The sequence below is a fragment of the Carettochelys insculpta genome, chromosome 1, assembly GCF_033958435.1.
Source record: "Carettochelys insculpta isolate YL-2023 chromosome 1, ASM3395843v1, whole genome shotgun sequence".
NCBI classification, from domain to species: Eukaryota; Metazoa; Chordata; order Testudines; family Carettochelyidae; genus Carettochelys; species Carettochelys insculpta.
Window position 1 is genome coordinate 240179482 of NC_134137.1, and position 57350 is coordinate 240236831.

At 43.9% G+C, this 57350-nt stretch overlaps 1 protein-coding gene across 1 annotated transcript; it reads left to right on the forward strand.

The window, feature by feature from the left end:
• The first annotated feature begins 16697 nt into the window (after positions 1-16697).
• On the forward strand, positions 16698-53963 carry CD9 (CD9 molecule). The gene is made up of 8 exons (XM_074983667.1): positions 16698-16895; positions 40874-40976; positions 45568-45665; positions 48618-48692; positions 49763-49855; positions 50973-51062; positions 52513-52596; positions 53580-53963. Exons 1-8 carry the CDS (start codon positions 16830-16832, stop codon positions 53643-53645), a joined length of 675 nt encoding a protein of 224 aa, XP_074839768.1. The 5' UTR covers positions 16698-16829; the 3' UTR covers positions 53646-53963.
• Positions 53964-57350: the final 3387 nt, after the last annotated feature.

Here is a 57350-nt window from a genome sequence, read left to right on the forward strand (position 1 = left end):
CAAACTTACTCTTGTTTCACTATTCTAGTCATTATTTCTTTCTTACAGTGTAGATCTTACATCACGTTGCCCTCTATATACATGAACTTCCCTATGTTCTCTAGTTCCAACCTGTCTACACTGATCTTCCTTCCAATTTTCTTATCTCCAAATACCATTGTTTTCATTTTATTGGTTCATAATCAGTCTATACCACTTCCCTTCCTCGTTTAGCAGCTGCATCATTCTTCCCAGCTTCTCTTCACCTTCCTCAATCGTAACTTTATCATTTGTGAACCTCAGGTTGTTGATTCTCGTACCGTGCACAGATATCCCTTCTACCTCTTCCTTGATCTTGTCCATCACTCTCTCTAGGAGCATGATGAAGATACTCGACAATATCAGATCTCCTTGTCTCATATCTCTACTCATTCTAAACCAAATTCTCAACTCTGTGCATGTTCTCACTTCTGCCTCCATATTGTCACTGATATCCTTCAACAACCATGTCAGTCTGCTATCCACTCCATACAACTCCAACACCGTCTAAATCACTTTCTGATCTGTATTGTTAAATACCTTCTGAAAAATCAATTGCAGATGTTCTTGTTCTTTTGTCGAGTTTTCTCCACTATCAGTCTTAGTGCCAACAGCTGCTGTATGGTACTTCTGTCTTTCCTGAATCCTGCTTGCTCAACCGCTTGATGTTCTTCCATCTGTGATCCTAGTCTCTCCTTCAGTATGATCATCAGCACTTTGCCTAAATGACTCATCAGCGCAATTGTTCTGTAGTTCTTGAACTCTAAAATACTTCCTTTCTTGTGTGTTGTCATTAACACGTATCTTGTCCATTCCTTAGGTGCCTTCCCTTCTTTCCATGCTATATTACATAGTTGGCGTATTTCCTGGGTCATCATTTTTGCACTGTATTTGATCATCTCGTGATCCCGTGATCTTATCATTTCCAGGATTTTTATTGTTCTTTAGTCGTTTCACTGCTCTTTCTACTTCCTCCTTTGAAATATCAGTCTCGCTTTCAATGTTCAGCAGAGATACCTCATTCAGTTCTTCAATCAGTCCCTCTGAGACACTTGGGTCCAACTGTGCTTTGTACAGATTGCTGCAATATCTTGTCTATCACTGCCCAACCTTCTCCTTGTTCATGAGCAGCTCATCATTCTCATCTTTGATTGCCATTTGCTTCAGCTGCCACTTTCTATTAATATTCCTAATCATTTTACACATCTCCCTGGTCTTACACCCGCCATATCTCTCTCCATCTTCACACTGCTCCTCTAATCATTTTGCCTTATCCTTTCTGGCCATTTTCCTTAACTCATTGCATTTCACTCTCTACTGCTGTTCTGTCCTCTCAGAAACATCCCTTCTGATCTTCAATGCTCTTTTCTCTTGGATCAACTTCAGCCACTTCTTATTGATCTTCTCTTCTTCCAGAACAGTCTGCTCAGTTGCCTCTTCTATCATCATGGCTATCCCTTTGACTCCCTTATCTAGGTCTTTCTCTGTGCCCCCATTCCTAATCTTCTCTTCAAATATTGCTCTGTATATATTCCCTATTTCTTCCTCACCTATCCTTGCCATGTCTCTTCTTTTCTTAAACTGTGTCTTACACTTTCTCTTGAGTTTCATCTACATGTTTGTGATCACTAGACTGTGATCTGCGTCTTTCTGAGTTTTTTCTTTTGGTAGCCAACTTATCAACTAAATTCCGATCACTCCACTGGCCCTGTGGACCTTGTTTATCAAGGCAACCTCTGAGCCAGCATCTTTTATCAGTTAGGTCTTCTGGCATCAGATTTCATTCCTATTGTTGTTTCACAGTCAGTGCATTGACATTCATCTGAACAACCCTCCTCCTTTACCCAGACTTAGGACTGGCATGGAACCCCTAGAGGCTTCGTGGTGGAGTTTAGTTGGAGGAACAGAAGGTAGCCTTTAATTTGTTCAGAAAAGTGAAGATGAAAGCCCTTTTTGATCCAGTGTTTGATTCTGGCAATGTAATTCTAACAAAATAAAAATAATGAATAATAATCAGCTTCTCTGTGTGGAACAGCTTGAGAGAGTTTGAATGGTGCTATGGCCTGCTCATTGTTCTCCACGTGCAAAATTAAACCAAGAGATAGAGAAGTCAAAACCACCAATTCCTAATGCATCGTGTTACCCAGTGGAATCTGAAATGTGCATAGATATTCTGGTTTGAGATTTTTTTTGAGAACCTTTTTTGGTTTTAATCTCAAAATATGAAGGAGCACCAAATTGTAGAAAGCCTCTGCCGGTGGCCCTTGTTGCAAAATATTCAGTGAGTGATAAACAGAGTGTTTTTCTGGCTCCTGCCACTATTTTTAAAATGCAGCTCTGAGACACCCTCTTCCACCTGCTGCCCCACTGGGATGCTGCCGCCAGCCCTGACCTCACTCAGGTGCATGACTCGGCCGGAGCTAGAGGCGGGAAAGGGGGAGCTGGAGCAGGGGGTTTGAATGGGCCCAGAGTCCTGCACAGTGTGGAGCCGAGGTCCCCCTGAGCCTCCCGTGGGGCCGCCTCCCCCCAAAGTCACTGGGGCCAGAGCTCTGGGGGTCTGGGGCTGGGGTTGGGGCTGGGGCCTTGCACAGCATGGGGGCAAAGCCCCCCTCGAGCCTCCACTGTGTCACGGGGCCAGGGCCAGAGCCCTGTATGGTGTGGGGCCAAGGCCCCCGCAAAACCTTCCGTGGGGCTGGAGCCCTTCCCCCCTCAGAGTCCTCGCCACAGGGCTGAGGCTGGAGCTCTGCATGATGTGGGGCTTGGGCAGGGGGGTCCAGCCCACAGGCCAGAATCTGGCCCACAGAGCCTTTTTATCCAGCCTACACCGCTGGCAGCTCCACCATTTTTACAGTGTGGCTCACATGGGCTCTGGCTCCAGCTGGTGTGGCTCCTGCCAGTGTGGCTCTAGCCAGCGCTGCTCCTGTGGGTGCGGCTCGCATGGGGTATAGCTCCAGCCAGCACACCTCATGCTGACCACAGCTCGGGCCCCGGCTCGCATGGCTCCTGCTGCTCCTGAGGCGGCGGCACCTCTGATAAGTCGCCACAGTCAGTTTGTGCTAATGGTGCCTAGCTTTGGGGGCAGGGGGGAGGCATTTACTCAGAGTGGCGGAGTTGGGGCTGCCTGGCTCTGGGGAATGGGAGGGGATGGGGTTAGAGTAGGGAGACTGGGGGTGCCTGGGTCTGGGGAAGGAGGACTGGATTAGAGTGGGGAAGGGACTGGGGAAGCCTGGGTCTGGGAGGTGGGATTGGGTTAGAGCAGGTGGGGGGCTGTGGGAGCCTGTGTCTGGTGGAGGGGAAGGGCATTGTCCCTCATAAACATTCTGAAAATCTGGCAACTTTACTCGGGCCCCATGCGAGGGTGGTTAAGCTGCCCGGGGCAGTTTGGTCCCTGAACAGGGGACAGCTAAGCTGCCTAAGGGAGGTTTGGGTCCCTGCAGTGGGGGGAGGGGAGAGCTGGGCCTCTGGAGGGCAGATTGGGGCTTGATTTCCATCACCTGTTTTTCTAGACAAAAAACACTGGTGATAAAAGAAAAAGCACAGAACAACTATGTAATACAAACTGCTTAATGACCCTAGAAAGCAGAAGAGGAATTCACAGACATTTAAAAAAATCCCCTGGTATGCTGACACAATTGCAAAACAAGGAAAGTCAGAAAACAATGGTATTTCGAGAACATTATACAAAATTGTCCTTGCCAGAAACAGAAGAATAGGCTATTTTGAAAGATATGAAGGGCACACCGCAGTGCATTCACAGTCACCGTGAAAATCTTGCTGCAGTACTGGATCTGACCATAGAGCTACAGTCCTCTGAAATCTTCACTGGCAGAAATTCAGGCCTTATAGGTCAAATTCACCCCTGATGTCACTCAGCTTTATGTCTTGTGACTCATTTTCTCCTGCTCTCGACAGTGTCTGTGCCCTGCTTCTTGTTTTTCTACTTCACGCTTACTTACACTGTGATATGTCTTGAATTCAACACCCTTTTCAGAAAGCTAATCAAGCTACTTCTCCAGCAGACTGGGAAGAAGGGACAAAGGAGAGAATGTACAAAACCGGTTCATCTCAGGTAGGTACTGATGATCTTCCATCTCCAGAAAAAGGCCAGACAACGACCTTCTCTGAAATAATGTATTGTGTAGTTCAATCTCAAGTCATGAGAAAGGGTTGATTTATCATTTCTATAAAAGACTGTGAAAATAGAAAACGGTCAGGAATAGCCCAATATGTTAAATTCATGGCTACATTCTTTCCATGACCTCATGCTCCTTAAGACCAATAGTGGTGAAATAAATGTCACAGCACATCAGGTACCAGAGCTGATGGCTTTGCCTTTAAGCCATGACTGCCTCCTTCACAACAGGAACATCAAGCACCTGATACATTTTGGTGCTATTTTCCAAACCTGAAGAAATTATTTCACAAACATTGTGCAGCATGCAACACTGAGCAGTAATCCTGGAGATTTAATGTATGCCATTTGTACTTCAGTAGACATGTCCACCACAAGTATGTTCCCTCTCCAATCATCTCTCAGGCTGCTGAGTGTAAGGAGGAGGCAGAATTTCATCTATGTAATCAGCAGATATCTTTATTCTGCAAGGGAACATTAAAAAAAGCATCCTGACATCATTATGCAAATTGAAATTCCATTATAGTGTGTCCTAAGCAAACAGAAATTGTGTTGCATTGTGACCCAGGGTAAGAGCAGTGGAATTTGTTAACGCTTCCACATAATTAATTTTAGCTCATTGCCCAACCCTGACGCCAAAAGATATGAGTACTCCATAGTGGTTCCTAAGCCATGGACCCCAGAGTCCTTTTTTCATGATCTGCATCATGTATGCTTTTAGATTCAGGCAGAGAGGTGCTGAAAGGGGAAGTGAAACAATTCATTGAATGGAAAAAAATGAAAAGACAAACACTGACACTACAGCTCACATGACAACAAAGTGAGAGGTTTTACAATTGTAACAGCCACAAAATTGTGAAATACCAGTCATGATAATAGTCACTTTCTCATGGGAAATACTCAGAAATGACTCGGTAAAGTGGGACTTAGTTTATTATGAAGCACAGTTTCCAAACCAATGACTCTCAACCTTTTCAAGCTACTGTACCTCTTTCAGGAGTCACGTTTGTCTTAAACCATGCTGACAAAAATCAGACATAAAAGTACAAGTCCCACAGCTTCCACTTATGAGGAAACTGCTCACTTTTTCAGCTTCATCATATCATTATAAATCTATTGGAATATAAATATTGTACTTACATTTTAGTGTATAATACATGGAGCAGTATGAACAAGTCATTATCTATGAAATTTTAACAGAGAGTAAGCTGTACTAGTCTATACACTATCTAAACAAAAAGCAGTCAAGTAGCACTTGAAATTTTAGTTAGTATTAATTTGCTAGTGCTTTTGCATAGCCCTTTTTTAAAACTAGGTTGCCGTCTAAATGAGTTGACGCACCATCTGGAAGACCTCTGTGTATATCCATGTTTGAAAACCACCGTTCCAAACAATAGCAACACAATGCTGAGTTTTCCATACCGGACAGATTTTCTATGGAGCAGAATTCAGAAAATTTAGACATTCTCTCACCTTCCCTTCTTCTACACTAATTATTCTTTCTTCCTCTCCTCTTCTACAACTCTCCTCTGTCCATCTCTACTTTGTTTCCTATCCCCTTATCTCTCCTAAGAATACTCCACAATTAACCTCTCTGACAATTAGGAAGTTTTTCCTAATGTCCAACCTAAGCCTCCTATTCTGCAGTTTAAGTCCATTGCTTCTTGTCCTATCATCAGAGGCTAAGGAGAAAAAAATCTCTCTCTCCTCCTTGTGACAACCTTGTGAGTACTTGAAAGCTGCTGCAATGTCTCATCTCAGCCTTCTTTTCTGGACTAAACAATCCCAGTTATTTCAATCTTCCCTCACGGGCCATGTTTTCTAGATCATAAATCATTTTTGTTGCTCTTCTCTGGACTTTCTCCAATTTCTCCACATCTTTCCTGAAATGTGACATCCAGAGCTGCACGTGGTACTCCAGTTGAGGCCTAATCAGTGCAAAGTAGAGTGGAACAATTACGTCTCGTGTCTTGCTTAAAACACTCCTATTACTACATGCCAGAATGGTATTTCCCTTTTTTTTCCCAACAGCACCAGGTGGTTCTCTCGTATTTAGCTTGTTGTCCCCTATGACTCCTAAATCCGTTTCCACAGTACTGTTTCCTAAACAGTCATTTCCCATTTTGTATGTGTGAAACTGATTGTTTCTTCCTAAGTGGAGTACTTTGCATTTGTTAAAACAAAAAGCAGCCAAGTAGCACTTTAAAGACTAGCAAAATAGTTTATTAGGTGAGCTTTCGTGGGACAGACCCACTTCTTCAGACCATAGCCAGACCAGAACAGACTCCATATTTAAAGCATAGAGAACCAAAAACAGTAAGCAACGAGGACAAATCAGAAAAAAGATAATCAAGGTGAGCAAATCAGAGAGTGGGGGTGCGGGAGGAGGTCAAGAATTAGATTAAGCCAAGTATGCAGATGAGCCCCTATAGTGACTCAGAAAGTTCCCGTCCCAGTTTAAACTACATGTTAACGTGCCGAATTTGAATATAAAAGCCAGCTCAGCTGTTTCTCTTTGAAGAACGGTGTGAAAGTTCTTTCTAAGTAACACACATACCTTTAGGTCATTAATAGAATGCCCCATTCCATTCAAATGTTGACTAACTGGTTTGTGGATCTGGAATGTTTTGATGTCTGTTTTGTGCCCATTAACCCCCTGTCTAAGGGAGTTAGAAGTCTGTCCAACATACAAAGTGCTACTTGACTGCTTTTTGTTTTGATAGTGTATAGACTAGCACGGCTTCCTCTCTGTTACTATTTGCATTTGTACTTATTGAATTGTATACTGTTTACCTCAGACCATTTCTCCAGTTTGTCTGGGTAATTTTTAATTTTAATTCTATCCTCTAAAGCACTTGCAATCCCTCCCACTTTACTATCATCCACAAAGTTTATGAGCCTACTTTCTATGCCATTATCTAAATTGTTAACTGAGATCTTGAACAAAACCAGTCCCAAAACGGATCCCTGCAGAACCCCATTTGTTATGCCTTCCAGTATGACTGCGAACCATTGATAGGTACTTTTTGACAACTGTTATCCAGCCAGTTATGCACCCACATTGTAGTAGCCCAGTACGGGTTGTATTTCCCTCACTCATTTATAAGAAGGACAAGTGAGACAGTATCAAATGCTTTAATAAAGTCTAAGTATATTTCATCTACTGTTTCCTCCTTATCCACAAGGCTTGTTATCCTGTCAAAGAAAGCTGTTAAGTTGGTTTGACATAATTTGTTCTTTACCAACCTAGATGACCATTACTTGTCACATTATCTTCCAGATGTTGGCAAATGGATTTCTTAATTATTTGCTCCGTTATCTTTCCTGGCATGGAAGTTAAGATGACTGGTCTGTAGTTTCCTGGGTGGTCCTTATTTTCTTTTTTATAGGTGGGCACTATATTTTCCCTTTTCCAATCTTCTGGAATGTCCCTCATCTTCCATGACTTTTCAAATATGATTGCTAACAATTTTTATATTACCTAATTTTTAGGTCTTGTTCAGGACTTTTGACAGGACGACACAAAGTGGGCAGTTGCCCTGGGGTCTGACAATTTAAAAGGGACCAGGCTCCCAGATGCCACTGCCACTACCATGGCGGCAGCTGCAGCAGATTGAGCCCCATGTGGTGTGGTCCAGGTAGTAGTGAGGGATGGTTGGAAGAGGCTAGCCCTTGGCCAAGTCCCTCCAAACTTGCCTAGGGTGCCAGAAGTCAGTCACCAGCCCTGGACTCATGACTTCATCTTAACTAAAATTATGGGGTCCCATAGATATACCACGGGTATATATAGGCCCTCATTCTCCTTCATCATAATACTCGGGAAGAAGGCCTTCTGGATTGACCAGCCTGAGGAGGAATTCAACAAGTTTATGTGAATCAAATCTAGGTGTGCGGAGCAACAACATTGATCTTATGCAACATTGACCCCCATGGGAATAATTCTGATTTGTTTAATGTAAAAGTGACATTGGACAAAATAATCAGGCTAACAGCATATGAATCCTAGCAAGTCTCCAAGTGTAAATGGTTATGGAGTGGATTTTGGTAAAAATTCTGAATATCAAGATTTCTCCATGGAAGTCATTCTTTCTCCCTAGCAACCCTCCTTGGAGCCACTATGATAGGACCATAATAATAATTCTGGGGAGGAAAATAAAAAAAGAATTCAGCAGGAAACGTTAACACCACTACCACTCTCAAATGCATAACCATCATGTATGACCTTATGAATTGTCTCACCTGAAACATTAATTTGTACCAGTTTTAATGCAGTTTAGAAAGATCAACAAGAAACAAAACTGTGCAAATCAACCATAACACAGACCATGCTGAAACTTGAAGGCCTTCTCCTCAGCCTCAATGTGTGAGAAGGTCGCTGTTGACTGAGGAATCTGTCCATTTGCAGGTATTATTTCAAGCCCTTGAGAAACTAAATTTTGGCCAGGAATGTATTTCCTAAATAATTTTTTTTTTCATAATCCTAAAAAAGCCCATCTCTGAAACAGGGCATATTCTGAAGGTTTCAGTGTATGAAAAGTGCACATCCTGCCCTGAACAACATAGTTAAGAAGACCTAACACCTTCCACCTATTTAGCTATATCACCTCTCAGAGATGTGAGTTAATAGCAGAACTCCTCCTGTTTCTGTAATGAGTATCCATAATGAAGTGATACAGTTGAGTGCAGCTGTAGTGATGCAGCCAGGCCCTCTCAGAGAATGACAGAGAGGGGTGGCAGTTTGAGTTTAGAGTCCCCACCCAGCCTCAGGCTTCCAACATATCTAACTTTTTATCCACAGGGTCATACTAAAACCAAAATAATATATAAAAAGGAACGATTGAGACATTTATTTATTGACAATTAAGTCATTATACCAGTAGCAAAAAACAAAACAAAAAAAAGGGAAAGTCCTGCGTCATCTTATAAACCAACAGATTTTTTTGGCGCATAAGCTTCCCTGGGCCCTATTGTCTGATTTCCATGTAACATAGCTATCTCTAAGTGATACTGAAGTTTCATGTGCAGGTATTCAGACTTTTAGCTTTCTCCAACCTCTACTAATGCTCCAGCTGGATGCATCAGACATTACTGTTGAAAATGAGACAGGACACACAGTACAGATCCGGCTTTTCCATGCTCCAGCAAAGCCAGTCTCGTGTGGAGATTGCTCCGTTTGGAAGAATTTTTGTCAGCAGACAAGTTGGAAAAGCATGATTTTCAGCAATTTTCCATATATTACTTGGAACCTGAAAACAACTAGCTTTCAGAAACGACTGCAGTTGAGCAACATTGTTCTTATCGGAGAGTCCAGTATCAGGTTCTGATGCCGCTGTTGTTACACTGTGTCCTGTGCTAGCCATAACTTCTTGCTCTTGCTGCACAGCATCTTCAAGGTCCTAATTTTCTACCTGCACAGTCTCTAAATTGAGTGTAGATTCTACATCTATCACTATTGTTGGCATTTCTGTGTCTTAATTAATGACCTCCTCATTTTGAGAAACTGGTGTTGAAATGTCATTTGTGGGTACAAAGCTTTCATCATCAGAACTGGAAGTGTCACTGTGTGTACAGTCACCATCTAATGGTTGAGGCATCTTTTCTGTGAGAAATTATGTTATTGGCTTTAAACTCTTAATTGCTGCTTCAGTCTGTTGCTTTTGCCATCTCTTACTTGCACCACTTTCAAATATTTGCTTCATTTTCATTAAAGAGGTTCTTTTAAAACTCAGTAACATACAATAAATTAATTCATTAAAAGCCATTGATTATTAAAAAAATGTATATATTTCTCAATGAATATTATATAATTACAGTTTGAGGGGTGTTATTTACTATGGCCCTTATCATTGTTTTTCAAAGTCTTAAAATTCTGTTTGCTAACATGTTCCTGGTATTAAATTCCTCCAATCACTGGCATGTTATTACGAATATGAACACAGGCTATTGCTAGAATAGATATAAAGTTTATTAAACACCTGGAATTAAAAGTTTATTTTCACAAATAAGCCTTTAAAGGTGAATCTAAAACTGGATCAAGAGGTAGATTACAGCAAAGCCTGTTAGTGTATACAAAGACATATAAGAAAAAAACAGAAATATGAAAATCTCCTATGCAGAAATAAATCCCTAATTTAAAGGTTAAACTCACCATCACACCAAGCAAAATCACTTTACACTAATAGAATTATGACTTTCAATACAACTAAACTTTGCAAAGACTATAAACAGTGTTTCATAACATAGAATTGCTAATCACAGAAGCTACTCCAGTCATTCAGATGAAACCTTGCATGTGACCAAAAAATTGGCAAAGGCCCATGGTCCCACAGTGATTTAAATCACTTTTGTGCAGGTATATATAGCTTATTTTTTTTGTCTCTGTTATAACTGCAAAGTTTATAATAAATGAATATGACTTTGTAGAAAAATGTCAAAATTTGAGGCCCCTTTGTCTCCTGATGCCTGGGCCAAACGGCCCTCCTGGCCCCCACCTCTGATAGAGCTCGGACTGCATCTGTAATGTTGTATGCATAGCCGTAGCCTTAAGCAACGCCACTGGGAAATTCCTTAGCCTCTCCTCCCCAGCCTGCATTTCAGGCTGACTGGTACCTCTAAGAGGAGTTCACATACTTTGCTTTTAACACCCTCCCCCAATTTATCAAAGATACACACGATATCATTTGCTTTGGGCAGTGCACATAAGAGGGATGAACTTTATTAAGAGAAACAGACACGATAAAATAAGTATGGAAGACTAGTGAGTGTCTCTGGCTACGTCTACACGTGCAGCCAACATCGAAATAGGCTATTTCGATGAATAACGTCTACACGTCCTCCAGGGCCGGCAACGTCGATGTTCAACTTCGACGTTGCTCAGCCCAACATCGAAATAGGTGCAGCGAGGGAACGTCTACACGTCAAAGTAGTACACATCGAAATAGGGATGCCAGGCACAGCTGCAGACAGGGTCACAGGGCGGACTCAACAGCCAGCCGCTCCCTTAAAGGGCCCCTCCCAGACACAGTTGCACTAAACAACACAAGATACACAGAGCTGACAACTGGTTGCAGACCCTGTGCCTGCAGCATAGATCCCCAGCTGCCGCAGAAGCAGCCAGAAGCCCTGGGCTAAGGGCTGCTGCCCACGGTGACCATAGAGCCCCGCAGGGGCTCGAGAGAGAGCATCTCTCAACCCCCCAGCTGATGGCCGCCATGGAGGACCCAGCAATTTCGACGTTGCGGGACGCGGATCGTCTACACGGTCCCTACTTCGACGTTGAACGTCGAAGTAGGGCGCTATTCCTATCTCCTCATGAGGTTAGTGACTTCGACGTCTCGCCGCCTAACGTCGAAGTTAACTTCGAAATAGCGCCCGACGCGTGTAGACGCGACGGGCGCTATTTCGAAGTTGGTGCCGCTACTTCGAAGTAGCGTGCACGTGTAGACGCAGCTTCTGTGTGGGAAAGCATGTGGAGGAGAGGTACAAAAGGAAATGTGACTGGGGAAAAGTGAGCCATAAATTAGTCTTTGCAAGATGGATCTATAGTTGAAATATTTATTGGCATTTCAAAACATGAAAGTTTTGTCCAAATTAATATTGAAGCTTTTTATTGTAATAACATTTAGCTCTTATGTGGTGTTTGCCATCAATGTTTCTGAAGCCACCTTAGAAAGTTAAAAAAAAATCATTATTAACCACATTAGCTATATAGGGCAACAGAGGCCCAGAGAAGTTAAGTGGCCTACCCAAAAAACACGAAAAACTCAGCCACAGAATTAAGAACAAAAAGCAGGTCTTCTGATTTACAACCCTATGCTCCACCCTCAAGGTCACAGGTGCTACAGTAGTGAATTTCCACCCCATGCATCTATTTACTATTAGAGTCCATTTCTGTCTATCTGTTTTGGTGATCATTTCTGCCAATATGGACAATATCTAAGTCTGCATTTGAGAAGGCTCTGTCAATATTTTGTATATTTCATTATGCCAACATAATTTGCTACAGTGAGAGTTTTCAGCCTTATCTTTCTCACCCCCCTCCTCCCAACATGCTATAAAACTTCATGGCCCATAAGTACCACAGCAACTTGTTTTCTGTGTATAAAAGCCAGGTCTGATATTAGGAGATAGGTAACTGCCCAGGGCCCCATACCAGGCCTTGGCTTTACCCTGTGTGAAAGGGTTTTGGCTTTCTGTCTTTCAGGGCCCCTCTCAGCAGATTTGCCCATTCTGGGGTATGCTCATTTATTTGGTGTTATGGGGTGGGGGGCCAGAAGAGGTGAATAATTCTATCAGTGTACTGATCATGACACAAGTAACCCTAAGGAGTTTCACTTCTCCCTTCTGCTAATTACCTCCCAGTGGAGCTATTCTGCCCGACCCAGGGTCCACAGAATTAAGTTCTTCCCACCTGGACTCAGGTGAACACACACACACCACTGCCAGAGCTTGTCTGAGAAAACTGGTTAATCAGCACTTACAAGCTGACACCTTATATGTCCCTGTACTCAGTGGGTTGGGTTGCACAGCAGTGCCAACTTGTGGCCCTTAGGTGCCCTCGGACTCAGTGGCTGGGTTAAACAGCACTCTCAGCTGCCACCCTCAAATGTCACCCCACTTCAGCACCTCATCCACAATCCCCGCTTTCACAGCACAATCCTTCTACTAGTAACCCACTCGATGGGCAAACCACATGGGAGTTCTGAGCACCACAGGGATCTTTTAGCTTAGGTGCAAGAAGTGCTGTTGCAGAGTGAATGGGGAAGCCAAAATAACATCCCTGAGGAAGAGTGAGCCAGAGAGGAAGAAAAAGAGAGAAGCAACCAGTTTAAGAATTAAAGCTATTTTTGGGTAGTGAATATATATTTAACAGTTACAATAGAAAATAAATAGATTACAATTGTTAAAGCTAGCAAACCATGTAACTAATTACAGAAGGCAAGGTTAGGAGGATATGCTGAGAGAGAGAAAGAGAGAGAGAGAGAGATCTCACCACTTCATGGAGCTTGAACTAATCAGGGGTCCCAGATGATGATGGTAGCCAGGATCCAGAGGGCAGGAGACAAGTAGAGCCCCCAGCATGATCAGGCAGGAGATGATGAAGTCTCAGTGGAACTGATGTAGAGTTTACATCCAGGCATCAGAAGAGCTTCTTGAGCAAGTGTATGTGTTTTTGCAGAAACAGGACAATGGTTCAAGAAGAGCACTGGATTTGATTATGAGTAAACAGAGGTGAGACAATAGAGACTGATCATACCTGGCTATAGGTGATGCTCCTTGAACAAGCTCACAGCACAACTAGGCAGTTTCAGTATTTTGAGTGTCAATAAGATTCATTACTAGAATTGGGCTGATAATGACTAATTTGGGTGTGAGCAGGGCTGGCTTCATTAGCATCTGCAACAGAGATTTCCCATCAAACAGTTCTTCTATGCATTTGTTATCCCGTAGTTCAGTGCGGTAACCACTTTGAAAGAGCTGCTCTCCATTTATTACGCTAATTGGGATGTCTTTCTGTTCTATCTTAAATGCAGATGAGGCTGGGGTGTTTCCTCAATCAATTCACCCTTGTTGGTGGGATTTAGGTGTGTTCACCCCTGCCAATTTCAGTGCTTTGTCTTTGATTCAAGCAGAGGCGGGGAGAAAGGGGATTTGTTTTCCATGAGTATCAATCCCTGGCTTCCCAAGAGCACAGAGCTGACAGGTGGTCATTCTCTGGCTCCCCAAAAACACAGAGCTGGTAACGAACACCCCAGTGAATATTATCACAGCTCTGCTTGGAGGACCCCCTGAAACCTGCTCATGACCGCTCAGAAGGTCTTGCTCCCTTGGTTGAAAACTGCTGTGCCAGGGTAACCATCCTGTGCTAGGATTTATGCAAATGTACTGCATTGTGACTTTTCTATTTTTGCTGTCCAATCAGTGCTACTACAACATTTTCTTTTGTTTTTGTGTTGAGTGGGGAGCACTAATTGTTTTTGGAGGGGGCTTGATGGACTAGGGAGCAATGGACTGGACTGTGGTTTGTTTCTCTCTTTCTTGTTGCTCTTTCAGAGCTCAGCAGTACAGGCAATGTATACTGCTCTGGCTGATATGGTGTCAAAGTCTGAACAGTCTTTTTCCTGTGTTGATAATTTTACTCATCTGACAGTTTGTCTATACATGACACTATCTTACAAAAGCCAGATGAATAACGGAAAGCCAAGAAAGGAATTATGGACATTTTTAGTTTGACCTCCTGCTCCCCACACACATTCCAGAATTTCAGTGGCTTCCAGTATGGATCCCACAATGCGCAAAAAATATCCCAGAAAGCACAGAGCCTTGGGTCAGAACAATGCACTCTGAGCCTTTTGCCCAGAATGTTGTACTCTTGTTTCAAAAAATCACAATGCTGTGTGGATTCAGTGTTTCAAAAGGCAAGTAGCTAAACAGGGCAGAAACAAAGCAATGTTTTCAGAATAGCTATTTCTTGAGTAATTAAAGCACAAAGACATCATCTGAAATAGCTTACAAGTGCAAACAAGCTGAAGAAAACTCACCCTATTCATGCCCCTGGAGCAAATGGTGGGTGGCACAGAGCCATTTCAATTTTGCTTTTAATTCTGTTCATCACTCTCCTCCTAGATGAGTAGTAAGATGTGTCTAGCACAGGGGTAGACAATTTTTGATGGGGTGGCCACTCCAAGATGCTGGTAAGTGGTCAAGGGTGGCACTTTTTTATTATGGGGGAAGGGGTATGGGATGGAGGTTGGGGGCAGAAGGGCGCTCGGGGCAAGGGACTGGGATGCAGGAGAGGGTGTGGGATCTGAGAAGGAGTTTTGGTGAAGGAGGGGGATGTGACCTGGGGCAGGAGATTGGGGTCCAAGGTCTGGGAGGCTGTACTGGTGCAGGAGGGGATTCTAGCCTGTGGGAGGGGTGTGGGAGCAGAAGCAGAATGTGGGAGGGAGTTGGGTGCAGTGAAGCAAGCTGTGGCTGGGCAGTGCTTACCTCAGTAGCTCCTGCCAGCAGCACTATCAAGCAAGCTTCCCTACCTGCCTGCAGATCCAGCCCACTGGCTGCTCCATGCAGCTCACCCCGCTGTTGGGGGACAGCTTCCCACTGTGTCCACCCCCAGCAAAATCTCTCAGTTCCCATTGGCTGGTTTTGTGTGCTGCCTCCCACCCCAGCAAAACCTTTCAGCTCCTATTAGCTGAAAACTGGCCAATGGGAGATGCGAAATTGTGCAGCACTGTCCCTGCCCCTCCCCCCCAGCAAAATGTCTCAGCCCATTTGCCAGTTTCCAGCCAATAGGAGGCAAGAAATTTTGCTGTAGGTGGAAGTAGCACCTGATGCTCTCCCCGCTCTGTAGATGTGAGGTTGACCAAGGGCTGGATGTAAAGACTTGGTGGGATGGATCCAGCCCCCAGGCTGTATCGTGCCCACCTGTGATCTAGCAGGTCAGTTCCTGAAAAGTTGTTGCCACTTTTGCTATTTTTAATACTATGCTGCTGTGGATCAGAACTATGACACCAGTAACCCCCACCCATCAAGCGTAATGGTCTCAAACCCGGCTTTGAGCAACCTAGTTACTCTTTCCAAGGTGACTTCAACAACTTCTGGGCCTGAGTCCCCCACAAATCCAGCTCCCCAAGTTTTTAACTATCAGACATTTAGACTTCTCCTCTGAGTCATCACCCACAAAAGGAGCAAAACTTGCCCCCAGTTATTACTTCACTTGAACATACCCACTCCACACCATGTACACACCACAGACCCAGTTGGGGTAAAAAGAAACAAAAGGTTTATTTAACAGAAGGATCATGGATTCAAAGATTAAAACAAACCAGCAGTCCAGTAGTACTGTAAAGACTAACAAAATAATTTATTAGGTGATGAGCTTTCATGGGGCAGATGAAATAAGCAGGAAAAGCAAACACATAAAAGTTACACAGCACATGAACAAGGGACAATCTCAGGCTTTACAGGTCTACCCTAACTACATTCCCATGTCTACTTGTCAAGGAAATCACTGGCTCTACGGGGTCTCCCTGGGTGTTTTCTCTGCCCTCCAATAGATTCAGTGTGCCAGGGGCAGCTCCCCACTTAGCTGCTGACCCTGTGTCTGGGTTAACTGGTGTTCCTCTGTACTGTTGGTCCTATTCCCCTGGAGCATGAGAGTCAGTGGCATGTCGGCAGGTTCCGGGCGGGAGTGGGTCCAGAGCCCGAGCTATCTATCCCTGTGTGCGCACTCCACAGCAAAGCCAAGCCAAGCCTGGAGGCTGTGGGAGAGGGAAGGGGCTGAGGGAGACGAGCTCGGGGCAGAAGTGTCTGAAGGGGGCGTGGCCGGGAGGCAGGGCTCGGCGGAGAAGCCGGGGCTGGAGCACAAATACGGCGCTCGAAAGAGGCACAAGCTAGAGCAGTAGCACCCAGGCAGAGAAGGCAAAGGGGAGGGGAGGAGAGAGGCAGGCAGGCAGCGACAGCGGGAGGAGAGCCCCGATTGGCCAGAGGGCAGGGCAGGTAGGGAGGGGTAGGGCGAGAGGAGCGGCGAAGGGGCCGGGCTGGGCAGTCGGGGGAGGTGCTGGGGCAGGGAACGGCTGGACTGAAACCCGGATTTAAGGAGTGGCACTTTGGAAGTATCCTCGCTGCGCCCCGTCCGCCGAGCCCCGCCGCCGCCGCCCCGAGCCGACCCTCCGGCAGGATGCCCGTGAAAGGAGGCACCAAGTGCATCAAGTACCTGCTCTTCGGCTTCAACTTCGTTTTCTGGGTAAGAGCCCCGCCCCCCATCTCCCCCTTCGGCCCCAGCGCGGCCCCACCCCCGGAGGAGCGCGGTGCCAGGTGCGGCGTGGCAGGGAGCGAGCGAGGCGTGAACCCTGCGCGCTCCCCCGGAGCTGCGGGCCCCCGGCGGGCGCAGGGGATCCCCGCCCTCCCCGGCCGGCCCCGCTGGCGGCGCTCGGCGGGCTGCGCCCTGCTCCCCCCGGGCGAGTCTGGTGGCGCCCGGGGCAAACCCGTCTCCTCCCTGCCTGCCGCACCTTGGCTCTGGGGGTGGGAATCGAGGAGGAGCGGCCGGCCGGAGCTGCTGTTCTCGCTCTCCTTTCCCCTCCCTCCCAGGTGGGCGGGGAATAGGCAGGTCGGGACCCCACTCTGGCCGCCTCTGCACCCCCTGAGCAGCTCCCCCCCCCGCTCCGCCCCGGGCGAGCTCACTGGCCCGGAGGGTTTTAACTCCTGCCCGGCGCCGAGTGAATGGGGGGGGGAAACATTAGATGTGCCCCGTGGGGAAAACGTGTTGGATCGGGGTGTCTCGCCTCGTCCCCGCCGCCTGCCTGTCCCGCCCCCAGCCGCGCCACGAAGCCTGGGAGGGGCTGCTGGGCGGTGGCGGTGGGCGGCCCGTGCGTTTCAGAGGGCGCTCCCGGGGGACTAGGCATCCCCAGCTGGCGGCCTGCCCTGCTCAGCCCTCGCGGGTTACGGTGGTTTTCAAAAGAAAACACCCCGGCGACAGGCTGACTCACCCAGCGGACGTCAGCTCCAGCTCCCCCGTCCCGTACCTGCTTGTCCGCTCCACTAAGCCACTTTTCCCCAGCCTGGCTTTGAGAAAAGGCCAGGGACTTACATAGACACTTGCTAGCTGCACAGTTGCTTGAGCTCCTGAGTAGGGAAGGCGATCGACCTCCCAGAAAGTAATTGACCTTCTAGAACTTGAGTTTTAAACGAATGCCAGCAAAGTAGGGAAGCAACCTAATCGCAAAGCTGGATATGTTAACCTGTAGTGCAGAATACTGATGCTCCATTTACCTCGGGAGACTCCTTCTGCATAGTCTAGTAAATTTGACTGCAAGCTGCAAATGATTTGTGATGTGCAACCAAGATTTTTACCTTTCTAATTGTATACTTTTAAAGAGACAAGTATCTGAAGAAAATTGTAATATACGAAGCATTGTTTTAGTTTGGGAATGTACTTTGTGTTCAATACTCTGCATGCGTAACTCTTCAATGAAGGTTCTGTGTGCAGCTCAAAACTGCCTTTCTTCCCCTACTGTGACAGATTGCAAACTTGCCTCTAGCCTATTATGTCTTATCATCTTTGTCTATGAATAATACTGCTTTCCAGACTTCTCCTCCCACTGCTTATACTCAGTTAATTTTTTTAAATTTAGTTGCCCTTCAGTTTTTACCCATAATTCTACACAAATGTAATGGAAGCATATCAGGTAGCCTATTTATTTATTTATTTTTAAATATTGGGGAGGGGAAGCCAGTGGTGTGTGTAAGCTGCCAGGGTAACAACTACAAGCACAATTAAGACATTTCCCTCCCTCTCCCTTTTAAACTTTGCATGCTGATGGGATCTTCACCTGATGCTGGTGGCTTATTTCTGGGGCACACTTAATAGTATATTCACAAAGTGTCATGTGCCCAGGAAGTCCAGAGTTATTTTCTCCCTTCGGAGCAAGAGAACAGAAATGAAAGCCAGGGAGCAACATGAAGGGCAAAGCTAGACTGCAAGGCAAGGACTGAGGGAACAGCAGTTGTCTTTTAAAACTGTGGCTTCTCACACTTTTTCCATTTCCTGTGGCTTCTGGTTAAACAGAGAATGCCAGTAGTTTGACTGTTTGCACTGCTAAATGCAAACCTTCTACCTTTGACTCTAGGACAGACATGAGTGCACCTAAGAGAAGGTAGTAGACCCTGATGTAGGTTCTTTATAAAGCTCTGGAAAATAAAGTCAGATGTGAATCAAGGGCAATTAGGTCTGGGTACAACTTCATTTTCAAAAAAGAAAAATCCATTCTTTAAAAACAAATACATTGTCAACTTTCAGATATCTTCTCTTAACTGCCTTCCTTCTCCACCATCTCATGAAAAAACCCAGGAAATCCTCTTTGGATTCTTAATGACATGCAAAGTAGCAATAATGATGGAACCCATGAAAATAGAGTTCTGTGAGTAAATATAGTACTAGAGAGGAAAAGACAATTGCATACATTCAGTCAAATACGGCTCACTTGTAATCTGTTTATGTAGAGACGGCCTTGAATACAGTATCTGATTTATATCAGGCATAAACTACAAATTGTAGCTCTATAATTATCCAAATCCAAGCATTTGATTTTTTTTTTTTGAGAATGCCTAGATTTATAATCTGCATGTGTCTAGAGAGAGAGTTTTAAAGTGTTTGGATTGAAAGTCTCTGCAAATCTCTATTGTAAAATGTTATTCCATATCAGATATTCACTAACCTTTAATTTGGGTTTGGAGGAATGGAAGCTGGGAACAAAAATCAATCTCGTAACCTAATTATCAAGTCAAACTTCTGGTTTTTTACACTGTCATGCCTACCTGAAGTCTGGATTACTGGAATGCATGATTGTACATGAATTTACTCTTAAAACTGTTCATAAGCTCCAACTAGCTCAGACTGCAGCATCCTGCTTGCTCAGCAGTGAGCTGCCAAGCAGGCTCTGTGATTGCACAAATGGCTAATATGTTCATGCACGCAGTTTCAGATGTGTTTTAATTTATAAATGGCAGCACTTCTTTTTGCCATTGGAGGTGCTCAATTTAGCTCCAGGCTGAACCATGAGCACTGGCAGAGCACTTGAAGCGAAATGTGATTGACTCAAGAGCTCCTCTCCGTTCTCTGGTTCTTCATGGCACCACTTTCCTGACCATTAGGGTTAGCTTCTAGATCTACTTTTCATCTTCTGTCAAGCCTAGGTTAGAGTTAGAGTGGTGTGAATGAATAGGGAACAGAAAGAAAAATATGTAGTCTGTAAGTGCTTTGGCCTTACCTTCACTAGGGAAAAACATGGAGTAACTTCCTAGTGAAGACTCGGTAACATGTAGTTCCATAGATGGTAGCTGGGAGAGAGAAATACTGGGCTACTTGCTGGTGCTTATGTTGACCTGCTAACACATGTCAAAACTGTACTGCCTAGACTTCACTGGGAAATTGCAGGTAGTTAACAGGAATTAACAAAACACCTTTTTTATTTACACTTTTTCCCCTAGTGAAGATTCAGCCTCTGAGGCCAGGGTGTCCAGTACAGGCTCCACTCACCATATGTGGTGAATAGGAGACTGCATTTTGGTGAATAGGGCTCTTGGGGTGCAGCGCTAGGACTGAATTCCAAACCCCTGCTGTGGGGCACCCCCTGTTGGAGTGCCAGGCCCCCACCAGAGCATGGGGCCAGAGCCTGGGCCTCTTTCAGAGCACAGGGAGGAAACTGGAGCCGAAGCCTCTTCTGGACCATGGGGCCAGGGCCAGAGCCCAAGCCCCTGCTGGAGCACAGGGCTGGAGCCCCTGCAATGGATCCCCTGCCAGTAATGGGGGATGCAGGGCAGAGAGTTGGGGAGGCCTAAGCAGGGGTTGGGAGGGTGAAGAATTCAGGGCATAGGGGTGTAGGGAGTGGGAGGGATCATGCTGCGCAGCCACCCAAGGCTCAGGTCTCACTGGGACCCTCTCTTTCTGACTGCCCAAGCACTGGAGCTGGTTGTGGATGACAGCTGTTCAGCTCTTTGAGCACCAGGATTGGAGCCTGGATGTTTTGTGCCCACATGGCATGGGGCACCAGGAAACCTCCAGAACCACACCCTATCCAGCAAGTCTGTTATAGATGCACTGCACCAGGACACACTGACTTTCTTTCACCTTTGGGGAAAAGGGAGACCTGTGCATATTAAATCCACAAGTATTTACCAGGACTACTTGTGCAAATTAAGTAAACGTCTGCAAATGGCTGTTTAGGTACTAGCCACCAGCTAATAGAGCTATGCAATTTACTCTTGGAATTGTGGTGAATGTGGTATGTGAATGTTGGTACAACTTTTACTATGACTTTCATGCACAGCTCTGATCTCAGCTTTGAAAATTCTGACATATTTGCCCATGGTGAATCAGAAAAAATAGGTTTGCATTCCGTAGTAAAGGCAAGCTTACATGCTAAATGGAGAAGCTCTGCATCTTAATTTATTTATTAATGAAGCTGTAGAGCCATTAGAGATTTTTTAAAAGTATCGCTGGCACTTGGAGTGTACACAGAGTTCAGAAGATCAAATTTCAGCGTTCTGCTTCAGGAAGGTTGCTGACCCCAGGCTATGGGGTGCCTGGCTCTGGGGAAGGAGCAGGACATTTATTAGGGGGGTGGGACGCACAAATGCAGCGAATATGGAAAGATGAGATCCACAAATGTGGCAATCTTTGAATTCCTATTGAACACTGCTGCTCTACGGCGGAGACCGCCTCTCCTTGTGTGTGCACGATGCCTAGAACAATGGGGCTCTGAAACCAGAACAGGGCCTCCAGGTGCTACTGGAATACAAATAACTGGTGAGGAGAATCCATATTTTCATAAACATATTCTGGAATAAACTGAGAGATTGTTTTGGCCATCAGGGTAGATAAAATAATGGGTGCAGTTTTGTGTCAAATCTCAGAGGCTTTGAAGGTCCTTCATTCTTAAACTCATCTGTATAATAACAACATTTAAATTAAGAGACTTCACCAGTACTTGGAGCTGGTCCATCTTCTGGATTTAAGCGGGTTGTGGTGGAGGCAGTTGGAATTTAGCTACACAACTTAACTTGAGTGGCCTGGAGTGTGATGCTTTGGTATATCATGCAGCCAAGCACTGACTAGCACTGCTTCTGAACTGAGGATGTGGGAAGGGAATTCTTGTTCCTGTGTGGCCCTACTGCCACTCACCATTCCCTGACTGGTGTCAGACAGTCTTGTGGACAAATTAGATTTTTAACATTGCTCATTAAACTCAATCTTTTTCTCTTACTACTTACTTCCTCCATAAGGCTACGGCTACACTACAGAGATCTTTCGAAAGAAGCCCTTCCAGAAGATCTCTTCCGAAAGTACTTGTTATGAAAGAGATCATCCACACACACAAAGCGGGTCAAAAGAGTGATTTGCTCTTTCATGGGAAAGCATCCACACACACACACCCGCCTCACTCTTTCAAAAGAAGAGGCCAGGGATTGAAAAATCAGGTGCCGTGAGGCCTGCTCTTTCAAAGGAAAGGGCCTGTGGAGTGTCTACACACGTTTTCTTTCTAAAGAAGCTTTTGAAAGGGGATGCTTGTCCTGAAACAAGAAAGGATGAGCAATTTCAAAAGGAGCACCCCATTGTTTCGATTTTTACTTTCAAAAGAACACTTTGTATGTAGACGCTCCATGGGATCTTTTCAAAGAGCCCCCTTCCTTCAAAAGATCTTTTGAAAGAACTTGCTAATGTAGATGCAGCCTAAGAAGTGCTTCTGATTAACTCCTATATGGACACACTTTGGGCTGGGAATAAAGTTAGTTTTCACTCACCTGCAATTACTGTTGTGTGTGGGTGGGAATAAAGTGATATTAACAATGCAGTTTTACAAGGTACCTATTTCAGGGCTTGTCTATGCTCAAAAGTTACAAATTTATAGCACAATATCTGTTCCTGAGTAACTCCATGTGTTTCAGAATAAGAGCATCTTATTTCTGGTTTAGGTCTGTTCCAGAGTGGCTTAAGCTATACTGTCCAAAGTCACTTAGTGTTGAATAAGTGAGTGTTCATACTGGGGGCTCTAGTGGTAAGTTTTAATCTGCAACACTAATATGTAGACCAGTCCAAAGAGCATCCACACATGTAGTTAATCAGGAGATACTCCACACTTACATAAGTCTTAACTAATAATCCTTAGCTCTTTAAAACAGGGCTCGCTACAAGGCCACACTGAGGGAAGGGGATGTGATATAGTCTAGGAAAGGAAAATACCCTTATTAACAGTGGCTGAGAATTATGTGATAGTTCAAGATGCCTTAACTGTCATAGTTAATTTAATATAATCTGCCTTGTAATGGAACTTGATTGTCCTTGCCTTAAAGCTTTTTTTAAACACTGGTTTATAGGCATGTTGTGAGCCAGGCAGAGGAATACTGAAGGAAACCTTTTTAAGGCAGTGTCTACACTAGGGGAAAACTTTGAAATGGACATGCTAATGGTCAAATCAGAGAATACTAATGAAGCACTGAAATGAATATTCAGCACCTCATTAGCATGCAGTTGGCCAAGGTGCTTCAAAAGCGCTGTGTTTCGCTCGTGTGCGGCTCATCTTCATAGGGGTCCTTTTCAAAAGGACCCTTCCAATGTCGAAATCCCCTTATTCCTATCACTTTATTCCCACCCATCCACAACGGTAATTGCAGGTGAGTGAGAACTACCTTTTATTCCGAGCCCAAACTATGTCCATGCATGAGTTAATCATTAGTATTCTCTGATTTGGCCATTAGCATGGCCATTTCAAAGTTTTCTCCTGGTGTAGACGTAGCCTAAGACATGGGAAGGTTTAATTTCTCCAGTAGTCCTAAGAAAACTGCACAGTCAGAGATCAAAAACAACAAGAAGTCCTGTGACACCTTCTAGACTAACAGATTTATTGGAGCATAAGCTTTCAAGGCAGAGACCCACTTCGTCCGATACAACTCCATGCCTACATAAGTATTAAGTGACAATGCATCTGATGAAGTGGGTCTATGCCCACAGAAGCTAATGCTCCAGTGAATATTAGTCTTTAAGATGCCAAAAGACTTCTAATTTTTCCAGATGCAGACTAGCACAGCTACCCCTCTGATAATTGAGAAATCAGGCTCATAAAGACTGTGCTAGAATCAAAGCTTTTGTTTTAGGTATGAAAATGGTAGTTAAGCAGATGCCTCTTAATTTTCCCTCCCCTCTTAGATTTCCAGGATGACTGTATCACTTAAGAAGCTTATTCACCTAATTATAGGGTGTAGTTTCATTCTGGCACTTTCCCTCTTCGGGTGGGGAACCGTTTGAGACTGCATATCCAACCTTTAAGACATAAAAGGGGGGTGATTTAATCAAACTCTCTTTACTTTTTTTTTTCCCCTGAGATGCTCACACCTCTTACTGCCACTATTTGATCTTTACATTAGGCTTATAAATGTGGTTTCAAACAGTACCCTTTGTTAAACTAGTGTGACTGTGACGAAGGATAAGGCCTTATACATTCCTGTTGTGCACCAATGTAGTGAAGTAAGTAGTCTATTAAAATAATTTGCTTACATAGCCAAATTTGTGTCTCTTGAAATTCTGTATCTGGGTTTAGTGACTGACCGCTTGGATTAGAGCTGAGGTGCATTGTGGCACTGGCACTGGTGTTGGAAGGACCTGGGAGCAGATGCTCAAGTTAGTTTGAAAAAGCTACAACTTAACCTACATAAAAATGTGTATCTTAAATCTTTCAATCCTGTTTTGAGTGTTTCAGTCACATACACGCACCCATGTGTACATGGGTCTTGACTCCAGTAAATTTATGACTACTAGTGAGATTGAATTTGGAGGCATCTTTCTTCAGCATATCTCAGATCTGCTGTATGACATATCACTTAGTCCTTCTGGTTTGTTGGAGTAATAGTAGCATAGTGCAGAGGGCTAGACTTGTCGTACTGGAAGGGACCTTGAGAAGTCATTTGTATGATTGTTGAAAAACAGCCAGCTTATAGAACCTACTGCTGAAGGTTATACAACAGAAGCTGCAGCTATTCGGGTATATCTGCAGAATGAAAGATGAGCAAAAAGTTAAGACTCCAGTATTCGGTGGAATGGACAGCTCATATAGGAGAGGCAGACCCCACAGAGAATGGGTAGCTGATATAGTAGATTGGTGTGGGGCTAGTCTACAGAAACTAAGCCACGCCGCACTGGACAGGGAAAGATTGAAGGAAATAGTGAGGGAGGCATCGGACACCAGCGGGCCCTGAGTGCATGGTTGTTGAAGATGATGATGAGCCAGCTTCTTTAAAATGCTGACAAATGACGAACAAACTTCCTTGAGCTATTCCAAACAAGCAGGAAAATGATTCCTCACAGAACAGACATAAGCCAAACAAACAAATAAAACCCTAAGCATTTTTTTTTAAATATAAAATATTTTCTCTCTTTCTTGTGTAATGGTAAATGCTGTTGGCTTAAACGTGAATGGAAATACTACTTGTATTCAGTTGAACTGGTATGTTAACTTAGTGTCCTAACTTGATATTTTTTTAAAGTCAGGAACACAACTGAGAAATCTTATATGAAATTATCTATGTTCAGATTGTTAGAGGTTTTAAGTTTACTTAGAATTCAAATAAATGTAAAATCAGTAGACTGATTTCTGGGCCATTTCTACAAAGGCCACTTTCTCCAAAAGTGGCATGATAATACATGGCCCGAAATATGCTAATGAGGCACGGATGCAAATTCACCATGCCTCATTAGCATATGGTCACGTGATTTGGAGTCCAGAAGACCGGTCTTCCGGACTGCAAAACGCCATGTAGAAGCGCGGCCCCGGGGGAGCTTCCGGAAGGAAGTTCTTCTTCTGAATGCCCCTTCTTCCCAAATCACGTGACCATATGCTAATGAGGTGTGGGGAATTTGCATCTGTGCCTCATTAGCATATTTCGGGCCGTGTATTACCATGCCACTTTCGGAGAAAGTGTCCTGTGTAGAAACAGCCCTGGATTAGAAAGGCCACTAGTCATGGGACAGGAATTCCCCGTAATACATCATTACATTGCAATACATGCTGTTCCAGTACAGTGGGCATTGCATTAACTTTGCCAATAACACTATTGAAACTAGAACTTGCTTAATGAGAGAGAGGGGGGGGAAAAAAACATCTTTTTTTTCCAACCCATACATTTCTTAAACTAAGTAGGGCTAAACATTACTCTCTGAGACTAAGGTTAAAGGTACATAGTTAAATACACACACAGGATTATAATACACAGTTGCTGCCTCTTATTACAATTGCCAAATATGCAGTATGCATCTGTGAGGGTATTGTGAAAAGCTTGAAAATTTTTGTGGTTGTTGAAAGTGATGCCATTATTAAGGCTCAGCTTCAGTCCATTCAAAACCCTGATTTGATTTTCTTATCCATGATTTTCTCCTCTTGTCTGTACTGAGCCTGCAGTTTTAGTCTGTTCAAAATCAGATACGTCCCTAATTGTTCAGAATATTCTCAACACACCTTTCAGCATGCTCTTCAACATCATATCTGGTCTTGGCCCAAAGCTGTAGATAGGCACATGCACATGTGGGCAGGAGACGTAGCTTCTGAACTAGTAAGGAGTTTGTTTTGGTAGCTTCCATGTTTGAAGGTGGGGAGGAGTTATTCTCCTGGCTTACACTATGCTCACATTCTTAGGGTGGGGAGAGAGTGCTCTCGAATAGCTCTAAATGGGCTATGGTCATTTAGTGAAGCCTGGAAAAAACAGTCATATTGCCAAAAATTATTGCTGCTACTCCTCTCCTCCCTTCCCCATCTTTTTCCCCTCATCCTGTGGTGATCAGCACTATGACGCTTACAGCTGCAGAAATACTCGTTTTTTTTTTGTTTGTTTTTTTTGTTTACTGACTGCAATGCAGTACCACAGTCTGACTTCTTTTCTCTCCAAGTTAATTTCCCAAACTTGATTTTAATCAAATGTGTGTCACTAAATGGCACTGCTCCCTTATTCTGGGAGTTCTGCGACTTTCCACTGAAAGCAGAGCAAGCTTTTAATAATCTTTGGAAAAGGACCCTAGGCGTGTGGTAAATGTCTAATGCAGTAGTGCGTGCCTGCAGGCTCAGTGTGGCCCATTGGGGTTCAGTGTGTGGCCCTCAAGACATTGGCAACTATGCACATGTGCAACAGTAGTTTGTGGTTTCCATCTACATAATTTTTCCCCCTTACTGATATTTCTGAGCGTTACCCATGTAAAGCAAAGGCCCGTGATGTGTCATGCGTGCTGATTGCACACAGCATTGACTGTAAAAGCCATGTGCTCCCTCTGCCTCCAATCAAAGCACTTGTACAGTTCAGTCGGCACACCCAGCAAATTCTAGGTATGCTATCCTGGCAGACTCTCTTGGTTAGAACAATCTTGCAGCCAACTGAGATGGAAGGTCACTCATGCAGCGCACTCACTAGCTTAGGCAGCCCCGCACTGATTAATGCCATCTGAATGAAAGTGGAAGTATCCCGATCCCAAAGCCACTCATCAGAGACCTAACATCTTTCAGATGGTGTTGAAATGTATCCAGGATGTCTCGTGGCCCGTCTTTTGGGCACTATACTTCTGCCATTCGTTTTAAATCATATGTTTTCTGACACATATCAGCCTGGCTCTCTGCTGTCTGCATCCCTTGTTGATTTCCCTAGTTTGATGTTCACTCCTTTATCGCCTAAAGTGCTGCACCTGATTGAGCCTGGCAAGTTTATTCTTATTTTTATTACAGTGGCACCAACAGAGAGTGGGGCCACACTGCTAACATCTCTACATATACATAGTAAGGGACAGTCTCTGCTCTGAAGTGCCTTCAGTCTAAATAGAGTGCATGTGAGGCGTGTGCTACACTTGAAACAACATAGGCATATCGTGTCAATGAGCAGTCTGAAATAACAGCTCCTGTGACTAATTTAGTTATGCCGACAACCCCACCCACCACCACCAGTGTAGACAGAGCTGTGTTGGTGGAAGAATGCTTCTGTCGGTGTAACTAACATCATTAAGGGATGTGGTGTTCCTGCGTTCATGGAAAATCCCCTTCTTTTTGTGCTGAGGTAAGATCTGTCGTGGAAATATTGTCTCAGATATTTTCCCAGGAGCTGTTTCCTAACTGTGGAATTCTGTTGTTTCTTAAGTTCTTCCAATCTCTCATCTGCAAATTGGAAAGTAAAATCCCTCTTCCGCTATTGCCTTCATAGGGTGGAATAACTTTAAAACGTACTCTTGCTGGAACAAAAGGTAGAGATTTATTCTTAGATTTTTCTTTGTATCTGAGTGCCTTATCAAAGGTAACATAAGAGAAGTGCTCCTTTATTCCTGTCATGAAATGTAGCCTATATACTTAGTCAGCAGACTTCAAGTTTTTAAAAAGTAGTTTTGTGACTTCTAAAACTCTGAAGAAACCTGTATAATTACTTCTAGAGTTAGTAACCTCTTTGAACCAGAGATCTCATGCAGGTGGTGCTTATGAAGTGAAAAGCTCCATAGTCTGCATGTGATTGAGGCAGTGGAGAGGTATGTGAAGGTCAACATGGAGCTTGAGTCTGTAGCAGCACATACAGAAAGCCCACAGGTACATTCTGTATACCTACAAGCTCTAAGGAAGAAACTGCGCTTAATTAACCCCATGTAGGCATCATCTGCAAATCTTGAGACCTTACTCTTTCGTTTTTGAGTTTCTGGAACAGGCATTCTTTCTGTCCAAAAGCTCAAAGTCAACTGAATGTGTCTGTTTCTTGTACCTATCTGACCCTCGCAACCTGTGGCTGTGGTCAAGAAGACCAGTGATGTTTTAAAGTTCAGAGGAGATCTCACGGAGATCCCAGAGACTCAAACTACTTCAGTGATTAACTCCAAAACTAATTGCCTGACCTCCTAACAGAGTATTGGATATGTGTTCTTGCACAAGGTTAATAAAGCTTGGAATTTCTAGTTAGACAGATCAAGAGGTGAGTTGTGACTTTAAAAAGGTAATTCTTATGTCCTGATATCTCCTTGTCGAATTAACATTTTCTTTAAAAAACACTAGTAAAGTTTCAAATACAAGGTGTTTTTCAAGGAGAGGTGATGTTATACCATCTCAGCTTTGTGATTTTTTTCCCCCCCCCCCCACCTAAATCAGTGGCTTAGTGTAGAGCTACTCTTCCCCCCTCCCCCCACAACCTTATTTTCCTCCAGGTTAGTTATCCAGGACATTCTGTTCTTTCACAACTCTGTTATCTAGTAACTGTCCTCTCCAACACTGTAGGGCCATGTCTACACTAGCTCCAAACTTCGAAATAGCCACGCAAATGGCCATTTCGAAGTTTACTAATGAAGCGCTGAAATGCATATTCAGCACTTCATTAGCATGCGGGCGGCCGCAGCACTTCGAAATTGACGCACCTCGCCGCCGCGCGTCTCGTCCCGACGGGGCTCCTTTTCGAAAGGACCCCGCCTACTTCAAAGTCCTCTTATTCCCATGAGCTTATGGGAATAAGGGGACTTCAAAGTAGGCAGGGTCCTTTCGAAAAGGAGCCCCATCGGGACAAGCTGCGCGGTGGCAAGGCGCATCAATTTCAAAGTGCCGCGGCCACCCTCGTGCTAATGAAGCGCTGAATATGCATTTCAGCACTTCATTAGTAAACTTCGAAATGGCCATTTGCATGGCCATTTCGAAGTTTGGGGCTAGTGTAGACGTAGCCTAGGTGTGCCTGGTTTTTTACAAAAATGGTAAGGCTGGTCTGGACTCTAGCCAAAATAAGTGTATAATCCAGGATTGCTATGCACAGTAAGGGAGGAAGAAAGAGTTGTCAAATTGAACTAGAGTCAGAACAGCAAACCATGATAAGTTATGAGCCACACAAAGGTTGTGTTTACGTGTAATTTAAACAAACAGTAGAGTTTGTGGGACTAGAATCTTACTAATAAAGCAGAGTTCAGCATTGGAGCGCTAACAAAAAGAAGTGAGCTGTCAGGAGGAACTTCAAAGACTGAGGTTGTACAGAGCACAAGAAGGAAGGCGGGAGTATGAGGAGAGTGTCCTGGTGTACTCCCTTGGAAGACAGGGCATGATGTGGAGCTTAGACAGAGACAAGAATATATACATGGAGGGCATGTGCAAAGCAAATAAGAGGGTTTGCATTTGATACTGAAATTGACTAGAATTAGCCATCAGTGGGTAAAGAACAGGTTCAGAGCTATTTAGAAAGGCTACACTCACACAAATCCATGGGTCCAGATTTAATGCATCTGAGAGTACTGAGGGAATTGGCAGATGTCATTGCAGAGCCTTTGGCTATTATCTTTGAATACTCTTGGAGATCAGGAGAGGTCCCAGATGGTTGTGTGGGGGGGAAGCAAATGCATTGGAACAGATTCAGCAGAGGGCAACAAAAATGATTAGGGGGCTGGACTACATGATATATGAGGAGCAGCTGAAGGATTTGGGCTTATTTAGTTTGCTGAAGAGAAGAATGAGGGGCGATTTGATAGCAGCCCTCAACTTTCTCAAAGGGGGGCTCTAAAGAAGATGGAGAGAAACTGTTCTTTATAGTGACGGATGGCACAACCAGAAGCAGTGGTCTGAAATTACAGAGGGAAAGGTGTAAATTGATTATTAGGAAAGTATATTTCACCAGAAGAGTGATAAAGCACTGGAATATCTTACCTAGAGAGAGATTCCTAGAGGTTTTAAGTCCCAGCTTGACGAAGTCCTGGCTGGGATGATTTAGTTAGGGTTGATCCTGCTTTAGGCAGGGGGCTGGACTAGATGACCTCCAAAGGTCCTTTCTAGCCGTGTGATTCTGTGAGAAGCCAGGGTAGGGTTAAATAGGAGGGGAGCTGTAGTAGGAGTAACATGCAAGGAAAACAATTTAGCTGTAGTCTGTTGGACTGAGGAATGATGAGTTCTGGAGGGTGAAGCTGCTGTTGTAATAAATGAAATATGAGTAGGGGTGGGTTCTGGAGGAAGCAGTCAGATGCTTAGCAGCCTTACTATGAATGGAGAAGAAGAGACATCTTAGTCAAGTTCCTGTCATTACTAGTGTCCTCTTTAGGAATTAGAATTCTTTCGGCCATCAAGTTAGACATCACTGTAAGTCCCGTTTTGCATAGACTTGTGTTTGTGACAGGCCTGTTCCCGTACCAGGATCTGTTCAAGTTTTGCAGCTACAGTAGATTTCAGCCAATATCTTTTTAATTCAACCACTTTTTTATTTTGTTTCGATGCTATTTCTGGATTCAACCTGCCAAAGTGGGAGGACAGGGAACAATTGTATTGTTCCTGACTTTTCTCTTAAATCCTTCTCTCGCCTCTGTTGCTAAGTGGAAAACCCCACACAAACAAAGGGAAAGTTGCTGCCCATATGTGGAGGAAATGGTGGAACTGACTAGTTGAAATAGGGTTGCCAACTTTTCCAACAGGATGCCATGGCTACAAAAGGGATCTGGTTGGGAAAGTTGGCAACCCTAGTTCAGCAACTTACACATGTTTTATATGCACCAAGAAAACAAGCTTAAATTGTATGTCTATTGTTCATGTTTAGTAAATGAATGTTACAAATTCAGAACAGGAAATCATGGTCAGAAAGTGACACAAAATATCCAACACCTTTTGCTTTTGCGGATACCTCTGCTTAACTTTCTGACACAGGCAGAACACCTCCCCAAACCTGTCTTTTTCACTTTTGTACTACATCGGTGCAAGTCAGAGCTGGTTTCTTAGTGGATCATCAACTATTCTAAGCATAAACTTTATTACTGGTGATCCATTTCACTTTTAAACTGAGCCTCTTCTAATATATAGTTATCTGTTGAGAGGCATCGGAGGGGTAGCCATGTTCGTCTGGATCTGTAACAGCAATGAAGGGTCCTGTGGCACCTTATAGACTAACAGAAAAGTTTTGAGCATGAGCTTTCATGAGCACAGGCTCGCTTCATCAGATGCTGGTCCATCACTGTTAAGAGGTAGTAAACTTAGAGCTCTGTATTGTCATGTTTATACAGTAGTTGTTCCAAAGTAGAATTGCGCTGGAAAGTAGAACACACAGTGCTCCATGAATTTGCTTACATTATCACTAGTGTTCCTTCCCATTGGAATTTTACAGGGTTGAGGTAGCCAGACAAAAGTCATAACACATCCTTAATATTTGAGAAGAATGTGGTGTGTATACACATACACACTTCTGTTTTGTTTTTTTTTAAACTGGCCTTGGATTGTGCATAGGTCAGCTCTTCATAGCCTAAAATGTAGTGTCCAGCTTCCCTTTCCTTAGCACAGAGCTAAAAATGGAGACAGACTTTCCTGCTCAGCTCTGATTTGAAAGACAAGGCCCAAATGTCTCCTCTTGGGCTGGAATTAGAGAAATCACCAAATTTGGGGTGGTGGTGGAGGGTAGCTAGGAGGAGCCTATAAGGGAGAGGGTGGCCAGGCATCCAGTTTTCAATGGGAAGAAGGCCTTGTCAAAAAGGGACCCTAGTGACTCTGGTCAACACAGCCTACAGGGCCACTAAAAGGCCAGTTGGCCACACTGGATGTCTCTATGTGGCTCCTGGAAGCAGCTGGCCTGTCCTCCTGGCTCATAGGCACAGGGGTTGCCAGGGGCATTCCACGTTTCCCATGCCCTATAGCACAGGTGCTGCCCCAAGCACCAGCTCTGCAGATGCTGTTTATAGGGAGCCATAGCCAAGGGAGCTGCAGGACTGCCAGTTGTAGATGGAGGTAGCCTATAGCCCTGCCTTTGCCTAGTTGCCTGAGGGATATGATGCTGCTTCCTGGGGGCTGCCTAAGGTGAGCCTTCACCCCCCTCTCTCACCTCAACCCACCAGCCTGGTGCTCGTCCTACATCCTGAACCCCTTATCCACAGCAGTCACCTATTCCCTCACTCCAAAACCTTTGGCCCTAGCTACCAGCCTTGAGCCTTCACTGCAACCCTTGTCTCAGCCCAGTGAAAAAGCATATGCCAAGGGTGGGGTAGAGCAAGTGATTGGAGCCAGGGAGGAATGGAGTATGCAGGGGTAGTTCCACGAAGAAGAGGTGGAGCATCGAAGAAGGGGCAGACTGGTCAATGGTGTTCAGTTTCCTGCAGTCAGAAAGTTGGCAACCCTAAGGTAAAGGTCCATTTCTGTTAACTTGGGAGGCTGTTAGAAGTTGAATCTGGTACAGGGTGGACAAAAGATCAGCTTTTTTTTTTTTTTAATCAAAATAAGGGTTCTTTTTAATTAATTGTAAATAAAATTTCTCATTTAAAAACATTTATAATTAAATATCACAAACATGCTACAGCTACACTTATTCTCATAAAAATGAATGAATGGCTATAGTCTGTCCAGCCTAGTTATCAGCATTTTGCTTCTTGAAAGTTCTCAGGTTTCAGTTTCAATCTCTGCTGCATACTAGCATGCAAAATGGACACCAGCTCGATGGGATGGGTTTTGTTCTGTGCCTATGTGGTGGTGGGCCTTGGTCAAGCACTGCAGAGTTGTTACTTAAGACATTGTTTTAAGACACAGAGAAAATGCAGAGGAACGGGCGGAGGCAGCATAGAAAAGAACAGTGAAATGGACTGGAATGAAAAAGGGAAGACCCTATTCACTACTCACACAGAGCTTCTTATATTCACCTCACGCTTCTGTCCCAGAGAGACTGTCATGTCTTCTGGTGTTAGCCCAAAATAGTTATCTGTAATTTTACTGGCCAGGAAATTGTCTGTCTACAGTATCTTACCCCATGTGTATCTATCATTGACGTTTAATGTAGCTAAGATGCAGGTGGGTTAGAGGAAAACAAGATCTTTATTGAATAACACAGATAAACTTAGGACTCCCTGTAACATAGCAAGAATGGCTCGAGTGTTAGCACAGGTGTTATCATGGGGGATGATTACTATTGTAAGGGTCTGAGCTCTGGGATTCAAGATAGTAGGGAAGGACTGGACAATGTTCTGTAGACACTGGGATGACAGAGGAGAGGACACAGAAATGCTAGGAACTGGATTCCAGGAACCTCTGGAACAGGTAAGTGGACTTCCTCCGTCTTCAGTCTTCTTTCTTCTGTTCTCGTGGCATGCAGACACTTGCTGTCTGGTTTGTGCATAGAGGTGAGTTAAAGGATCCCTTTTAGGTGCTACTTCCTCAGGCTCTTGCTATGAGCAAGGCTGGCTCACTCTGGGGGGGTCTCTTGTGTCCCACTGGGATGACTTGCTTGCACAGCATCCAGAGACACAGTGCTGTCAGAGTGACAGACCCTCCCCTATATCCGTTCCAGTTGCCAGGCAGAATTGCTGTCATGTGGCACTCTGTGTTTCTGCCTTTGCCTCCATTTTGGTGCCAAACTAGAAAAGGGGCACCAAAATCCCTGGAGAAGGGGCACCAAGACAGAGGCCAGGTTGTCCTTTCGCTAATTTACAATGGTGATTCAACCAAAATGGCAACCCAATAAATCAAACATTCATTTAACCCAGTTCTCTCCAACACTGGGTATAAGAGAGACCCTTGCTTAGAGTATTTCTATGGGTAAAAAAGGAAAACGTGTCAAGCGTAAGGAGTATGACAAGATGCAGAGCCTGGGTGCAAGAATGAAACTTCAAGGAAAGCTGCTTATTGTGTGAAAATGATATAGATAAAGATTCAGAGATGGCAGGGTGGATCAACAAGTTAACTTAAATAATTCAGTTTCCAATGGTTCATTCTTCAAGATTTTCTCTGTGCCTTCTAGTGTGTCATTTGACAAGTAAACTATCAAGTTGTTTTGCTTTTGCTATGTTATCTGTTACTAGGGGAAAAAAAAGGTTAGTTTAGCTAATCCTTATACTTTGTTTAATTAGATTCTAAACCCAGTTAAGTATCAGCCAAGTATACAGAAAGCTGCAGTAAGCAAAATCTAGAGTTGCCAGATACTGCTGAGTGTCATGTTCTTATTTTATATTCTGTAATACATGCCCCTTATTTTGGAACATCTGTGATCACAGACCATAATGTCAAGTATCGGAGGGGTAGCCCTGTTAGTCTGGATCTGTAACAGCAACGAAGGGTCCTGTGGCACCTTATAGACTAACAGAAAAGTTTTGAGCATGAGCTTTCGTGAGCACAGACTCACTTCATCAGACGCTGGTCTTGGAAATCTGCAGGGCCAGGTATAAATAAGTCAGAGTAAGGGTGGGGATAACAAGGTTAGCTCAGTCAGCAAGGGTGAGGCTTACTACCAGCAGTTGATCTGGAGGTGTGAACACCAAGGGAGGGGAAGCTGCTTCTGTATTTAGCCAGCCATTCGCAGTCTTTGTTTAAGCCAGAGCTGAGGGCGTCGAATTTGCAGATGAATTGTAGCTCAGAAATTTCTCTTTGGAGTCTGGTCCTGAAATTTCTTTGCTGTAGGATAGCTACTTTTAAGTCTGCTACTGTGTGGCCTGGGAGATTGAAGTGCTCTCCTACGGGTTTTTGTATATTGCCATTTCTGTGATTTGTGTGCATTTATTCTTTTACATAGGGACTGTCCAGTTTGTCCGATGTATATAGCAGAGGGGCATTGCTGACACATGATGGCATAAATTATATTGGTAGATGTGCAGCTGAATGAACCCACGATGGTGTGGCTGATCTGGTTAGGTCCTGCAATGGTGTTGCTGGTGTAGATATGTGGGCAGAGCTGACAACGAGGTTTGTTGCATGGATGGGTCCCTGAGTTAGAGTGACTCTGGTGCGGTGTATAGTTGCTGGTTAGGATTTGCTTCAGGTTGGCAGGTTGTCTGTGGGCAAGGACTGGTCTGCCTCCCAAGGCCTGTGAAAGTGGGGGATCATTGTCCAGGATGGGTTGTAATTCCCTGCTGATGCGCTGTAGAGGTTTTAGCTGAGGACTGTAGGTGATGGCTAGTGGTGTTCTGTTGGTTTCTCTCTTGGGCTTGTCCTGTAGTAAGAGGCTTCGTGGCACACGTCTGGCTCTGTTGATCTGTTTTTTAACTTCCTCAGGTGGGTATTGCAGTTTCAAGAATGCTTGGTAGAGATCCTGTAGGTGTTTGCCTCTGTCGGAGGGGTTGGAGCAAATGCGGTTATATCTTAGTGCTTGGCTGTAGACAATGGATCATGTGGTGTGTCTGGGATGGAAGCTGGAGGCATGAAGGTAGGTGTAGCGGTCAGTAGGTTTACGGTACAGGGTGGTATTGGTGTGGCCATCGTGTATTAGCACCGTGGTGTCCAGGAAGTGGATCTCCTGTGTGGACTGTTCCAGGCTGAGGTTGATGTTGGGGTGAAAGTTATTGAAGTCCCGGTGGAATTCCTCCAGACCATAATGGAGACACCATATATCTCTTCCCTATTTTACTTCAGCATAGCTCAGCTTTCCCTAAAGAGCCACATCCTATATTTGTTTTCAACAGGGATTGCTTCAAAATTAAGTGCCCCCAAAACGTAGTCAGTCTTAGCTCTTTTTCGTAACTTGGAATCAGATCAGCATCCAAATAACAGTGGGAATGAAGAAGGTGAGAGCTAGTTGCAGAAGTCTGAAGGACACTGAAATTTAGTGTTCTGAGGGCTTGTCCGTTAGAGTTAATGATTTAAAAAAAAAAAAAAAGTTTAAGGACAGCTGTCAGCCAGTGAGTGAAGAGACTGCCGCAACAAGTGCTATTATACTTGTGTGTATGCTTCAGTTCTTACCGTTCTTACTGTCTAGTTGCAGATACAGCAGCAGTACACAGGTAATGAGTATTGTGTACTATTTCCTAAACTAATAGAAATTATGTAAAAAAATTACAGAAGGTAAACCTTTCTTGGATGTCACTGCAAAACATTTTACTGAGCTGTAAATTAACATGTTTTTAGTGGTCAGATTTGTAGTGTTGTTGGAAGAAACATGAGAAATATCAGTGGGAAACCTGATTTAAATCATTCCATCGTGATCTGATGTGCATGGTCATTTTAGTAACAAAGGGCTTGTGGCTGCCTGAAAACTAAATAGCAATATTTAGCTTTAGAAATCAAAAGGGTACGTGCTGTTGCACTGGACAGCTGGGATATTGTAGATAAACAACCTTAATCTGATCAAAAGTATGTTAAGCATGCATATTAATCTATTACACTAATTGGTTACAGTCCAACTGGTCAGTAGATCACTTACAATAATGTTTTGTAACTATACAACACCATGCACTGACAAGTTTATAGACTCAGATAATGAATATTTTAGACCGCTATAAGAGGCTTTGCAGTTTCCATTCACGCATAAGCCATTTGAAAACAGAACCTAAATTAGAACCTTGAATAAGGGGAGATGAGTGAGTAATCCTGAACGCTTCTTGATGGATGAGTCACTCCTTGACAACCCCACATTGTTCTTTGGCCATTAAGGATAGGGTGGGCAAAAGGGTAGGAAGAGAATTTCCTTACCCTCTGAGGTATCAAGTCTCTTGCAGACAGTCCTTCAATTCTGACTCAGAATAGCATTGTCTACTGAGCATTTTTTTTCCTTTGTAAGCCTATGAACTTTTTGTACTTCAGCATAGTCAAAGCTTATTGGCCTCTAGTTACACTAACAATTTTCCAGTGCTTTTACTACAGTAGACCCTTGAGTTATGCGAGGGTTCTGTTTTGCGCACCCTTGCGTACCCAAAATTTTGCGTTAAGTGAGGGTCCAGATTCTTCCCTGGCAGAACACACATTCTGCAGCTGGGGAAGCAGCAGAAAGGTAAGCCCTGGGGTGGGGGGACAGTTGGGGAGGGTGAAGCCTGGTGGTGGGTTGTGGCCATGGGAGGCGGGAAGGGAGGGCTAAGCCTGAGGTGGGTTAGGGCTCTGGCGGGGGTGAGGGGTGCAGTTGAGCTGGAGCTGTGCATGGGGGTGGTGAACCAGAGCCCTGCTTGGGTAGTGAGCCAGACCACGGCGGGTTTGAATCAGGGATACGGGAGAGGTGGGGGGTGTTGAAACAGAGTGTGTGTGTGTGGGGGGGGGGGGGGGTGTTAAACTAGGGCAAGAGGATGGAACCAGGGCTGTGCACGGGGGGGGGAGGGGCTTAAATGAGGGTGCGGGGGGTTGAACCAGAGCCATGCAGGAGGGGTGGTGAGCCAGAGCCAGGTGTTGCAGTGGGCGGGGGGGGTGAGTTGAAGCCAGATGCAGGTGGTGAGCCAATGGGGGCGTTGAACCGGGGCCAGGGAGGTTGAATCAGAGTCGTGCCTGAGGGGTGGTGAGTGAGAGCCAGGGGCGGGGGTGGGGGTGAGGAGGAGCTATGTGTGGGTGGTGAGCAGAGCTGAGGGGGGCAGCAGAGCCAGGGCTGTGTGGAGCCAGGAGGTGGGGGCGGGGTTGAGCCAGGGCCAGTGGGGAGTGAGTTAAGTGCAACTGGAAATCACGCATTTCCAGGGTTTACTACAGGAATCGGGGTCAGCCGCGTAAGAGCAGGGTCGCATACTCTGGGTTCGCATAGTCTAAGACCTTACTGTATAGATAAAGCATGGATAAACCAGCAAAATCTTCCCCTCCCCCATCCCATGTGGCTGCAGCTATACACAGTGTATTGCCATTTAGCAAAACAAAATAAACTGTACAGGTATAAGACACATTTTATTGTTATAAATGCATCTATACTAGGGGTTTACTAGCAAGCATATTGGGGCAGGGCGGGGGAACCACACACTGCATGAACACAGTTACATCAGTAAAACTTTTTCAGGTGTAGACCAGGCCTTACTCTTATTCAGATGAAGTACAACCTGAAGAAGATTGTCCTGTTGCACTTTGGTTCTGAAGTGTCAAGACTTCTTAATTACCTTTTGATTGGGTTTGGGAGTCTCTGCTTGTAACTGGTCCTGGAGGTGTAATGTGTAAGGGTGCACTCAAGCTAACCCTTTAGACTCCTCTTTGATAGATTAGGCATCCAGATGCTTGCTTTAAAGGTACTGCTGGTCTTTCAGGTATGTCTGGTTTTCTCTAATCCAGTAAAACCCGTTTTTCGGCTGTGCAGAGGCTGGATCAATTTCTCTGGACACCCTCCCCCCACACACATACAAATGGGGGGAGATTTTGTGAAGGGAAGTAGATACGCAGTAAGCGTCCTCTTCCCTCCTGTCCCCACCCTCCAGATGTCTGTATTAGGAAGTGGAGAGGTCTTCTCCCCCTCTGTTTGTGCATGTGTCCAGTGCAAGGCTTCCCTGGGGTTTAGGAGAACAGGATGTGATGTGGCAGAGGGAAGCATGCACACCCATGCAGGTCAGTGGAAGTGGCTTGTCTGAACTGTCTGCAGAGGACAATAATTCGAGCCTTCGTAACAATTTCCAGTGTCTCTTGGATACAGACTTCTGTGAATGCCATTCTGTTCTGTTCACTTGTGTGTTTCTTAGCTAACTTAACCCTTTTTTCTGGAATTCCCAAAACCTTGAGACTAAGGGTTCCTAGCTCTAATAATCTGTTGCAAGCCTCTTTTTGTTAGCACTATGTTGCTCTTCCTTTCTCCCTCCCCACCAAGCATTTCCTTTGCTGTTCTTGAAATCATTGGCTTTCAATAGGGATGTAAAATCCTGTTGAATTGGCTACCCATTTAACCACTTAGCACAAGGGACCTTGGCTACTCTGGACCAGCTGGAGCTTCTCTGCCTGTGGTGTTCCCAGGATTCTGGGCTGATGTGCCCTGGCTGGAGCTGCAGGCAGGGGGGACACTCCAGCATGGCCAGAGCAACCCCAGTGCCTGGCGCACTGCGAGTGGAGGTGCTACAGCCTAGCTTGAGCAGCCCTTGTCCGTGGCCTGTCCAGCTATGCTCCCTCCCCTCCTGCCGATGGGGCTGGAGCAACCCCCTGCCTGCAGTGGGTGGGGAGCTGCTCCAGCCCCTACCGGTTAACTCTCATCCATGGATGAGGCTTATGGGTTAACCGTTAACATCCCTCATTTTCAAGGCTGGCAGTCTCAGTCTCTACTAACCTCTTTTGCAGACTTTCTTATAACAAGCACTTGCCTCCTTCCCTTGCTACAGCAAACCCTCCATTTAACGGACTAACGGGGGAGAACCATGTCCATTATTCCCAACAGTCTATTAAATGCCAGGGTTTCTGTATGGTGCTGGACTGACCTTCCCAGCTCCTTCCAACCCTCAGGGCAGAGTGAGTCAGCTCCCCCAGGATCTGAGTCGCCCGTGCTCTGCCCAGTTTCAGCCGCCGTGGTGACCCTAGCAGCTCCTCTGGCCCCAGAGGCTCTTCCAGCCACTCTGGGGTCCCCGCAGTGGCAGTGGCTCCAGCTCCGGCACATTTCAGTAGGTGTACAGCACTCTCTTTGGGGCTGGGTGGGGGAGGCTAGTGGGCGTCCGTTATTCCCCATGTCTGTAACATCGGGGCTCGCTATTTCGAGGGTTTACTGTACTCGTGTGGATTGTGTGGGTGGCTTTCTGTTGTTTTGTTTTTTACAAAATGGATAATGATGGGAGAGTTGGTGACTGATTAGGCTTCTTGGTGTGAGTTAAAGACCAACTGACGCTTTCCGTTATTGGTTTGCCCTAGGAAACGTTAAGGCAATGACTGAGGAAAGGGCAGGGACAATATGGCCTGCAGGCCCCATGGGGCCCAGCATGATCCTCTGAGTCACCAGCAATGCAATGTGCCCATATATCCCCTTTGCTTAGCTCCTGCTGTGTACTTGGCAGAGTCGGACTGATGAGTGCACAAGACTTATGTTTGTTTGTTTTTAATGTTTACCACTGTGCAGAAATATTCAACATCCTATGACATTACTTTGGCTGATCCCTTGCTTCAGTGAAATTGCTAGTGCATCTTCGTATAGGAAGAAAACAAACTGCGCACATTGCAATCTTCAACACATTACAAAGTTGTCTTTATTCAGTGTGAAAACATCAGTATGCTGCAGTATTTAGCTGATTTACAATAGTTCCTCTGTTAAGCAGTGTGGGGCTCAGGGATAAGTGGAAATATATAGCCCAGCAAGTTGACACAGTCCAATAACGTAATGTGTCCTCCGTATGGAACAGAAATGACATTCAGCTTACTCTGTAAATTTGTGGTGCAATAAAACTTGTGACATGTCTTCTTAGATGTGTACAAAGCTGGAGACAAATACATGACCAACTTGGACTGTAAACATGCCAAAATGAAAGTAAGATTCTAATTCTGGAAATTTAAATGAGAAGGCGACCTTATCCTTTCTATTTGTCTAAAAATATGTAAAATTGTCATTCACATCTACATTTGTAACGACATAATGCTTATTTCTTCAACTTCCCTTTTTTTATTCTTACAGCTTGCAGGAACTGCAGTACTTGCAATTGGACTATGGCTTCGGTTTGATACTCAGACAAAAAGTATCTTTGACATGGAATCCAACAATGCAAACTTCTATACTGGTAAGCGGTGAAGTAACATATGAGTACCATAAATTCCCTTTGTACCTAGAACTTTCTGACAATGGAATCTCTGTTCCTTAACCTTCACAAAGACTCGCCCAAGTGCCATATTCAGTTCTCTGAGATTTTAAGATATTCATGTAAACATTGTGAGTCTGGGGTGGGGAGCAGGGTGGTCTGGGAAGGAGTTTGGGTGAAGATAAGGGTTGTGACCTAGGGCAGGAGGGGGGTATGGGGTCAGGAGTGGGGTAGAGGGTTTAGGGTATGTGTGGAGGTTTGTGGGGGGCAGAGAGTTGAAGGGGGGCAAAGAACTGGGGGAGGGAAGGGCTGGGGTGCAAGAAGCAAGCTATTGCGAGGAGTCACCCAGCGCAGCAACCCTGCTGATTCTCAGGCAGGCTCTCTGCATGCCTGGCCAAGCCAAGAGGCCATGCTCTTCCCCCTGAGGAAGGAGGTGGTCATGTTTCAAACAGGAAGCTCCCATTGGTTGGTTTCTGACCAGAAACCAGCCAATGGGATCGTGCAGGTGGCAGGAGCAGTGTATGAACCTTCTGATCTCCTCATACTGGGCTCACAGCTACTGTAAGACAAAACCCCATAGCCACTTTTCTGAACAGCGTGCAGGGCGGGGGTAGGCATGGAGCCTCCTTGAGGCTCCCTGCTGCATCAACAGGCCGAGTCCAGCACATGGGCCATATTTTGCCTGCTCTGTGCTTACCCATTCTAGAAACCTCTCTAGACTTGATGAGATAAAGCATGTGTCACACTGTGTGGAAGGTTGGCTAACGAAGGGATCCAAGAAAGGATTTCTATCTGCAGCAAGGGGTCAGAGTCACCTAGATCTTCACTCTGAGTTTCTATTTGTGCAAAGTGTAATCTTCATGCTTTGAGCAACAGGAACACATGTGAATCTTGGTAGACTTGGCTCATGTGAAAGCAGTCAGTCCCCAGAACATCATGATCTGGCACAGAAGAAGCTCCAGAGCTAGAAGGTCTCCTTAAGGGTCATGGTTGTGTATATTGGGCTTCACTGTTGCAGTGATCTGTTTGGCAGCCTTGGCACACATTCACATGAGGCAGCCCCCATATGCCCTGAGGTACTTGTTTGTAAGTCCCAGATTCATTGCACCTAAGAGAGTTTGAATCCTACCCTTACGGACTGGAATGAAGGGAGCTGAAGGGCCATTTCGCAGCTACTGGTAGAGTGTCAGATTCTGCTAGTCAAAATTGTACTAACTGTGGAGTTGCAAAGAGGATGGAGGCCAGAACTAGAGCTGATTAAAGTGTTCAGTCCTTCTGAACTGCTTTGTGACATTTGCTCTCCCAGGTACAATGTTAAGCTTTTGGATTGGTTAGTAAACAGGGGGAAAACAAATGTGGGTTTTGTTTTGTTTTTTTAATACCATGAAATGTAAATAGGGCAGTTTCCCCCAACTTATTTTTCTGTGGGCTAAGAGGGGCACACAAGCCAAACACACAATAAAACTTACTACTCACTTCTCCAGCCCTGCAGGGGCAGTGCTGAGGCTCAGGGCTTCCAGCCTGTTGAACAGAGACTTAACATGGGCCAGATAAAATTACGCTGGGGTTAAGCTAGGCCCATGTGCTGAAGGCCCCCCACCCCATAGGGGAAAAAAAGGTGCAGGCCAAATGTACATGAAGCTTGGGAAGCTGTGACTCTGAAAAGTTGGGGGCCATGGTGGATAATCCACTGAGCATGAGTTTCCCCATGTGATGCTGTGGCCAAAGGAGTGAGTGGAATTCTGGGATACATAAACAGGGGCACGTCGAGTCGGAGTAGAGAAATTATTTTACCTCTGCATTTAACACTGTTCTGTCTGCTGCCAAAATACAGCATCTGATTCAGGTGCCCACAGTTCAAGAGTGATGTTGCTGAATTAGAGAGGGCTCAGAGATGAGTCACAGGAGCGATTAAAGGATGGGAAAACATGCCTTGTAGTTACAGTAACAGTTTTTTAAGTAAAAGTCACAGGCAGGTCGTGGACAACACTAAAAAAGGTCATGGGCTTCCATGAATATCGATGACTTTTGCTAAAAATAAAGTGAGGCAGGGGGCTGACATGATGATTGAAGCAGGAGTGAAGGGGGATGGAGCCAGCACCCATCATCCCATGGGGGCATTATTCTCTGGGGTCTCCCTGTGGACATGAGGCAGAAAATGTAATGGAGTTCCCTGGAAGTCAGGGAATCTGATACTTCCACGACACGGTGTTTTCCTTGTTTTTGTAGAGAGATTCAAAGAGCTGAGTCTATTTAGCTTATCAAAGAGCAGGATAAGGGATGACTTGGTACATATAGGCTGTAAATCTTCTTAAGGAACAAGTAATATAATGAGTGTAGCAGAGACAGCTATAACAGGATCTAAGGCTGAATGTACAACATCAACAAATTCAGAGTGGAAATAAGGTGTAAACTTATGACCCTGAAGGTAATCAACCATGCAAATAATTTACCAAGAATCTGGATGGATCCTGCATTACTGCCATTGTTTTTTTTTAATTGAGATGTGGGGTTGTGTTTGCTTTTGTTTCTAAAAATGTACTTCGTGAATTATTTTGAGGAAGTTCTGTGCCTTGGCTCTTTCAGTCTTTTTAATACCCATTTTCAGACAACTCACAACTTCTTTTGTTTTGAGATGTCATTTGTATTTCTTTGTCTGTCTGAAATATGCCCCCCTCTTTATATAAATACATAGAAATGTGCTTGTTTGTAAGGTGTGGCTTTTCCTAGCTGCTCTCTCCCCCCTTATTAATGTAAGTTGCTGTATATGATCAGCTGTGGTACTGATGCTGATGTTTTCCAGGTAGTACTGCATATTGGGGCCTAGGAATAGGGAATCTTTACTGGAGGGCCCCCTACCCTGGCTGATCTCCACCCCTTTCCAAGGAGCCACTTCTGAAGTCATACAGCACCATACTCCATTTACTCAGTCACCTGATTCTCCCTGCATGTGGGTGGCTGAAACTTTTATTTTCCTTCCACTCTTTAAAAGGCAAAGGAGGCTGAATTTGCTGTGGTTGGCAAGAGTGCCAGTTTAGCTAGTTAAATTGTCGTTTTTATTATGCTCATGTGCCTAGAGGATTCCAAAAGGCATTCATACATATAAAAAGGAAAAACAGCACTTAAGCTCTATATCAGACAGCTATGACTCCTTTTTCCTTCCACCCACGTTCTTGTGGAGCCAGTAAACCCTTGGCAGGAGGTAAATTGCCCTCCTCAGAACAACTGTAGCACTGTCTGTGGTTTTACAAAGAATAATTTGCAGGATTTGGTTCTGACTTAATTTCAAGTTTTCCCCCTCTGGGCTTGGAGAAGACAAAAAAAGCAGTCCTGTAGCACTGCAAAGACTAACAAAATAATTTATTAGGTGATGAGCTTTCGTGGGACAGACCCACTTCAGTTCTAGAAAATTCTGATGTGGGTCTGTCGCATGAAAGCTGATCACCTAATAAATTATTTTTTTAGCCTTTAAAGTGCTACTGGACTGCTTTTTGTCTATGGTTACACTGACGTGAAGCACCAGCAGCAGTATGCAAATAGGCAGTCTCAAACATGCAAATGACTACTCATTTGCATATTTGCTCACTGGCAGCTGCTGCTGCCGGCACAAAAAAAAAACGTGTAAATGTGGTTCTGCTGACAAAACCTCTGCTTTATTGGCAGCCTCTTATGCCTAATTTTTTCCAGACGTAAGAGGCTGCTGATAAAGTGGGGGCGTTCGCCAGCAGAACCACATTTACACAGCTTTGTGTGCCCATGGCAGCGTCCACTGGTGGGCAACTGTGCACTGGCTATTCGCATACTGCTGCGGGCGGTTGGGGCATCCGCGTAACCATAGCCTTTTTGTTTTGTGAAGATACAGACTAACATGGCTACTTTTTACAGTTGTTGGGGAGGTTAGAGTGCAGCTGCAAAGGTCATCGGGGTGGGGCGCGGGGGTGTGGCAGGGACTCCAGACACAACAGGGTGGAAGCCTTCACCATATTTGGACCTGCAGAAAGCAGTGTGGTGGGGGCCTGGCAGCCAAGCAGGAAGCCCTCTAGCTACTACAGCTCCTCTTGTTCACTCTTGTGACAGCAGTGTACTGTTGCCGGGCCCGTCACCTCTACTGTCTGGAAGCGCAAAGTGAATGCATGAGCACGTGGAGTCTGCACTCATGCCAGCTGGATATCTTTTCATTGTTGTGGGGTTTTGTTCGGCGTCTCATTTGAAATCAGTATTTACTGACATTAGTCTGTTTTTACATTGAACCTGGCCAAGTCTACCTGTTACTCTGTCCTGAACAAACACTGGGCTTAATGACTTGTGGAAGAGGTTGCACAGGTGTTGCCCACCTGATTGCTGCTTTGAAGAGAGACATTGTTTTCCCCACTATCTTTTTGCTGCAAGTTTAGAAACAGCCATTCTAAAGAATAAATCCCCTGCGCTGCTTTGACAGTTTCAAGTTAATAAGGGCAAAAGACAACAACTTACAAGTGCCATTTCCCTGAGGAAGTGATTTAAAAATGAACTGCAATTTTACAGGCTCTTATTGGCGAGTACTTGACCAGTTTTGCTTTCTCTTTATCCCCAGGGGTTTACATTCTAATTGGAGCTGGTGCACTCATGATGTTAGTTGGTTTCTTGGGATGTTGCGGTGCTGTACAAGAGTCGCAATGCATGCTCGGCTTGGTAAGTGCTTTTGTTTATTGCAATATTTGATCTTGTTCCCCAACTGGGACCTTTGAGCATTTTAATAAGGGAAGTCTGGGCGTGTCTGGCATAAGCAATAAGAACAATAGGCAGCAGACTCTAGCTCAGTTTCACTGTGGCTGTTATCTGTTTTGGACCTTTCTTACCTTTTTAATGTAGATTTTAATATAATGTTACATCTGCATGACTAGCACTTTGAAGCCGTGTCTCTCTCTTCCCCATCAAGTATAGTCTGTTCAAACAAGGCAAGCTAAAATACTGATATGTGGTACAACACTAAAGGTTAACACTAGATGAGGGATGTGTGAATTCAGAACAGGCCACCTGTGTCAATAATGTCACTGCTATGCATTTTATTTTGAATACTGTGTACATGTGATGCAGACAATAAACCATTATATAAATTGTGCACATGGGGACTAGAACATTGTGGTTTTGGAGGTGAAAAACCAGACCTCAACCATAAGAATCGGGAGAAGAATTTCTATAGTTACCGGTAGTGGTAGGTTTCACTCTTTGAGTGAATTATGGAAGACCATTACTCTTATATATATATTTTTTTTTAAAGTACATCCTGTCAGGTTCTGCATGGGCTTGTCTACACTTGCCCCCAACTTTGAAGGGGGGCAAGTTAATCAGGGTGATGGAAGATTACTTATGAAGTGCTGCGGCAAATACACAGCACTTCATTGGGCTAATTCTCCCCCACGGCAACTTAGAAGCATCAAACTTCAAAGTGCCAGCATGTATGTAGCTCTGGGCACTTTGAAGTGCCTGTGCTATTTCAAAGTCCCTTTACCCCTCAAAATTTTGAGGAGTAAAGGCACCTCAAAGTAGCACAGGCACTTGAAGGTTGACACTTGGAAGTTGCTGTGGGGGAGAATTAGCCTAATGACGTGCTGCATATTCACCACAGCACTTCATTAGTAATCTCCTATCGCCCTGATTAGCGTGCCTCCTTCGAAGTTGGGGCAAGTGTAGACCCAGCCCATGTCTCACAATTTTATAGCACACTTTATGCCCCGCTATTTATCATCACAAGGTTAACTGAGTATCAGCACAGGCTGCTGCTACTGTAGCTGGCAGAAAGAACAACTGCTTATTTGTGTCAAGAAAGATACTCATTTCCAGAAAGCTGAAGTGATGCATGTTAACTCCTTCCTCCACCCTTTTCTTTAATGGTGATGAATGTTACCAGCAATTTAATTAACCCTGGTAGTTAGTTAAACACACAGACTTCTTTTATATTGGAGGGGTAGGCGTGTTAGTCTGGATCTGTAACAGCAACGAAGGGTCCTGTGGCACCTTATAGACTAACAGAAAAGTTTTGAGCATGAGCTTTCATGAGCACAGACTCACTTCATCAGATGCTGATCATGGAAATTGACTTCTTTTATGTGAGACAGAGTGCATAGCTCCTGACTTGTTATGGTCATGTAACATCCCATAGTGCAACTTCTATTGCCTAAAAATTGTCAGAGTTGATGGGTCTTAGAGCAGCAGTGGTGACAGACAACTTGTGAGAAAAGAGAACTTAAGCTATAGCTATATCTGGAGCCTGTGCTGGTATAGCCCTGAGCATATACACCATGTACATTGATAGAAGGAGTTTTGCTGCCAGTGTATGCACACAGCCTCCCAATACACCATTACATATGGTGACAAAAGCATTCTTCTGTTGACATAGCTGCAACCAAATTGAGGCTTGGTCCACATAACTGTGTGGGTCAGAGTGTGGCTTTTTAAGTTGTGGGGTTTTTCCCCACACCATTGTTGGGTATAGTTCAAGTTTCAAGTGTAGGCCAGCCTTTAGACTAGGTCTACAATATAGCGGTACACCATCATTGCTGCAGGTGCACCTCAGTAGCACTTCAGTGTAGATTCTGCAGCTATGGGAGGGCTTCTCACATCATCAATAGGCCTGCCGATGGAAGGCAAAGGGCTCAGATGCCCTCCATGGCTGTCTGCCCTGCTGTCAATCAAGCTAGTAATGTTTATGACTAGGGCTCTGTTGACTTAACTAAGAGCTTTTACTATGCTTACCTGAAGATGAATGCACTGGCAGTCAATCTTCCAGGGTTTGATGATTTAGCATGGCCCCGCTAGGTGTGCTACAAATGATCAGGGCACCGCCGTCGATTTTCCCCCCCTGCCCCCCCCCCCCCCCCCCCCCCCCCGGTATCCTTCACAGTCACAAGGCGCAAGGGAAATCAATGGGTGAGCTTCTCTCATTGACCTCCTGCTGTGGGGGATGGTAGCAAAAATAGATTTTAAGATACACTGATTACAGCTATTAATCTTAAATCGTTTTTGTTTTGTTCCCTAGTTTAGACCTAGCCTCAGTCTACCTGGAACTTTCGATTATTCACACTTGTGCCTGACCTCAGCACCCTGTAGTTGCTCCACAATATGATAGAACTAAATACACCATTAAGTCATCTTTTGTAGTTCAGGAGTGACCAAAACACGTGACTGACTTTTCTCAGTCAGTAAACAAATTTCCCTTTGTCATAATCCTTGCTGCTTTTCCATTTGTACTGCCCAGCCAAATTAAAGATAAAACATATCTCCACCACTTAAATCTACCACTTAGTCTGAAATAAAGGTCCTGCAATTGCCTTTAAATAATACCACCTCCCAAAATAAAAGCCTCTAGGAAAAGGTCTACTTGTAATCCTTTCTCTCTCCCTTTCCTTCTATACATGAGGAAGGAAAGGGAGGTATTTACATGAGGTATTTACTTTATTTCATTAATCCACAAAATCTTCACAATTAATCCTTGAAGAGTTACACAATTTGACAAAAATTATAATTGCATTTTTAAAGATGACATTTAGAATTTTGAGTTGGCTAATTTAAAAAAAAAAACTTCTCCTTGCAAAGTACTCACAAACACTTGCTTTATTTATTTAAATCTCTCTTCTCTCCTAGTTCTTCGTCTTCCTTCTCGTAATTTTTGCCATTGAAGTTGCTGTTGCCATCTGGGGTTTTGCAAATAAAGACATGGTAGGTTTTTGAATATTACCAGCTCTTGGTAACTTCCTCAAGAACTGAAAACATGTTCAGCTGGTTATGGTTTGCACATTGACTAGTATGTCCATGTAAAATATCTTTCCTAAACATGCAAGAGGGCACTGGAACTCTAAAAGTAGCCAGATAGTCAGGAGAGCCCAGCAAATCCACAGATATCTGCTTTCTGTCTGTGGGTATCCTTGGCTCATTTTTACAGGTATGGGTGCGGATACAAATTTTGTTATCCTCCCCAGGCTTTAGCAGTCAGTGCTTTTAAGTTGTGGCACAGGCTCTGATGTCTGCCCATCTCCCTAGACTCCAGAGCTCAAGCTCCAACCTGACCCAGAACATCTACATGCTGATCTTTTGCACACTTGTGTTAAATTCTGCTAGCCCAAGTCTGCTGATCAAAGGCATGCTGCAACAGATTGTGTAGACATGCCATTTAGGTATATAAGTAGCCCTATTAAATTCAGTGGTAATATTCATATACTCACAGTAAGCAGGCACATATGTGTGTGATGAGGGCCCAAAAATATAAGCATTTATTGAGGTTTCTGAATGGGGAGTGTTCCCTTGTTTCTCCCTGTCTTGCACAATAGAGAAATGTATCTAACCTTATTTCAAGAATGGACAAGTAAAGATTTGCTTTCATTTTATCTGATGGATGAAGTCTTTAGTTTCTATCCCCACAAGATTCCTTCAAGATTTAGATGGACACTTTAAAGCTGGTACCTTCTTACATGTAGTCAAGTATCGGAGCAGAACCAAATACAGAAATTGGAAGAACTGTATGTGTCCATAACCATTGTTTATTGTTGTAACTCTTACCTTGATATATGTCTCTTCTCAGTTTCTGCTTTGTTTTATCTCCTTGTTATTCTAAGGTGTGTGCATATTTTCAGAAGCCCACAATTTGAAAATGGAGGGTGGCTACCTCTTCATAGGATGGGATATTTAAACTGTAAAACAGGAGGTTTAGTGATTTATTGGCCTAAAGAAGTTTGCTATAAATAACATAAATCAAGGTAAACTAGGATTATAACTTTGCATTATTTTTGTAGATTATTGAAGAAGTGAAGAAATTTTACAAGGAAACCTATGATAAGAGGAGTCAGACAGCAGCTAGAGAAACACTGAGGGCATTTCAACATGCAGTAAGTATATGATTACACTTATTTCTTTTATATGCATAAGATGTCTGTGTTTAGGAAGCCGGACATAATGCTTTAAGAATGAAGTGAAATATCTCATCTTAATTATGTCAAGCCTTCATTTTCTGCAATTTCAGTTTACAGAGAGATGTCAGAATTTGAGAAGAAACTATTAATTTTTAAAAAATTACATTTTTGTGGGTAGTCTCCTAAAAATGGTGTTTATGGTGGCAACAACTGCATAGTTAAGGTAAAAAGATTTTTTTTTACTGTAACAATCCCTACTTTTTTGGAACTTCTGAACATCTGAAAACTTGAATTTAGGGTGTCTCCTGTATACTTGGTCTTTTAAGCCATCCCCATTTGAGAGGCTTGTTTTTAAAAAAACTGTTCAGACATATTTAGTCTGAAGCTTCATTTGTCACTAATCTGCAGTGTAAACTTTTATGTTAAAACGGGGGTGGGGGGAGTTAGATTATAAGATTAGCTTTCAGCTCAAGTCTGCAATTTTTGCTGACTTCTAAGATGCATATTAGCATTGGGCACAAAGCAGTGATTCTGATAGATTAGATGTCTACCCATGGTGCTACAAAATTGCATGTATAAACAGTGTGATACCAATTTTTTTGCACAAATATGGAATTGCACGAACCAATTTGAGTATGGAGAAAGCTCTTCTGACTTCAACTACATAATATCAATAAGCAGGCCATATATAGGATTTAGGCACAAATACTTTTGCTCGTCTGGGGAGGGAAAGATATAAAGAAATCTTTTTTTCTTTAATTAATGTAAACAAAACTTTGGAAACTAAAGTTCCTGTAGCAGTGTGGTATCACTTATAAAATCTGATCAAAACCAAAATGCAATCACTTTGATTGTTAAAAGAAATTTTCATTTAATTGCTCAAATTCTCACTTTTCATGTAAGGGCTAACGAAGGCATTATTTTAAAATAACTTTTAGTGGCATAGTCAAACTGATAAACCTTAAATATTTTAAACTGTGTTTGGAAATTTTATACATACCAGTTTGAAGTAACCTGTCTTGCTTGTTTTAGATGACAATTTTAAATAGCAAGGGTTCTAAAGATTTTACGTTTTTTCTGTTTTCTCTTGTAGCTAAACTGTTGTGGTCTCACAGGACCTATTGAACAGCTGTACATGGATACCTGCCCCAAAAAGGACGTGATTGAGTCACTTGCAGTACAGGTAGCTGAAGACTGAACTCGTATATAGTGGCTCCATGCCATTACACCTATATTTAATGCGGAAAGAATAGAAGAAATATACTTCTGAATAATGAGCTGTGGGCCGGATAATCCCCTGCCCTGGAACAACTTCCTCCTTCTCCCCTCCCTGCAAGTTATGTCTCCTAGTTTCAGCATCCTATTGTAAGACTAATTTTACAATGGTGGTAAACATGAAGCTTAATGTGGGGAAGGTAAGACTTCTCTATAACAGGAGAGCACACCTCCTGGCAGGGTCATCTGTGCTAAACTGGTCAAATGTATGAGATAGACTACTGGCAGTCCATAGGATGTCATGACCCACTCCAGTGTATGTGGGGGGTGGGGGTGGTGTTTTAAAATAATTACAGAAACTCGTACTACTACTTCCTTAGTCCAACAAAGCTTCTGACCTAAAACAGGACAAATCACTGTGGGAAATGAGCTTTGAAGCTTAAATTTTGAATCAATTTGCAGGGGATCCACATATGGCTTCCCATGGGTTTTTAACTAGTTTACAAGTACACATATGGTGCAACTCTTAATATAGATAAGACGATGGTGGCTGCTTACCTTTCAGTCACTTGAGTTATCAGTTTCACTAATTCTCCAGCTGCCATGAGCTGTGTGTACATGAAATACTCTTAAAACTGTACTAACTGTTCAAGTGCTAGGAAAGGCTAGTCACCCCAGCACTAACTACCATGCTGTAGAAGTCTGCTCCACTCAGGGTCAGGCAACGTGGCAGTCAGAAATTTAGCAGCTGCTGCTAACGTGTATACAGTATTTCCATTTTTGCTAAATCACTGGCAATAGCGACTAGAAATTCTAGTATGGAAAAAGCCTACCCTAGATCAGGCCTGTTTTTTCCCTGGGAGGATGTAGGGAAGACCTAAAGCTTTAGGCTATGACTAGATTGCAGGCTTCTGTCGGGAGCCCAGAGGTCTCCCAACAGAAGTCGGCTGCTCCAGGAGCCTTCCGCTGACATCCCGGTCTTCATCATTCCATGGGGAAGAAGGGATATGTCAGCAGAGAGTTTTTTCCTGATATATGCCCCATGTGGTAGGACCAAATGTCAGGAAAGCCTCTCCCAGCAGGAGATACACAAATGCATTACACAATGTGTATATTTCTTGCTGACAATTCTAGGCAACTTAGACATAGCCTTATTGTACAAAAGCAGCAGGAGAAAAATTGTGCATCTGTTTTTAAAGGGATCCCACCACCCCTTTCCCATCCTTGTTTGCAGCCCACTTTTGTGCCTTGCTTTTATTGTAATTGGATCAGGTTTAGCATTTGCTGTCTGGTCAGGTTAAGGTGTAGTGCCGTGTATAGTGCCACAGAATCTTGTAAGCCCAGACAGCCTATCTGTAAAACAATATGTTAAGAGAAATCCCCCGACACATGCTTTTTTTTTTTTTTCCCCTTTTCAGTCATGCCCTTCAGCCATTGAGGAGGTCTTTGAATCTAAATTGAATGTGATTGGAGCAGTTGGCATTGGTATTGCTGTGGTAATGGTAAGTTTCTTGATCTTTTAGGACAGCTGAATCTGATGGGAAATTGTGATTAGCCTTCTCCAGTTAAGATGTTGTTTTTCTTCCATTGATCTATCATATGATAATTATTCTCTCATCCTTCCTTGCACAAATATGTCACCAAGAACAATCCTGCCTCTGATTGCAGGACAACAGAGTGTGCTTTGTATTGATTTAAACTATGTAGTCAGCCAACTGAGCTGGTATTTACAGTTATGCTTTAGTACTTTTGGCTTTCACTCTGAATATTCTGCTTGAATTGTGAGCCAAGAGCAAACATTTTATACATTTTCCACTTTGTCTTTGATTTGAAGACTGATGCTTGTATTCTAGTCAAACTGCATCTTTATCCTCTCCCTTCTCACCCCAGAGAAGTCTGACACTAATTTGGCCCCTTCTTTCTTGCTAGCTGCTCACTCATCCACCCAGTCATATCAGGAATCCTGGGCTAAGAAAATTCAATTAAAAATAATTTAGTTTGAGGCTGGAGTGTCTTGGCTCCTGTCACAGATAATATAGTGCTTGGGCACTTGGAAGTGTGTGCCAGGCAGAGAATGAAGCTAAGCTGTACCAAGAGCAACTTTAAAACCCTGTGTACTGTCTCCAAACAAACTGGTGGAAAGCTCGCACTTCCTGGTGTAGCTGTAAAAAACACAACCTGATATCTTTCCACACACTGCTGCCCAAAAGTGGGGTGGGGACCTTCTTACAGAGGGCACCTCAGATTATCTGTTTCTCTCTCAAAAGAGAGTTCTTTTGCTTTCCCTTGCCCTTAAGATCAGATGGTGGTTGCTTTTATAATGGGAGATGTCATCTGAAGGGAGAGAGGTGGGTAGGGAATAATGTCCTGTATGAGAAGCTTCATCTGTAGGCTAGACAAGAGCACCCATATTTATGTTTTTGGGAGAGCTGCACCAACAGCCTACCTTGGAATGTATGGATAAATATTTCTGTTCCTTTTCCAGATCTTTGGGATGATCTTCAGTATGATCCTCTGCTGCGCTATCCGTAGAAACCGAGAAATGGTCTAAGGGATCAAACAGAGAAGATCTCTGCATTCTAGAAATGCCTGTCATTAACTTTAGCATTATTAAAGCATTTCTAAAATTATATATTTGTTACCTTTTTTTAATGCTTTATTTGGTATTGATGTTTTACTTATTGCTTTTTATGTTTACAAAGTTTTAAAAAAATCCAAAGAAACTATATTTGTTAGACTAAAGTCAAAGATATTGTACATAAAACAATTTGTCTTTTAAATGGCTGTCTGTTTTCTTGAAACTTATCATAATCGGGATGTAATTTATGTTGGAGGAAATTTGATACTTAATAAAGATTAAGACCTTAAATGTGGAGTGATTAGGTTTGTAATCTTTTACACATGCATATTCCCTCCGTTAAACCATGTTATCGACAGTCTGTGCGCAGAAAGGACTCTGGGTTTGAAGAAATCTGCAGCCCATCCCTTTGCCCTCATCTGTTTCTTGGTGAGGAGTAGGAGGAGAAGCACTGGCAGTGCGACATAATCTGACCTATTAGATATTATTGTCTTGTTATATATGCTATGCTTATGTTACCCATTTCATGTTAGCTGAACTGAAAGAAGGCACTTAAAATTGTCTCAAGGACTCCTCTGGGTGGAACCCAGCACTATTTATATTACAGTGCCAAGGTCACGGGCCAGGACCCCGGTGTGCTCGGTGCTGTACAAACACAGAACAAAAGACAGCCTTTGTCCTAAAGAACTTCTAATCTTTTCCACTTCTGAGCCCAGAGGTGGATTTGGCACAAGTGAAAATACTTTTTTTAATATCTGAAGTTCAAAGCACAAAATCCTATTTGGCAAACAGTTCTCTGTGTGATGTCTGGTGTTTGTTTGTTTGTTTTTATTTGTTCATTTGTGTGCGTGTGTTGCTTTTTACCTCACGTGTCAACAGTGAGGCTTTTTCAAAGTCTATAAAGGTTATGTACAGGGGCGAGTTCCACTCGAACAACTGTTCTATGATCACTCTCTGAGGTTTGATCAGTACAGGATCTCTCGCTTCAGAAGCCGGGTTGTTCTTCCCTGAGCTGTCTATTGATTTTCCATCTTCATTCTCTACAAGAGAATCCTATTGAACACTTTTCCTGGAATAGACAGTAACATGATGCCCCTCCAGTTCTCGCATTCCTACAGGTTGTCTGTCTTTGGAAGCTTGATAAGGTAGTCCATGTTTTCAATCTTGCAGGATCTCTTCAGTGTCCCGAATTTTCCCAAATAGATCATACATCATCTTGACTGATGTCTCACTACCTGCCTTGATTGCTTCTGTGGGGATGTTGTCTGGATCAGGTGCTTTTTCCCTTTTCAGATTGGCAATGGCTTTTCTGATTTCGTCTTTTGTAGGTCCACTGCTGTTAATTTGCAGCAGTATCTTTGCAGGTGGTAACTCAAGGTTCCATGTGGGCAGGGCAGTTCAGTAGCTCTTCAAAGTGTTCCTTCCATCTACTGAGCTGCTCATTTGGGTTTGTTATCACACACCCCTCCTTATCCTGTATGCCATGACCCACCTATCTTCCATGTGATGCAATAGAGCTCTTTCATGTTTCTCTGTCCTGCAGCTTGTTCAGCTTGTTCAAGGTTTTCCACAAAGTTCTTCATGTTCTGTTTTATAGCCTTTTTAACTTCTTTGTTGGCTTCTGAATACAGTCTCTGAGCTTCCACCTTGGCTGCTCTTGTTTTGCTGTTGTTGACTGCTGCTTTTCTGTCCTTTTCATTCCTTCACTTTTCTCAGAGTTTCTGCTCTGATCCATTCTTGGTGACACCTTGTCCTCTTCCCCACGCTTTTATCCTGGGTTTCTTTCCAGATTGTTGTTGTTCACAATGATGTCTTGACAGAATCCTTCAGCATACAGTCGGGAGTGCGACAAGGGTGCCTATTGTCACCTTTCCTGTTCTTGATCACAATGGACTGGATTATGAACAGGACAACAGATGACTATCAATGAGGCATTCAGTGGACGCTTTTGAAACAACTAAAGGATATTGTTTTTGCTGATCATGTCGCTCTCCTTTCACAGCAACATGAAAACATGGAAGAAAAGATCATAACACTAGACAAAAAGTGCCTCAGTGACTGGACTGAACATTAACAAGGGAAAGACAATGAGGATCAACCAGTCCAACAACACCACCATCACTCTGTGAGGGTCTGCCCTGGAAGATGTGGAGCAGCTCACCTACTTGGGGAGCATTATGGACAGAGGTGGAGGAACAGATAAGGATATCTTTGCCAGGATAGGGAAAGCAACAGCTGCATTCAAGACTCTCCATCCCATATGAAGTTCACAAATTATATCTGCGAAGACAAAACTGCGGATCTTCAACACAAATGTGAAGAGTGCTCTTGTATGGATGCGAGACATAGTGTACTGAAAGGTCTTCATATCACAAGCTACAGACATTCATAAACAGATGCCTGAGTTACATCCTTCACATCAAATGACAAGACTTCATCACAAATGAGCTTTGGAACAGCGCAGGACAAGAACCAGTTGACACTGAAAACGAGGAGAAAGTGGAGATGGCTAGGCTACATTCTCAGAAAACCATCATCCAGCCTAATCCGTCAAACTCTCATATGGATCCTGCAAGGAAAATGCAAAAGAGGAAGACCTCGGACAATGTGGAGAAGGTCTACTGAAATTGAAGGACCACAAATGGGGTGCTCCTGGAGCCAGCTAGAAGCTGATCCCAAGACAGGGTGAAGTGGAGGAGACTTGTAGATGACCTGTGCTCCACACGAAGTACAAGGGTTAAGTTAACAGTGAGGTCACAAATTCAATAATTCACTTACAAAAGTAGCTGGCATCTGTCACAAAATTAGCATTACTCATGGTAGCAACTACTGTGTTCACTTGTGTGAGAGAGAGAGAGAATTACAAGGCATGAGTTTAACAAGATTCTGCTGTAAAAGGCAAGAAAGTATTTTAAGGCAGTGTTATAGGGTTGCCAGGTTTGGTTGGACCTTTTCCTGGAGGCTTCATCACATGACTGATTAATCTTTAATTCCTACAGACTCCAGAACAATACAGAAGGGTTGCCAACTGTAGAAAGGATCAGAGCTTAAAAGCAAAAATGCTCACATAAAAAGTTGGCTTCCCCCACTATTGCCAACTCTGCTATATGACCCATGCAGTGCTTAAAATGTACACTGAGGAAAAAGCAAGCATTTTAAACTAGGAAATGACAAGTGAAGGTTGAACGTTCGGCCTTAACTGCTGACCCTTTGTGCATACGTATGTAAAGTGCAGCCTTTCATTAATCTATTGTTTCTCAAGTACATTAACATTGTACACATTCCTTTAAAGTCACTAGCATTTTTAAGGGCGTCAGGAAAAGATTCTGCTGTATCCGTGAGATACTTCTTTCACACAGACTGCCCAGGCTGTAGCCTTAGAGCAGCAGCATTTATGCTTGACTTTACGGAGAGAACACATAGCCATGTCAAAATGCTTCACTAAACTGCTCAGTCAGATATTCAGTGAGCATGCTCAGACTTCTCAATGACTTAATTTCATGCGTTCTTTCCCCAAACCTACCAAAACATGTTTCCATCTGAAGACAATATTATAATAGAAACTATTTTCAGTCTTAATTATAGTGGTTGCTTCCAGCAGCCGCTGTAATGGAAGTATACAGAAACCAAAACCTAAAATATTACAGCTGGGCAAAGGAAAAATTCTAATGCTGCCAT

What these genes read in the sequence shown, in the direction of transcription:
- CD9 (XM_074983667.1), top strand. Translation starts at nt 16,830, where the DNA reads ATGCCCGTGAAAGGAGGCACCAAGTGCATCAAGTACCTGCTCTTCGGC. An exon ending in GCTTCAACTTCGTTTTCTGG is followed by an intron (nt 16,896 to 40,873) that starts GTAAGAGCCCCG and finishes TTATTCTTACAG; the next exon opens with CTTGCAGGAACTGCAGTACT. An exon ending in TTGAGTCACTTGCAGTACAG is followed by an intron (nt 51,063 to 52,512) that starts GTAGCTGAAGAC and finishes TCCCCTTTTCAG; the next exon opens with TCATGCCCTTCAGCCATTGA.